Raw genomic sequence first — 62,500 nt, 5'->3', positions numbered from 1 at the left:
CATGTTTAAAAATCATACTAATCACATGTGAGAATGCATACATGCACGCATGCATGCGCGCGCGCGCGCGCGCACACACACACACACACACACACACACACATACAGAGTTGCTGGCAGTTGGTGTCCCATGGGACAGAAGGTGTCAGGAAGTCAGCATCACCCCCTCCCTAACCGACCCCCACGTTTCCATGGAGACTGAATTTGCAGGGCTTTGAGGTGAGGAGGAAAGAGAAAGCCCTGAGTCTGCACGTGAACACACACACAAACACACACACACACATACACACACACAAACTGTATGGAGTCCAACAGACAGACAGCAGGACTGCAGGATCGTGATGAATATACAGTATATGTTGTGTGTTGATGTATGTAGGTGAATGTGGAACTCGCTGGCGTCGTGCCCTCAGGGTGAGGGGGAAGACTGGAGGGATGGACATATATTCCATTGGGTCAGCATTAAACAAGCGCCAACTGGATCTGTGATGTATTCCCACCGGGGTGTTGTGTGGAGTCAGTATGTTTGTGTGTGTAAGTTTGTAGCCTACGTGTGAGCCTTTGTGTGTGTGTGTGTGTGTGTGTGTGTGTGTGTGTGTGTGTGTGTGTGTGTGTATGTGATAACAACAATGTACCGGAGGTATGAAATGTCATTTGTATCGGGCAAGGAAGGAGAAGTAATTTTTGCCAAATGACAGGAATAAAAATAACCTGACGAAGATGACTAGGATAGAATAGATGTGCTGACCTGGCACACACACACACACACACACACACACACACACACACACACACACACTTACACACACTTACACACATTTAGATGATTCTGCAGTTATAATAAATGCCTATTATTTGACATTGGATGCAATGACACCAGCTTGTAAAAGGGGTTTCCATCTTTACTATTGAATCTCTGGATAAAAACAGTATGCTTAGTTACGAGCTTATTTTCATGAATGAAAATAGAATAAACTCTTGCTTACAGAGCAGTGGAGGAATCCCCCAGGGGGTGACAGTTCAAATGCTGTAAATCAGCCAGATTGGAGGGAGTAAAGCAGCTGTTCATGGAGGTTTGCCAATCAGGACCAAGTACAGTTCTGCCGCAATAACTGTTAATCTGAATCTGTCTGTAGAGATGGATGGCTTGTTAAAACAACAGCAGTATTAAACCTTAATGATGGATCAAAACAGTACAGTGCCCCCATTAAATATATGCTTAATCACATGATGCCAATGAAGCAATATAACAGGTCTGCGGTACATATTATATCACTGTTATATCCTGCTAAGTTGTGATGTTGAGTTGTTTATGAGCAGAGGTCTATTACTGTAATTTGGCAACCATGGAAACAGTAGAGTTAGAGAACAACAATATTTTTAAAAGAGAGAGAATGGGAAAAAAATATAGAAAAGAAGTCTTTCACTAGTAAAAATAGTACTCTCTCTCCCTCTGTGTGTGTGTGTGTGTGTGTGTATGTGTGTGTGTGTGTTTATGTGTGTGTGTGTATGTGTGTGTGTGTGTGTGTGTGTGTGTGTGTGTGTGTGTGTGTGTGTGTGTGTGTGTGTTGGAGGGCACATGCTACGATGCACCCACACACCCTGGCGGAAAGTCCACAGCCAATCTGGACCAATTAAGGCAAAGATCTGTGGGTGCCTGAGTGTGTGTGTGTGTGTGTGTGTGTGTGTGTGTGTGTGTGTGTCTTCGAGTGTACATTGCCTCCAGGGTGCCCCCCCAATACTGAGAACACTCAGCTCACACAAGATGGAGAAGAGAAGAGAAAGGAAGGGAAGAGAAGAGAAGAGAAGAGGTTGCCATTTGTTTGCTGACACAGGATGCTGACATGCCAGCACTCTCTGAGAGAGCGAGGCATGGAGAAAGGAAGCGCAGGATCAGATAGGAGGAGGCAAAAATGAACAGATCACGATGACAAAAGGATGTGACTGAAACTGGAGAGGCAGAGGATGGAGAGGAATGTTGGAGGATGGCAGCGGAAGTGGAGGGGAGGGGGGAAGGGATGGGAGATGGGAAAGATGGCACTGTCTGATGCAAGCTGCAGAGCTTCATATGACCTTTATGTAACTCAACTACAGGCACTTCCTCTCTGTCTCAGTCTTTCTCCAGCTCTCGTTCACTTATTGTCTTCAGCACCTCAGTCTCGCGCCTCATTTTCAAGAGGGCAAATAATGGTGTCCAAATTAAAACAGCTCTCCATGGGGGCCACCTTCACTAAGCTTGAGCAGGGGAGATGAGCACACCATTGTACACAGTGGTTGCAATTAAAATTTTCATTTCATCTTCATATTGCCCCTGTGATATTTTAAACTGTGTTAACTAACAGCTGTGACATCTAGAAAACAGTACTGACTGGCAGTGCACAAATTCATTATTTTGAACGATAAGTGTAGCTGAACAGTTGGTCTGAAAACTTAATGGAATAACAAGGATCAAACTGACTGATTTACAATTTTTAAAATAAATAGTCTCATTAACAATAATAATCTTCTCTATTACATGCACTGCTAGTCAACTTATTGTAAATTGCTGAAAGGTGAAAAGAATAGGTAACATAGAAATGGAGAATGTGGGATGTTCTTAAGAATGACCTATGGAGTTGTTAAGCGGGAGATTTACTTTGGATAGTTTCAGAAATAAAAGTCTTCTTCATTTTCTGCACAGACCATGCTGTAGTATAGTTGACTGGAAGCAGAGCACTTTCAGGGCTTTGATGGACATGAAGCCCTCCAGGTGGAATCGTCAGGGGAAAAGATGAGCAACTATATTAGGAAAAAACTGGTTCTTTGATAAAATAAAAAAAATTCAAGGTACAAGCCTGTGTGCATTAAAACGTAAAGATCCTCTCCAGACATGTTTTAAACTATGTAAAAATACTCTACTATGATTACTATTTTGTTAAACATGTTTTTCCCATAAATCAAATACAACAAATCAAAAACTGTGGTTGTAAGCACATCTACATGTACCTCACTAAGAAATCTGGATCAGGCCTTGTGCCTTGCTGCTTGTGCTAGGTTGAAATAGCAGTATCAATATGATTAGTGGAAGAAAACATTGGAGAGACCGTTTGAGCCTCAGTCAGACCAATCAGAATGGTGAGTGTAGTTAATTGGTTGCGCTGTTTGTTAGCTTGTAACTGGCAGTGGCTGACACGCTGTTAGTGGCTGTGCAAATACAAATGCTCACTCTCTGAACTGACAAGGTTTTGATGACCGGTGAAAGATCAGTGCATATCCAGATAGCTAGCGGCGGAAACATCAGAGAGACAGATGTTTGAGCCTCAGTCAGACCCACACTCAGATGAGGAGCCTGTTGTGACCAAAAACGGCAACTAGCAGACTATCAGAACGGTTAGTGTAGTTAGCATCTTCTATTTGTTTATGCTGTTTGTTAGCTTGCAACTGGCAGGGGCCGATACAGTGTGTGTGATTGTGCTAATGCAAACTCTGGATCTGACAAGGTTTCGGGTTTATTTTGTCTGCCCCCCGCCCCCCTCCTGTAACGTAAGACACCCCTGCTGTCTGAATCTGTTTTCATGAGACTGTCATTGGTTCACTGCAGTTCCAAGGTGGAAATACTCAGTAATGGTGTTGGCTGCTTACTTCACTCACGATATGCTTAGTATCATATAAAAACATCATATGGGCATGTTAACAAGGTTAAAAACTTGATTTTCATTGGAGGGCATCTTTCAGGAGAGAAGCCAACTATGTCTCCGATGGATGTTTTGGTGAGAAACATCAAGTCGTTGAACTGAAAATTCTGTAATTAATGGTGAGTGGGAGCTAAAGTTCACCTTTTTTCATCATTTTAAATCTGTTCACTTCCAGAATCTGGTTCAGTATTGCATGAATATAGCAACTATGGTTGGGTGTTTTTCTCCGAGCTGCAGCAACAAAGCATTTTGAAAGTGCTAAAGCTGTGACTGACTTCTTATCCATAGAAACAGCAGCTGAGGCTTATGAGTATCATAGTATTTATAGCATCCAACTGTACCAAACTGACTGAAAAAACATGATTCCTTAGGAACAAAGTTGAAATAATCATAACTGATAGCCATAACTAACTCCTGACAGTACTGCCGAGTACTGAGTACTGCTTTTCCAGGGACTATTTTGTTTCTGTGTGGAGGAACATTGAAGATATCATAACAATAAAAGAAAATTTTAAACTCCTCCCACATCCTAACTCTATTAGAAATGGTCTGAATTACTATCATTAGACATCAGACACACACAGCAGACAACACGCTTAGTATATTTGACTTGTAATTGATAGTAGCACAATATTTTACATGCTGCGCAGACTTAAGTGGTTGCACTTTCCTGTGCACCTGCATTTAATAATGCACAAACTGAGAGCCCTGGGGTGTCGTGTGGTGTAGTGGTCTAAGCAGGCGCCCCATGTGTAGAGGCTACAGCCCTCGCTGCAGTTGGCCCCGGTTCGAGTCCCGCATCGGACGGCCTTTGCTGCATGTCATTCCCCCTCTCTCTGCCTCCCCATTTCCTGTCTCTCTCCACTATCCTGTCCAATAAAGGCCCAAAAAAATATACTTTAAAAAAAAAAAACTGAGAGCCCTGCCAGGATCTGAGAACTCAGAAAATTATGCACGTTCATGTTCAGAGCCTTGTAATAGAAGCTTGAGTCACATATTTTGAAAGCAAATCTGAAATCTACACACCACACAGGCCACATGCTATGACAAAAGAAACAGTGGGTTTTAAATGCAAAGCATCCAACATTTTCTATCAGAATTTTCCAGACAAGAAGTGGAGGATGAGGAAACTGTCCCATTACTTACTGAAAACCTTTTGATATTCATAAACCAAAGTCAAGTATATTTCCTTATTGAAGAATAAAAAATATTCAGTAACATTTTATACTTCATATATGACCAGCACTGACTCCACCACTACTATTAATTGACCAGCACTAACTCCACTATTACTATAAATTGACATTTAATAATGAAATTAAGAAACTCACTTTTTACTGATTAAACATTTCTCTATATGTAAGAGTGAGCATGCTTCCTACTGTTTGTCTGCACGGTTTGTCTTAAAACTTCAGTATTATAAATACAACAGTATTAAAAGGCATTTATTAACTGAAAATAACTCCTATTGAAGAAGTCCTGGCAGATTCAATGTGCTGTATGTTAATGACAAACAGACAGAGCTATCCGTCGATTGCAAGTCAAACAGATTGCTGTCAACTACAGGTGCCTAATTATAGTTATCCAGATCTGGGCCATTTCCAATTGCAGGCGCTGTAGGCCATTTCCAATTAAACAAACAGTCACAATCACTTTTCAGTGCACATGTATTCTTTGTTTATGTACTCTGCTGTTTTGATGTTTACAATGAACACTTTGCTTGAGGTTTAAACCAAGCTGCTAAAATGCAAGGTGTTCAAAAGCAGCTGAAAGGCCTCTGATGTCACTGTCACTGTGAGTCTACGTTTGTGTAGTTTAAGTCTGATTGTATACGTGCACCACAGAGCCAGACTGGGTGAGAATTAGAATTAGCAAATGAAAGGGCTACTGGAGTGTGGAACTGAGGGCAAGAAGAGATGGTGCGGGGCATACGGCGATGGAGAGAGAGAGAGAGAGAGGGAGAGAGAGGAAAGCAGTGTGAATGATTTTCTTCTTGCGCTGGGGCAGGCCACGTCACCACCCCCATTATTCTAATGGGCCACCACAATGCTTACTGACCTTCATCATTGACAGACAGAGCTGGCCGTGGAGTGTGTGTGTGTGTCTGCGCATCAGTTATTCATACAATTACAATATGCGGGAGTAGTCCAGGCTATTAGTGTTTTAATTAGATGTACTACATGGTCTATACACTACAGTCACAAAGCAAATGTTTCCTTGGTACAACTAAAACAATAGAAATACTGCATACTAAGACGTGTGGGTGCACATGCATAAAGACACACACATGCACATATGAGCATACCCTCATGAAACATAATGTTCTCAGGCTACTATGGAGATGTGAAGACTCACTGGACCTCCGAGTTTAATGAACTGATTTAGGTCAATTCAGTGCACACATGCAACTGCTGAAGGACATATACACACATACACTTCCATTTGATATGGTTGATAAACCCCCTTAATAAAACAACATTTTGAGATTCACCCAGCTTTGCTTCATCAAGCCAACAGCAAGAAAGTGAAAGCTAAAATAAAAAAATAAAAAAAGAAGTTTGTGATCCAATATAACATCCGAGCAGCTGCGCTCCCACCTAGAGCAGTCAGAGCAAAGCTGTAAGTACAGTGAGCTAGCTGAGAGATATGAAGCATTATCTGACAGAACGATAGCTAACTAATAGACCTCTCAGCACACACGCTTAAAGCCATCACCACTGATAAGACAGAGCGAGGGAGCGCGGGAGATAGAGAGACAGTGAGACTGAGAAAGAGAAAAAAGAGAAGAGAGTGAGACTTTAAAGAGAGAGAAAAGATCAGTGTGTTGGTAATGTTAATATGAAAATTGGATCCTGAGTGAGTCATCTCAAGCGTATTGTGTAGTGATTTTAAAGGTTCTTGTGCTTTACTGAAAACAAGGAGACACAAAAATTAATTAAACCATATAAAAAAAAGCAGCAGAACAACTTCCCCACAAATCTGTGTGCGTGCGTGCGTGCGTGCGTGCATGTGTGTGTGTGTGTGTGTGTGTGTGTGCGTGTGTGTACACGGTGCACACTCAGTCCGGGTGTCTGCACCAACCCACATGTCTGTGAATGGAGCTGGAAGTAAATGAATAACAGACTGCAGTTGAGAACTGAGGCATGTTGTAGGTGGTGCTGAATAAACGGGTCTTGATTTAATACCAACAAAACACGATCTAAGAGCTTTGTGCACCAAAAATATCTTATTAGTTTCTCCAGTATGTGCTTTATGAACTCATGCTGTTTAAATCAGCCATGAATCAGGTCTATTCAGTAGTGTAAAGTCGGTGTATGCCATCATGTATTTATCAAGGACTGTGCTCAGAACACAGTGTATTTTGGTGTCTGGCCAGCCATGATAGTGCTCAGAGCTGGCTCATTCACATTAGCACATACATCTTTCTCTGTGAGGCACATCCAAGTCTGAGTGTGCTGTACGTGTGTGTGTTTGTGTGTGTGTGTGTGTGTGTGTGTGTGTGTGTGTGTGTGTGTGTTTGTGTGTGTGTATGCACATTTGCACAGGCAGCTGTGCGTGTGTGTGATGTATCAGCCCAATTGGACACTTACAAAGTACCAGGAATTGCTGACTAGGTGTGGGCAATTCATGACTTGAACCACTAGAAATACCAACAGCATCTGTTCACCAGGAGTATCGGGTACTATAGGAGGGAATGATGATATTAACCTTGGTCTTAAGTTTGAAACTCATCAACCCATCTTTTCCATCTGTTACAACAACATTTTCAGAAAGACATGCACTCATCTCTGCATTTAAAGTAAAAGTGATTCAACAGAAGAAGAATGAAAATCAATCCAGTATAAACCACACATGTCGACACTTATTTGGACGTGAAACCGCTTAAGGTTCACGTCCACATAAGTATTTTCACTTCCAAATAAATGGCCCAAATTGTGTTGAAGCTGCACTCCAGAATATGTTTCATATTAACAATGGATGAAATGACAATGTGCAATATGAAAAATGTCACTCACAGTGACAAACCCACAGTTAAATATCATGAGACCTCAGCTCTACAGAGCATTTTAGCAAGTTATCACTGCCGCTGAATGGCTTTTTGCTGGGAGTGTGTGGTGGTGATGGTCACTTTCCAAAACCTTCAGCTGTCATTTACAGTACAAGAGGTTATAATATGCTCTCTGAGCTGGATGCTACAGTGACTCGCTATCAGAAAGTGACTCCCTATTGGTCGGGCCGGGGCTAGCTGGTTAGCATGCAATCTTCAGTAAAAGATAAGAAGTGATAGAAACATAGGCAAAACAAGAGGATTCCTCTTGGTGAGTAAAGGAATGAAGTTTGATGCTGAACTGTCGATGTTTTCTATAGACTGGTAAGGGAACAGCAGTTAGTGCTAATGCTGGCTATGCAATAGCAAAACTCACAAATAGCCCCTTTCACTAGAAAATGGTGAAACTTGGCAAATCCGCTCATGTTGCAATGCAACATACACACAATAATAAAGCTGTGTCAGTCAGTGTCATTGATCTCTGAACATCTCCAACTCAGCTGATGCTAAGTGCTGAATCCTTTTACAACATAAGGAAGTTATGATGAAAAGTAAAAAGACCAGTTTGCACAGAAAAACAGATTTCTTCTCCAATTCCTACTTCAACTTTCCTACTTCACCTTTACTTTTTCCATATATTTGGGTTGTTATTTGTAAATCACTTGAATTGCAAACATTGTTTACAGAGCTACTCCAGAAAAATAGTTTCCATATCACTCACGTTTTTACTGCTTCATCATGTCAGTTCAAAATGTAAGCAAATGAAGAAATCAATGATATGGACATTTTTCTATCTTGGAAAATGTCAATCATTCATTTATAATTCATATCCTGAAACTGATACAACACAAATGATGATTAAACAAAACTGTGATGTCTTCCATAGGCAATACACATAACTTGCACATAGAGAAATGCATGCTTCATGGGAGCCATTAGCTATAACAGCAATATTTGTCCTACCACTGTGTCCCTCTACCAAATCCTGCATTTCAGTTGCATAGCCACGCTCTCTCAGATCTCTGTGCATGTGTGTGGGTGCGCGTGTGGGTGTTATTGACAGACAGCAGCAGGGTGTGTGTGCTATGTTGTGAGACACTGACAAGCTGTATTTCATGGAGCAGATGAAGCATTTTGAAGTTCTTTAAATCCCTTTAAGGGTCCAGCTGGGGACTTAGCTTCTGATGCCGCTGCCTCTGCTGCTGCCGCTTAAGTCTCTTGCTGAGAAAAACTGGGGTCTAGAAGATTTCGCCCCTATTACTGTGTGTATGTGTGTGTGTGTGTGTGTGTGTATGTGTGTGTGTGCTTGGAGAGGGCTTGTATGTATTGTCTTGTCTTGATTTCTCTCCTGTGTCTTTACACATGTGGGTGATTGCCCTCGAAGTTAACTACCATGGTCTCTGAGACCCTGCCACATTTCTTTGAAACACACCCCTTCTGCCTCCCCCATCTCTACACCCCAACCCCAGTGAAGCATTCACACCCCCTTCTGCCCTTCTGCCCATCGATGCCTTATCTTCTATTCTGAGGGAGTTCCAGGAGGGAAAGTGAACTGACAGAGTTCCAATAGTGTAGTTGTTAGACATGGCAGGGCCGCCATGGGCTTAACTGCTGGCTGGAAAACTTCATCTCACTTTCCCCTGCTCCTCCTCCTCCTCTTTCTCATTCTGTCCTTTCCTGCCTCCCTCCTTCATTACTCTCGCCTTCCCCTCTGGTGGTCCTGCAACTCCAATCACTCTGCTCTTATTACCAGGGAGAGGGAACACTCTCTCTTGCTCTCTCTCACACACACACACACACACATATAAATACAAACACACAAACACACACACACACACACACACACACACACACACACACACACACACACACACACACACAGTGACTATATGTTCTCCCCATTACCAGAGCATGTCCCTCACTGCTGGGGACCATCAGGTATGCTTAATTCTGCCTTTTTCCCTGACTTACTCTCTTTTTGTCTCTTCTTGCTGAATATTACTCTATCTTTTATATATATTTATATATATATACTCGGCTTCTCTCTCCCAGGCAGCCAGGGGGACAAATTGGCGCCCGGCTGAGCTAAATGTGCCTGGTGCTGAGAGCCAGATGGTACTGGCAGAGGGATTGAGGGAGCGAAGGATGGGACGCTACTGAGAGATAGAGTGCTGAAGCCGTGGTGTAGCAAAGCAGCGTGGGGGAGCTAGCTTTGCACACTGACAATCTATTAGTGCTCAGGGGCCTGAAAGCTGTGTACAAGCCCTTGCCAGGGGCCAGTTTGACCTGACTACAGCTTTGGGGTGTGCTTGAATCAAGACTGGACAACACACTGATGAAGTACACAGGGAGGGGGGAGTGGTAGTGTGAACTGCTGAGGAAAAAAAGAAAGAGACTGACAGATGATGTAAAGCTGTCAAGATGCAGCAGGAGGGGAAGAGAGGATAAGAAAGAGACGCAAACAGAGAGAGAGGTGTGATGTCAGTCAGCTGCTGGGAGATAGATATGTTGTTAATTAGACTCACCTCTCACTTATTCTGGGGTCATTTGAGTTTGTCTCTTTTTCTCTTGCAAAAATTATAGATCTGATCACGGTCATGGACAGGAACTGTCTAACTGTTCTACCAAAACGAAGGGTTAGGGAAAGTCATGAGATAACAGAATAATTTATTGGAATGACAATCTTATTTTTGTAGTTTATGCCCTAATTTTAATCAGTAATAATACTTTTAAAAGCTAGGTTAATTGCTAAGATCTGGGAGTGCAGCAAAATTGAAAAAAAAGTCTAACAAGGCAAGAAACACGAGCAGTCAGATGATCATACAGATTTTAAAGAAACCTCCATGTCTGAAGGAAAACATTACCCTGTCTACTGTAAACATCCATCTCAACACACACAGTTCTCCTGTCAAATGAGGGATTATTACCAACATGTCAGATGTGCTGGTTTACAGCTTTACCTATTGGTTTAAATAATATGGATAAACTTCCAGCTTCTTTAAATCCTGTCCTGGTTGTTAGACTGATTGTGTTTCTTTCCCCAAATGAGTTCTTTTTAGTAACATCGCCATGGTCAACCACAAGAAATGATGACCAAAGCGGTGAGATAAGACACAATCAGACACATTCAGAGCAAGTCTTAGGCTTAGGAACCACATGGACCATGATGTGTGGAATCCAGGACCTTTGTTACATCTCTCTACCTCTCTCTCTTTGCCCTGGTCATTTCCAATCATGACCAGTCATGAGACTTAAAAAGGAAGATTGGAGATGGTTGGGAATAAGCAAAAGTCTGGTGTAGTGTAGATCAGGGGAGGAACGTGGACGGGACGTCCGTCTCGGCTGAGTCCGTAAGGATGTCGCCCCCTCTTTCTTTCAGTCTCTTACCCTTTCTCCCTTCCTTTTCTCTCTCTTACAGTGTTTCTTGGTGACATTCAGCTGCTCACTTCATGCTCCACTTTCCTCCACATCAACCCAAATTCCAGTATTTGGTGCTTACATAACACATAGCAAAAGATTTAGGCTTCAGTCGCAGACCAATGAGATGTGGTAATTTTCCTACTGCCTTCGCCCACCCTCCTCAATATTCTCCTATCATGGTGCACAAAGCTGCCTCAGCCATCCATGCATAAGCAACACTAGCCGTGGGCATGCTCCCTCACACACATACAGACACACAGACCCAGGACGACATGTAGACAGCGCATGCTGACATTTAAGAAAATGCAGGCAGTGTGTGTGTGTGTGTGTGTGTGTGTTATTATTTGTTTGGAGATGGGTGCATATGTGAGTAAGAGTGTTTGTGCCTTGCTGAATGTGTGTGGGTCATGAACACTGCACTACACACCTTGGAGCTCCTCTTCCATCCTCTGCAGTGTAAGGTATATTAGCTTTGACACTCATTCCCTCTCACACTGTACCTGTAAGCAAAACGCACCTCTAGTACAGTAACTATGATGGCTGAGTACCAAGCCTGCAAGGCTCCCTTCTGTTGGCCTTGGTTCAAGTAGTGTGAAAAACCCTGCCCTCTATTTGCCGGCCCAGCCGTTACCTTGTAATAGGAATGGGGTGTATTACGCCCATATATTTATTCATCGCAATAGTAGGGTTGATTAAGTTCTAGAGTCAGCATCTTTGTCCCTGATCAGGCTGTACATCTTTTTACACTGATATCTTCATAAAGTAAATAAAGTGTATTCTTCAAAGTAGGTAATATTAAAATCAAGTTATGAGTAAGGATGTGTTGCATTTGAAATGTTTTCATTTTCGTATCAATACGATACTTTTAACAAAAGAGTACTTGAACATCAGGCTGAAAGGCAGTGTTTCACTGTCCTGTCCTCTGACCACACCCAGCACCCTGTGGTGTACTCCCACTTGCTCTGTAACGTTGCCTAAACACAAACAGCCGTACAACTTGGACTTTGCTTGAACTTTGCTTGAATAAAATCCTGTCTTAAACACAGTGTAAAATCTGATCAAGAAGAGTATGGATTTGACTGTTTGGTGCAAGCTTTCGTTACAGTACAGACAGGGCTATGGGGTGTGGGTTATGCCCAGCCCCAGGTACTGTATATATCTATAAGTTCTGGAATATGTTTTCAGGGAAGAACTGAACAAGTTACTGATTTTCTGAGTATAATTGACTCTTGTCCACATGGAATAAATATTTTATTTACCATTATAAAATAGTATATTAATACCCAACTTTTTGTTTATTATTGCTTCATCATTATAGATAGGCTACTCATCAACCCCATCTTATTATTATATGGCAGCACAGCACTTCATCTCAATATATCCCATTATTTCTTATCATATGTCATAATTCGACTAAATCTCCATTAAGACCAAATGAATGGATGGATGGATGGAAATAACCAGTGCCTGGCTGTTCCACAGTACACAGGCACAGGGTGCTTGCAGAGCTTTGAACAGTGAGCAATTTGTGTCACCTTCCCTCTCATACTAGACTGTGCTGTGCTGTGGGCTAAGGTCAGCCCTCCCACTGTCTGTTCCTTCAGACAGTAGGAGGAGAGCACAACTGTCTGTGGGAGCAGTTAATGGACTACCGAGTTATTGATAAGTTTGATAAACAGAGGGAGTGTGGGGGAAAGAGAGAGAGCAAGAAAGAGGTAAAATAACAGGAAGGAAACAAACTGTGAAACAAACTAGTGTCACTTCAAGGTTTGTTGAGTGCATACACCAGCCTGGAAACACTGGTACTCGAGACAGAAAGAAGGACAGTCAGAGAGGCTCATACACATGAATACAAAGGCACGTGTTTCTTCACATACAGTGAATGTATATGCATAAGACACGTGTGTGTGCATTTGTGTTCATGTGTCTGTGCAAGGGTAAGCAACAGGAGTCAAAGGTGGTATGTGTGAGGTCAAATAAACAATACAAAATACAGAGAGTTGTGTGTATGTTGGTGTGTATCCGTGGGGACGGAGGGGTTAGAATTTAGAACAAGAGGCAGTTGTTGTTTTTGGAAGGGCAGTGAGGTGTGTGTGTGTGTGTGTGTGTGTGTGTGTGTGTGTGTGTGTGTATTTGTATGCTGGCTAAAATAGCCAGTGTTGCGTCTGACTGGAACAGGTGTCCAAACATCACAACACACACTCGCACACCATCAAACAGACCATGAAGCTCACATCCCACCAGAGAGGCACACACCTCTTTAAAAGACCCCAAAAAAAAAACCCAAAATAAACACAAAGGATTAGAGGCTACTAATGCGGTGTGATCTCAAATTGGAAATTAAATGACAAATATTTGATGCTTTGGCTAGGGCAATGAAATCTGTTGGTGAACTTCTCTGCTTAATATTTAGTGTGGAGTTCCAGCTGGGAGGTGTTAGCCTAGCTTAACAGCTTCACTGGCTCTGTCAAAGGTTCAGCAATATGCCTACTAGCACCTCTAAAACTCTGTAGGCTAATTATTGCATTATATCTTGTTTGTTTATTCTGTACCCTAACAGATATGTCAAACAGATAACTGACAGAGTGCTATCAATCCTGTCTCTTGGCAAGAAAGTGATTATATATATATTTCCCAAAATGTCCAACTATTCCGTTTTGCCGTCGTTTTTAAAACCTGCTTCTATGGAGGTACAATACCATATCACCCCTTTAACAATAGTGCCTTTCCAAGTCCCTGTACAACTCTTAATAATACAATATAGTGCTGATATATAAATATATTCCATAGAAATAGTGATGGCAGAGGAACAGTGAGCTGCTTCATTTTGGACACACGGTGTTCACCCACTCTTTGCTCTCTCTCTCTGCGTTGCACACACATATGCGCAACTGCTTGCTTTACAACACATTCTCTTTGACAGTGTCAGAACAGTTTTTCTCACACAGAGGAGGAACAGGCGTGTGTGTGTGTGCGTGTATATATATATATATATATATACGTGTGAGTACGCGTGTGTAGGTCTCTCTGCGTGCGTTTAAAACCTAATTTGTCTATGGGCAAATCCATCTCTGAGGGCTGTATTAGAGGCATTATGCACCGTAATGGGCTGACATGTTAATCTGAAACTCTATTCTCTGTAGCTAATGAACATATCCATCCTAGTGTGCGCGTGTGTGTCTGTGTGTTTGTGTGTGGTAAAATGGAAACGTTGTCCCATTTTTATGACGCTGCTGAGGCAAACATAAATATGAACACTGATGCCAAGGTGATGGCGGTTTATGTATTTTTAACAATGACGACACTGAAGAGTACTGAAATTTTGAATCGCTGACACAATTTGTTTGTATGTGTGTGTGTGTGTGTGTGTGTGTGTGTGTGTGGGTGTGGTATTGTGTGTGTGTGTGTGTATACATATATGTAGGAAACACAAAGATCTGACAGTTCTAGGTCAGACCAGCCCCATGGAGTCAGGGAACCTACAGAAGACATAACAAAACACAACACACACACAAGCACACACACGTGCGCGCACCTAGTAGGTGAAGATGACAAATGTTTGTTAGGCAAAAGGGAATAGACGAGCGCTTAGATTTTGGCAAAGAAGGCCGCCCTGCTGTGCCAGCACTCATATATCAGTCTACACCTTAGGAGCAGAGAGAACTGAACACACACAGAGAAAAAAACAAAAAAACATCTCACATACAACACACACACACACACACACGGGTGACTGGAGGGCTGCACAGAAGAGGCAGCAAGAGCAAGCAGGGAGTTGTAATATTGTATTGCAGTCGCGGGCATAAACACACCAACTACGATAATGTTGAGTTTAACCGCGACTCAGCCTAATTACCACTGACATGTAGGATAGTGGGGTCAGCAGCATCGCCAACTGCTACAGCATCGCTCTAATATATTCTTCGCACCCAAACTTGTGATATCAGATACAGTATGTTGTTTTTTTCACACTTCCCCCTCATCATTACAATTACATGCACTCTGCAATTTCTAATGATGCATCAGGGCCAGACTATCCTCATCCTTCGGTCAATCCCAGCTGAGATTCCTTCATTTCTCAGGATTGCTTCAGCCACTGTCCATTGCATCATCTCCCTGCTCTGTGGCTGGTGTGGAAATGACCACTGCTGTGTATGTCATGTGTGTGTGCATGAGTGTGTGTAGTAGAGAGAGAGAGAGAGAGAGAGAGCGAGCTAGAGACAGCGTATGCATATGCACGCCAGTCATAATGTCTGCATAATGTCCCTGAGGTCTATGACTGTATAACTAATACTTGTATTATTGCTAGAATAAAACATTACGCTGAACCAAGCAGGATTAGAAAAGAAGCATGACAGCCTCTTCCCACTCTCTCCTCCTGACACACATATAGTCACACTCAAACACACACACACACCGACATGTGTGCATGTGTGGAAGCAAGCAGCCCAGGGCCATGTACACTAGCAAGCGGCCATGTTTCTTTCACAAGAGGCTGCAGTGAGGCTGTCAGCGTCAGCATGGTTCTCTCCCTCACTCTCTCTCTCTCTCTCTCTCTCTCTCTCACACACACACACACACACACACACACACACCGTACTGTGACATCATGCCACACATTTAGACCAGAGGGTCAGAGGGTAACACAGCTTTATGTGCTGAGGCTTCATTGTCGTCATGCTTGGTGACTGTACCAGCCCTTATTCAGCTCTCTCTCTCTCACACACTGGATACAAACGTCAAAGATATCCCACTTTACCATCAGCCTCTGCTTGTCATTCTCTTACATTACTACTGACAAGCAGACCACCACATACAGAGGTGAGGTTGTTTCAATCCAGATAATGATAGGTGGGCCCTGCCCTCCTGTGTAGAGAGCAAAGCTCTCAACATCTGGCCCAGACCTCTACAGTCATAGTCAACACTCATCTAGTGAGTGTAAACCCTCCATCCACCTCCGCACCTTTCAACCTACTACATTACCATTCTACCTACTAGACATTTAGATCCTCCTTTCTGGCATGCTGCCACTTATGAGCTTTTGAAGTAGTATGTGCCTGTATATCCCCATCATCTTCACAGTTATTCTCACGGTGATATCCCAGGACATGCAGGAGAGTTAAAGGGGTTCCCTGGTAGAGGTGTATATAGCTAGGAAACCCAAGCCTACTAAAGAAATACTGCTCTGTCACCCTCTTCGTAAATTCAGGCCTATAGCTCTAGCAGGGTTTGTTGCTCTCTTGAAACTAATTACCTACCAAAATGAAAATTTGTGTCATTTAATTTTCCAGGAACCAGTCAAAGTAGTATCACCATGGCAGGACTAATCTGCTGGTTGGCCCTGAAGTAAAGATTACCGGGCCCCTGTTCAAGCTCCGTGCAAAGTATGCTTTTCTATACTAGAATATCACCTCGTCCCTGATTAATCTAGAAATATGCAACATATTAGCATGCATATATAACAACTCTTATAATTTGATTGGGACACATGGTCCCTTTTGAGACAGGGCCTTAAGATTGCAGGACTTGCACTTTTGTGGTGCATCTTCCCATTAGATTTCCAAACAAATTAACACAAACAAAGTGGCAAACATTAAGTCAGTCTGGAGTTCTGAGGGTCCAGGTGAGTTGCCTGCTCTGCCTGATCCATCCTTGAATTAAACGTTGGCCCGTAAGATGTGTATAAGAGACAGGCGTTGATCTGCCGCTGGAGCACGTCCCTCTCGTGCAGCGCCCCCTGCAGCTTAGTCTGAGACTGTATGAGGGTCTCCTGAGTCTCCCTGAGGGACTCCAGCAGCTTGTCCCTCTCGTCCAGCATGTTGACCATCAGCTGCTCAAAGTTGGCCTCCTGGTCCGAGCCGTTCGGGACGCCGCCGGTGCCTCTCGGAGGACCAGCCGAGTCTCCCTCACTGATGGTCGGCATCACCTCGCACATCATCTTTCCTGCTCTGTGGTCTGGGCAACGCTACAGGACAGTGTCGCTGTCGGGATTAAGAAGGGAAATATGTGTCTTACAAGGCTGATAAACAGACTTACAGTAACTGATAAGGGGGCCTTAAAACGCCCCGTAGCAACGCACAGCCTATGCAATCCTTGATACGCGCCTTATTCCCACTAGGCTACATTAAATTTCCCGTGCATCAGACGTTCAGTCTTAAGCTTTATATCGCCTTACCTAATCAGAGTGATTGAAATGACGCGATGATGATTGACCTTTCATCCATATTAACCGGCTTTTTTTCACCCAGTGAGCTGATCCGCCCTGCCCGGCGCGCCATGCACTCACATGTAGAAATCCCGGCGTGATATGATTGACAGCTCAGAGATAGACGGGTGCGTTTGGAGGGGTGGTGCCCGGTAGAACGACTGAGATCATAGTAGCCTACATTGGCAGGAAAATAGCAAAAAAAAAAAAAAAAAAAAAAAAAAAAAAAAAAAACACAAAAAAATATCCGAGGGGAGACGTTTAATCTGCGTCCTTAGTCCTGGCCACAGCGAGAGCGAGTCTTATCTGCATCCGCCTTCTCCGCTTCCATCTCTCCTCACCGCCACCTAACCGACGCTCACTCCTCCTCCCTCACACACACAGTAGCTCTGTCACACACACACACACACACACACACACACACACACACGGGAATCTGCAGTTGTCACTACCGGGCCACAGCTCTGGAAATAAGGGACCAACTCCCCGCGATCAGCCTATGCGCGTTTTGCACCACATGCATATGCAAATCAGAGGACTGGAATTAGGTGCTCGGTCATTCATGTCATCTATAACAGCCTAATCACAATTCCACACGTGGGCTATATCGTGTTACAACAGCTAGCGCAGAGTTGACCAGTACTTGGTGAAATGTAATTAACTTTTCACATCAGCATCACTAAGCACGTTCACAACCTAACGGCTCCTGAGCCATGATGCGCGTTCTGCTGGCTTCATCTTAACCAAGCCAGAGAGGCAGGTTGTAGAGCAGGTTATGCAGCGCACCCTGCAGGATTGTAATGGACCCTAAAATTATAAATAGGCTATTGGTAATATTTGAAAGGAAAGTCTGGGGCATCTCCTAACACTGAGTTTTAGACGTGCCTCACTCTGAATGACTAACTCTGACTCTTTACGTTTGGTGGTTGTTACTCCACAGCAGCAAGACCCTGATGACATATGATATATCAACCTCACACTGTGCCAGTGCTCAGTATACTTACACCACTATTTTACTGGTGTGGTATGTATGCTTGTATGTATGTATTTTTTGGTGACTTTTTTGTGAGACAGTCTGGGTTTGACCAGTTACTTTAATACATAAATAAAAACTCTCCAAAGCATTAAAATGCCCTTGCTAGACTCAAATAAAGTGCCCTTTTGCCAGATATTTAAGTGTGAGCACTATTGAAAGTTTAAAGAACAAGAGCCTAAAAAAAAATAAAAAATTCACAATGAAATGACTGGATGACAATCTCTGTTCAATGTAAAGAGAAAATGCTTTACAGTATGGGTGACTGAGCTATCATCAGATTTATATACTTAAATTATGTTCTACTGATGAGGTTCTGCGGGGGTTTGGTTGCTGAAAATTTGAATTGAATGTTATTAAGATAAAGGTTGGGAGAATTTGAGTATATGAGAATAGAGCAAATGTATATATGTATATACACATAATCGGTGCACAATTATGAGTGTGAAAGCCGTTATTTAATTAAATTTCACTTCTAAGGTGTGAAGCATGTCTTAGAAGCTTCAAGGAATAAACAGTGATGGCTCTTCGTTGCCACCTAGTGGTTAAAACAGATTCACTGAGGCAGTGCTGCAAACCAACTTCAGTATTTTCAACTCTGACCTCTTCTGGGAATGACCTGTTGTGTATTTAGGTAAAACGCTTCAGTAATTCACCCCCTCACAGTAATCGTTACTATTAGGCCACTGGACCGCTGTTTGGTCTGTATTAGATTTATTCTGAAAAAAAAAGCTTTCTACTCTTTTTTAAAAAATTACAACTCCAGTTATGGCCTTTTTCTTCTGTACCATTTTATTCAGCTACAATGAGTGTTAATGTAAATTAATACAAATGAACATTTATTTGATGGTGAATGGAAAATTCTGTCCATCTGACAAATACTTACGACTGAGGTTACAACATAACCAGATTATTAATTCCGTTTAGTTTTATGGTAATATAAACCGTTTGGATTGCAATTTATCTGACATAATTTCCCCTTTAATTAAAGAAAGGGTTATAGTTGGGATACATAAGGTGTAAGGTGTGGACATAAGATATGAGAATGTTTTCAGGTGTTGAGACCAAATAACACGTGTCTGTCAGCAAGTGAGATTTACTCAGATTTTAATGGCGGAGGTTGGAATAATAACAATGAGAATAGATCTTGTTCTTGTTCTTGTTATTGAACAAAAGATATTGCTGTACAAGGACAGGCAATCTTGTTATGGGGAGAAAACTGAGTGAATTGTTACCTTTAAGGTGAAATCAATATTCTGTGTTACAAGATGGCGATGACTAAAAATTCATAGTGGTCATAAGATATTTGACAACACTGAAGCTCCTGAAGATCCTCTGATGCAAAGGGTTTCATGTGAACTCTGGCCACAATCAAGAAGAACCTGATTTCTCCTGACAATTCCTCTGACACATCTCTAAAGTTGGAGGAAATGAGTCACTGTGCTGATTACTTAGCCTAATTGTCAGGGAGTCATTTTTCATGGCTAGAGGTACAAGCATCACCTGTGTTTTTTTTGTTTTATTTTGTTTTGTTTTTTGTTTTGGTCTTCTTTGAACTGCATCACATTTCTTCAAAAACTAATTTTGCTTTAGGAATTTGCCGTAGGAGACGTGGCATTGTGCCACTGAGTTTTCAAGGTCTTGGCAACAATGTTGTTAACAGCCACTCTGCTGTAGTGGCCTGCAGCACTTTTACAAGATGCTTACATAGGTCACTGCACACAGGACCTTTTTAGCGTTATGATTTTTGGGGCTGATGACATTGTACCTGGTAATGATTTCTGCCAGTATCTTCTCTGACAGATGGTTTGTCTACCTGGCTCAGTGATGTATTGGCAACCTTATGAGTGGCAGAGTGAAAAAAAGATCTGTGCTTTCAGTCACTTTCTGACATGCCTGTTTGAGTGGGGAGTGGATGAGCAGATGAAACAAGTGACACAGAAATCATCTCATGGCACCTCAGTGACGTCAGATGGGCAGCAGATTTTGCAGCAATACCTTGAGAAAATGTTTTCTGACGCCTGATTAATCAACCTCTGTTTGCTGACAACTTATTTACTTCTTTATTGGGCGGCATCATTAAAACCTCTTTATCAGTTAATGTGACAGACATTTAGTGAAAAACAATTCAAATAGAATAAAAGATCATGTTAAAAAAGAGGAGAAATTGATATCTAACTGAAGTTCCTCACTTATAGACAACACCTTTTATGATGCCATATGATGATAAGAGCTGACCTTTTGTCCCCCATCACTCTGCAGCACTTTAACTGAACTCTTTTCTGTCTGTTCTTGCAGACACACAATTTTCTGAAACTTTGGCCATTCAGTCGTAGACAAAGTGAGTAAGGAGTACAAAAAAAAACATATATATGTATAATATAATAATATAAATCTTGCTAATTAAGCAATAATGTCAGCAACATTTAGAACCACCATATAAGTAGCCATTGAGCACCACAGTACTTAAATAACAATATCAAATACATAAAGAGCATTAATATAAAATATTTACAATGAACTGAGAATGGAAATACTTAAGTAGATAAGTAGATCTTGGCCTAAGTGTTTGCAAAGCTTTCTGGAAAATAGCCCGGTTACTGTTCCTACAAGTAGCCAACAAGTAAAACAAATATATACATCAAAGCTCAATTTGTAGATATTTTACCACAAATTTACTTGGCACATAGAAATAATGGGGCTGACTCATTTTTCTACACCTTTAAGTCAAGAAGAATCGTTGCAGTACTCGTACTTACCGGTAGATGGCAGTAAAGCAACAGACGAAAAAAAAGCACCAAACGACAACGATACTCTCGCGTTACTTCCAACATCACGTCATTCCATGATGGCTGAAGATCCTGGCGGAACATTTTTCAATTTCTCTCTCATTTTTCTTTCTTTCTATCTACCTCGGCTTGCCATAGAGACATGGCAGGACTCACAACCCCGTTAAGCGTTTGCAGATCATTGGTGTCAACATGCCCAAGAAAGGGAACCGAAAACGGCTGAAATTTAAGGCTGGGGACGTTTGTTCGGAATCAGGTATATTACGTTTAGAAGCTAGCTCGCCCACTGTTAGCACTCAGCACACGACTAGAACTGATATATTTCACCCGTTATTTTAAAAAGTTCAATATGAGTTTTTTGACTAAAGTGTTATAATACATTACATTAAAAGTGAGGTCTTGCGACGTTCACCTTTAGTGTTTTCTGAAATTGGCAAGAGCCTTACTGTACTGCTTAAGTTGTTTGACAGATGGGTTGTGTGTTTCACTTACTGTAAGTAGTGGTCACAGCAGGCTTTGCTAAAATGTTTTAAAGAAAAATGACATTCAAACAGTATCATAATTAGAAAGTATGATTTTTTTCCCCCTAGTGACCGTTGCTGATTATGCTGATGCCGACCCAGCCGTTGTGAAATCGGGGAGGGTGAAAAAGGCTGTTGCAAATGCAGTTGCAAAAGAAGGTAAACCTATGACAGTGCAGTAGTCTCGTCTAGCCTCGTGATTCACGTGCTTAACTTATCAATATATTTAAATGTGTGCTTTTTCCAGTAAAATTACTCTGTGGGCTGGAAGCATCTCAGGGTGCTGTAGAGGAAGTCCTCTCGTCTGCAGTGAGTGTCCAAACAGACGCTTTGGACAGCAGTGATGACCTGGATCCCGAGGAAGATGGAGAAAATGAAACTAAAGTGGCCCGCAAGAAGAAAAACAAGAGGAGAAAGGGTATTATTTGTAATTTGTTCTTTGGCACATTAATGGACGAATGAGTTGAAAGCACAAGATTCAAGATTTCCTGGTTATTTACTGTGATGTTTGCATGTTGTCTTCACAGAGAGCAGTGAGAGCAGCGATGGAGGGGAGTATCCAGTGGATATTTGGTTAGTGCTCTCCTCCTATATTCGGCCTGAGGACGTTTGCAGATTTGCTTTAATCTGTAGGAATGCCTGGACAGTCACTTGCACCGCAGCTTTCTGGAGCAGGCTCTACAGAAGGTGAGGTGGTTTTATTGATCATTTTCAGAGGTGGCAGTTTTGATGGGATTTCATGGATTGATGTATTCAGTCTAAAGCTAATTTGCTGATTCACTCAAAAGAAAGAAGTTATGAAAGTGCAACTGGGAATAAAACCAGAGCCTCTGTACTATCCATGGCTTCATTTTATTTTTAAACAACGTAAAAACGATACATTTTTCGGGATGGAAAATACCATACATGTAAAGTTGATTATTTATTTTCAAACTGAGGATCTTATCATTCATCTGCAGTGTGTGTGAAAAATGTTTTGAATGTGGTCCAATAAATCAGCAAAGGAATGAAGTAAACTGACATGATTAACATGTTTTCTTTCCCTCTCACCCTCTGTTTTCTCTTTTTTAAAGACACTATAGGATTGATGTTGATCTGCCGTTTCGTCTGCAGCCTGACACTATTCACATGATGCGCTGTCTACGGGCCCGTGTCATTCGCTCCCTTTTCCATTTGTATGAGCCGTTCAGCTTGCGTGTCTCAAAAATCCCTGCCCTGCCAGAATCAACACCCACAACCTTGCTCAACTCTAAGGTAAATGAACCGTGTAAGGACAATTTTAGACTCGATGAATCAAAGCAGCCCTAGAAGAGCCAGAATAAATTGAACTTGTTTCATGATTAAGACCTTTGGTTTATCGTTTGTTTCTACTCTCAACCCACAGCACACAGTTTGAGACATTGAAATTTAAACAGTCAATACATCTCTCATTTCTTAGTTTTGCATTTTTATCATCCTTATAAGAAAGAAATTAGGAACAAACATATCTCTGCATGTTTGTTAAGACAGAAACTGATCTCCCAGGTTTACACTGTAGAAACTGCCCTTTTATATGCTTAATTTTTCCTGCTGCAGTGTTTACTGTTCTGGGTCAAAAGGGTGTCAGGGACTCGACCAGATGCATTGTGGGAGTTCAACTTCAAGTTTATAAAACAGGTAAAGAGTTCCTCAAATCAATTAAATTTCTTTCCCGAATATTAGCTTCATAACACGTTGGTAATAGCCTACTGTGGCTCCTGCTGTCATGATTGTGTTGTGTATATTTCTCTGGTTATCTCCATTGCAGCAGGTACACAGTAAGAATGGTTGTGCCAAGTCCTTGCACTTTCCCAGACAATATGAAGATGTCCACACAAACCCGGACTCTGACTGCTATGTGCTTCAGGTCACTACACTCAACTTCATTTTCACCCCTGTGGTCATGGGCATGACACTGACCCTGGTTAGTACTTCTCAGTTATCTTTTTAAACTATGTACTACTATGTTTATGAGATTGATGTCGACTATTAACTTTTGGAAATAAAATTAAAATATTGAAATACTTTAAGGCAGTTTACTGAGTGAAAGTAACTGTAATACCTAAATTAGAAAAGGCTGAGACACGACAATCACAACTAGTAGGTCATTTTGGTTTTTAATCATATAATCTCCAACTCTACTGACTGTCAGCACACATTATTTAAGTAAAAAGTAAGAGCAGAGGTTGGCCTAAGACCTGGCATTTACATCCATCTTGGATGATCCAATCACAGCTCAAAGCACAGGTATGAACGCACCCAAGATGCACTGAGGATGCATTTGCGATCCGATCAGTCAGACCACCTCATCCCATAAACTGTTAAAGAAGTCTAGTTTGGGTGATTCCTAGGGAGCAGGGAGTTGTTTTTATATGAGCTACATTTTCAAATAGTTTGTAGGTTTTCATCACAGCCCCATAAAAGCAAAACATCTCCACCTACTGGCAGTAAGTTTGTTAAAGATATGCTAACTAATGCGTATTTATTATGTTTGCCAATAGACACCTTTAGTTAATGTTGTCTTCTCTGCTTGATCACAGACAACGAAACAATGAACTCCTCCTAATCCACACTGGTCTGTCTCTGTCTGTCTCGTAGTTCACAATCAACGTCAGCACAGACATGCGCCACCACCGCGTTCGTCTGGTGTTCCAGGACGCGCCGCTCCGGCGGGGGAAGAAGAGGGGGGATCAGGGCGGGACCCAGGTGGTGTTAGATCCAGTACACAGTGTGAGGCTCATGGACTGGTGGCATCCACAATACCCCTATGTACCCTCTACATAGGAGTCCTGCCCTCTTGGTTCCTGCTGCAGCAGACTCTCATTCCAAGAACCCTGCTGTTAATTCCATCCCTCTCACCAAACAGAAAAATGATCTTGATGGTGTTATTTGGTTCTTCCTACATTGGCATCGGACATAAATTGTTTACTGCAGAATCATACAATATGAGCATTATTCCTCAGCAGAATGTGCTTGTTATCTGTTTATACAAATCTGCTGATGTCTAAATAGTTACAGTAGCAGTCCCTCTTCTCTTTCAACACTCCTCAGTGCTACCAGTTCCTGAGTCTTTCTGAAAACAATGAGGTGTAGGGCTGGGTAACATGGAAAAGTAATAAATGTCATGATAACCAAGATCATCATCTAAAATCAGTGCTTGTTTTGATGTGATAATATATTAAAAACCACAACAGATTGTCTAGGAAATCAATGAGATCCTTCAGATCGTTCTGGGAAAAATCGAATTTAAGATTGTTAAAATTGCACAGAAGTGTTTCACAGTATAGAAAATACTGGGACATGATTACAGCTATGGTTTGATATCTATATTACCCGGCCCTAAACACATGGCAGAGAGTAATGTGTATTTGTCTCTACTGGTTGCATAAAAGATTTTAAAAAATCCATCATTCATCAACACATACAACATAGTTGCATGTTGGACCTACGTGTGTGACACATTTTGTAGAAGAGAACTCAAGGATCAACAGGGTGGAACATTTTCACTGCCCTCTCAGTCTCTTTTATGTTCACTTGAAAGTTGTAAAATATCTTGATTTTTGCATTGATTTGACTTTTGTCAATGTTGCACCAACATAGTTGTATTACTCGTTTTTTAAAACCATATTTTTTTCTGGATGTATTTAATTCATGGCAGCCTCACTTAGTATTATGTGAATATTAATGACACTGCTCTACAATGAAGGGGCCAAAGAGATGATTTACTTCAGACGTCACCCACTCATCTGCTGATTTGGGCAGTGTTTCTTTTCTTTTAAGTGTTTCATGGCTAAAAACATCTTGATTATCTCCTTGCTGATTATGTGAGCCATGCCCCCTACTGCCATCTCTGGAATCTCAGTCTCAAATTTGAATGACTCTAAGAGTTTAAAGTGGTCTGTCTTGTGCGTATTGAATGTGAGTAGGATCATACCAGTCACATACTTGATTGAGTGCTATGTAGGGAAAGAGCGCTATCACTTACATTGTTTTATTGACCAGTTAAAATCATTTCACTTGGATTGATTTGCACATACAGAGATATATATTGTGAAGGGAAAAAAAACATTAGATTAGCCCTTTGCAATTTACACTTGTAGAAGTAAAACGATAGCTGATGGCAGGACCCCATAGCATAAGACATTTGGATGTTTTGGTTAGCCACAGTTGATTGTTTTAGTGGGTGGTCTAGTTTTATCAGATGAGTTTCCTCGTATAGACAAACTTACTGCACTGAAATTAAAACTCAAACTGCCCATGATAAATGCCTCCAGTCTTCTCTAATAAAATGTTGATTTACAAAATATTAGTTTTTTCCTTTTCACTCGTGGTCACACTGGGTACTACCCCTGCTGAACTCCTTAGTCATCCATACTCCACATATTAGTCACCAACAGTCACAGGATAATGCAAGGGTATCCATCACACCTCTTTGTATGTATGAATGCTTGTCATGCTGTTTGTGTACTTGTACAATTTCACATGCTATATACTTTTCTGACAAGTGAAATAAGAAAATGTCACATTGAGAACTGGACCATCAACATACTGAAATACAGACAGCAGTCATGTCAGTAGAAGTAGCACTATAAAACATAAAAATCAATCAGCATGTGGAGCCTATGATTAAATTTAAGACTGTCCATAAATCGCAGACCATGGCCTCAGAAATACAAGATCACTGGGTCATGATGTAAATTGCAGAATAGCTCATGCATCCTAACACTGAAACCTAAATGGGACTAAACTAAATCGGACATAAATATGTAAACTTGAGGCCACAATATAGAAATAGACTGAAAGCAGCGTTTCAATTGCAGACAGGAAAAAAATAATAGAAATAAAGTTCTCTCCGTTCAGTCGAGTTCATCCTGGAAGGACCTCTTAAAACTCCCGTTGCTGTCAACATGCGTCACGTCATCCCCTCAAAATATCACCGAGAGGATATGAGAAAACTACATTTCCCACAAACCCATTTGCGCTTTGCCATTGGCGGTGGCACAGGTGACCACAGACGCTTCGAGTTGTGACAACATCTCGTCGGACGAAACGAAAACAAATTAGCCTCCGAGGCTCCAGCGGTTGCACACGCTGCAGCAGTCTGTGGAAATACAGAGAAACTTAAAACTCCAAAGTTTTTTTCCCTTTAACACGACTTTTTTTTTTTCCTCTGGTAGTGACTGAGAGGGTCGGTATTATCAAAGCATGAAAAGAGAAGTGGACACGCACTTTTCTTGAACCTGACTCTTTACTTCGTACTGTCTGACCTTCAGAGCGGGTAAGTGATATTTCACCACCGCCACTGAAATTTAGCCTCTGCTGAAACGCCAACACCTCTGGAAACCCAGCGAGTATGAATTTTAACTGCGTTTTCTCTCTTGACATTCAAAGTTTTGTGATTTATTGAGCTTAAATGAATTGTAGCCAAGTTATTATTTGTCCTTAGGAAATTGAAGGCTGCCCTAACCCATACTTTTCACTTAAATGTTGTTAAATCATTTCAGAATAGTTAAATAAATATTTAAGCCGGTCTGCCAGACGAGACCTGTAGCTGTGCTAGCTTACAGCCATCTTTCATCCTTAAACTTTACATTCATGCTGCAAGCATCACGAATCACAGTGCCAAATTGAGAACCATTTCTTGTTTTTTTTTTTTTTTTTGTCTCTAGCTGGTGATAACGTCATTATGAATCTGGATAGAAAAACTTTACTGGACTTGGGTAGTAGCGCATACAGGTCATAAAGATCAAAGTAGACATTCAGTACATTTTCATATGCATTACGTTCAGATGCCATTTTCAGATATTTCTAAGTAAATGGATCTTACAGAAAATTATAATAATTCTAAAATAGAATAACATAATAATATAAAATAAAATAGCTCTGAAATTCAGCTGCTTTCCTTTTTGACAGGGACAGGGTTACTACATTAGGACCCACTGAGACCATAATGCACCACTTTCCCCCCTTTACCGTCATCTGCCAGTCTCTGCTAAGAGCTGCCCTTCTTGCCATATATACACAGTAGCCAGGCTGGTATCAGTGACAACACCTCAGCCCCAGCGGTATGGTGCTATGTATAAGCTGTGACTGTAAACTGTACAGATGGCAACACTCTGCTGCTTATTCAAGTGCTTTCCTTGAAGGTCCTGCATGGTGCCAACACAAAAATAATGAAGGCACCACCACTGACCATTTATTTCCCCTTTATTTACATACCGTGTGTTTATTATTAGTGAGCCTGCATCTTTGCTATCCAGTGATGCAGTGTCATTATAATGACAATAATGACATATGCCTTATAGCTGGGATTAAGTTGTAATTTTAGAAGGAACCACGTGTTTTACTGTAGACTATACTCAAACTATTGGACTTTATAAAAGAAGTGCCATACCAAGTTATTTATCTTGACCAGTATATTTGAAGATTTACAGTTTTATAAGTGTTGCTGATGATGGTGACAGCAGTAACCATCAAAACAGGACTTTGTGGATTGAACAGGTTGCGTTGGCTGCTCTAGTAACGGACAAACTTCATTCCTTCAACAACTAGTCTATTCGTAGGCCTGTAGGCTGAGCTACATGTCTCCTTAGAGTATGTGTACCACCTTACATCACACCAACAAACTGTTTGACATCAGACCTTGTTGCTTGACTCCTGACCTCTCTGCCGGGTCTCTGTGATCAACCATACCCTTCTCCAGAGAAAATAATAAGGTTCAAAGGTCAGAGCAGACCGGTTTCAGTAGGTCTGATAGCTTGTGACTGAGGAGTGCATCTTTTTTTCCAAGGTTCTGCTTACATTCATGATGTGTCTACTTTCATTCTTAGTGTGTTTCTAAGAAAATTCCCCTCTGATATTAACATTAGCACTAATCCAGTTGTGACCATTTTGTGTTATAAAACACTATGGTCACAGCTCATGAAATGAGTTACCAAAAATAGAAAGTCAAGACCTCAGCTATTCTAATAAACTAAGTCTATGATGATTTATGTCATAGATCATGGGAGGTGGGTTTTAGGGAACTGCAGCTACAGGAAACCAAAAGCCAGCCAGAGCAATGATAAAACAATCGGCAATAATGAACCATTTGAATGACTGTGGGTAGAAATATTTTTGTAGAAATATGTTTCATATGCATGTTGTGTACAAGTACTGTGTGTTAGGGTGCATTAGTAATTTATGAGTGCATCCCTTAACATATGTACACACACACACACACACACACACACACACACACACACACACACTCAGTGAATGTATTTAGAACATGCTACAAGCTATTTTTGAGTTTTTTTCCACATATTGTTGCAGAATTGTAACCTGATGGTTACACCTGAATTATCATTCTCCTCTAAAGACACAAAACCTCTCTTCCTTTGTCTCTGTATGGTTTGCCATCTCCCTAATTTCAGTGAATCTATGAATGTAAATGTTTCTGGTGTATAACCACATCAGAAAGATAGATATTCTGGTTATCAGCATTGGCATACAAGGTTTAGCTGTATCTGTCACACTAATGCAGCACTACGACATGCAAATAAACTAATTTAATAAACCAAATTATTGTATCGCAATTTTATCACGTGCCTATAATTTTCCTAATAATGCCTCTGAACTACAATCCTGTCAAAGTGGTCATAGAAAATCACTGTCGATATATGTGCTATCTGGTACATTACACAGTGTCAAAGTAATATTTACTGATGAGACTAAATTTCTAAAAATAACCAGCTGTGGAAGTGTAGTTGTTTTGGCCTATACCTGCACTGCACTCACTTCCTCTCTCATTGCCAGAACATGTGTGTGTACAATGCTGAAGCACAGTTGAGAATGGGACAGATGCACATGGAGGAGTCAGTGGGGTTACAGAGTGCACACAGTATGAAAGGTCAGGGGTCAGTAAACACACTGAGCTATGAGGTCACTGTCAGCAAGGTCAGAGGTCAGTTGAGAGCAGCATTTACGCCTGACAGAGTGATTGCTCTCTCTCTCTCTGTCCAATAGCACAGCTGCAACCTGCTCAGATGGCCAACAAAGGAAAACAGAGTCGAGTTTCAAGTACTAAAACCTCACAGGAAAGGTGACCACTTTGACTAACTGTTCTAATTAAGATCCTAATTATCAAACTACTGGCTGCATTGGAGCATCTCTCGTCCCTGGCTTGTGTTTACACGTGTATATTGTAAGTGTGTTTGAATGTGTGACACGCACAAGCTGATCACCTTGTCACAAACGGCCACAAATTAGCACAAGCAGTGCATCCTGTGAGCTGCGTATATGGAAAAGTGTCATGTGGGTTATATTTTCAGCCTCATTGGACTCATGTCTGCTTGTAAGTGTTGACCATAGGGTTAATTTTCTTCAGGTAAACAGAAGCAGCCGTACGGAGGGACACACACACACACACACACACTAATACACAGGCACACTGGCAAAGGCTCAATGGATGTACTCTCCTGTGAAAGAGTGTGTAAACACAGCTTCATCCGTTTGCCATATGGACAGATCTCCCATGACCTGGATAGTTGTCTTGCCATTTCGTGACTAGACTAGTAAAATGTGTATGAGGAACTGTCTGTGTGGTTTACTGGGTTTCCCTTAAAAAAGACAAACAAAGAACCAAACCACAATATAAGTTTGTTATTTGGACTTTTTCTAGAAATTCACAGGAATGACAGCTTGGCATGTGCTATGTGACAACATGACCCATGATCTATCAGAGGTGAGTGTGGGTGGGACGTTTCAGGGCATGTGCTGAATGTGTGACTCCACTTCCTCATCTTATCTCCATTCCACTGTTTCATATCCTCTTTTGACTGACAGACAGTAGTGAAGGTCTAACGCAGTCTCTCTTTTCTCTGTAAGAATGGTGTCTCAGCTGCATCTGTGAAACACACACTGCAGCTGCCCTGTTGTGTATGTTTGGACAATTTGCTTGTTAGTATGAACTGCAGGGGCCATCTCTAGTTTGTGGTTGTAGCTGTCTGCAACTTCAGCTCTCTCAGAGATCCACCAATGAGTTATCCTTTTATCTCCTTCTATAGATGTTGATCAGTCATCTATGCTATGCTTTTTAGAAATAATATGACACCACCTTAAATGTTATGACTGACAATAACGCTACAGCACAAAACAGTATACTCTTATGGGTCACATATGATTTTCATTTCAATCTGGTTTCAAGGCTTAATCAAGAAAAACTGAGCACATATGAGGATGTTGAAATGCCCACTGATGACTCATGACATGACTGTGCCACACTTATTCATTCTGGAGCTCACGTTTGCATGGTCTTCAGCATACTGGCTGGTAGTTTTCACCTTTTATCATGTCAATCTTTTCAGTTAAGAGAGACAATTTTTGTATCAGTTAGTAGCTCCACTTGGCTTTCAGTTTGGAATCAAATACAAGAACTTACTGTTTGATTATCAGATTATGATAGCCTTGTCTCTTGATATGTCTCTGATGTCTTAGATCACTTAAGTTTTCTCTATAATGCCTGATATATCATATGACCTCAAGTTGCTGTCTATTGGTTTGCTGAAGATAAATGAGGGTCACACACATAGACTGTGGAACAACCTTCCCTTTTTACCATCAAGTCTGGCCTCTGAACCCATTTCTGTCTTTCTTTTCCAAACTAATGTGTATAAATTTGAAAATGTTTTTGTGGTTTGTACCAAGCCACCTTTTTGCATCTCAGAAAACTTCATTTTAAAACATCTTTTTCAGGTTCAAGTCTGGACTGGTGGAAATTGACCTCTCTGAAAACATTTTGATTTTCACCTTGTCAGCCTTTAACACGGTCAAAGTGCAAAGATTTTTAGTATTTTTATCAATCCAACTTTCTTTTTGTTCGCGTTTTTGTATTATACTGCACAGGTGTTTCTGTTATAAGATGACTGAACTAGTCAAAACCACACTGTATTTCAGAGTCTCACTGGAGCAGCAGCTAAGAAGCATTTATGACCCTCAGTCAAAGATATTTTTTGGCAGTTGACAAAAACCTGTTTGCCACCTGCCATTAAATTATAAAGAGGAATGTAACCTTTTGCACTTTGAAAATCAGCATCAACGTGCTGCTGTTACAAATACTTTTTATATTAAGTGACATGACTACTTTGGCTACTTACTCAGATTAATAGTTGCTAAGATATGAAAGTATTAATTTCATCAGTGATGAAGATCATTATATCAGCAGTGAAATCGTCTTAGTGAGATTATCTTTTTAAAGCTTTGTGATAGCTGAAGAAGTGAATGGATGCTCCTTCAGTGGATAGCAGCCGTCTTCTCTCTTTAAACAGTTTTTAAAAGAGCTCTCATCTGTTCGGATTAGTAACGTGGAAAACCTATGCAATTTTAGCAGTAGCACTGTACACAGCTCAAGTTTATGTACATCTTTAACAGATAATTTCTTCCTCTTCTTTGTTACCGTTAGTCTTGGTCCATGGCAGAATCATTTGTAGTAGAAATTCAGTGATACACTGTATAAGGTTGTGTGTGTGCGTCTGTTTATAGAGACACAGCATTCCTTTGTCTGCACTGTTTAATCAAAAGCTCCCTATATTTGGTCAGAGAATCAAATAAAAAGGAAATGGGTGCTGACCCTCCCACCAAACACACACACATACACACATACATACAGACAGGAAGTTCTTTTTTAAGCTTATCTAATTGATTATCACGCTCTTGACCCCTCCTTGAACTATCCCCATGTTTTCCATTGTTCCTGTTCTCTCTTTCTTACTTCATCTGCGCTCTCTCGTTCTTTATTTTCCTCTCAAAAGTCTGAAGAGGTCAAAGGCAGCCACACTCCACACACACTACATTCTTAATGGTAATTAGTTTTCAACTTGTCCACACATTGAGGATGAAGGTTGGAGAAAGAGAGTGAGAGAAAGAGGGGTAATGAGAATGAGAGCGAGTTGAAAGTTTTGTAAAGGATCCGGTTTTGGTGTGTGACGGCTGCAGTGAAATCAATTTTGTGTGTGTGTGTGCATACATGTGTGTCTTATCGCCCGACTCATCTCCCAAATACCTTCCATTCCATCTCCCCGTACATGGTGACTCTCAACCATGTAAAAAGAAATGCTGTGCGACTGGTTCGTTGATTACTCACTCACTCTCTCTCTCTCTCTCTCTCTCTCTCTGTCTCTCTCTCTCTCACTCTCTCTCTCTCTGTCTCTCTTTCTCTCTCTGTCTTTCTCTCTCTATCTCTCTCTATCACACACAAGCACACTTGGAGATCCCCGCTTTTGTTTACTCAGTAGTATTAATAACAGTTAATTTTCTTCAAATAGAAAAAGGGTGATGGTGGTTTGTTCATTGTGATTGGGACTTACAGCCATAGCAGCCTATGTACTACATGTAGATCCTAGTGTATTTTTCTGTTTGTAAATCATCTACATTTAATCGTGCAAAGTTACATCAGGTCATATGATGTAATACTTATACAATAAGGAAGTTTTTTTTTTCATGCGCATAAGTAATATTTTAGAGTCTTAGAGAAGTGGATGTTGAAAACGGCAAGACAAAGGATTGTTTAAACTTACAAAACTTTATTTGAAAAGATACCAAAGTTATCAAATATAGAAGGTTAAAGTAGAGGATAGATAATGTGTGTAAAATTATGTGCATTATGTTTATATTTCCATTTGACATGAACTGGCATCTTTTGCTCAATTATCCCATTCACTGTCAGCGGCATTATATAGCTTTGTATATTATACTGTATCTCACACAAACAAAATATGAGAAAAACAAAACATTTCATGTGCAAATCCATGGTTAAATGGTTAAATAGCAAACGTATCGTTTGCAACCCTAACAATAACTTGTCTGGTGTAGTGACAGCACTGTTTGTCCTACTTAACAGAGAGATAGCCTAAGGTTAACATAGCTGGGTCAGACATCATTCACATATCAACACAGTCGTTTGACACTTTCTATAGAGCTACAATGATGGTCTATTTATGTAATATTTGTTTGCAGCCCTCTCGCAACCATGGTGACGGATGGAGTAAATGATGGGAAACTTGCCCACTGGACAAGTAGAAAGGGTCTTGGGTGGTGTGTGTGTGTGCGTACGTGCGTGCGTGCGTGCGTGCGTGCGTGCGTGCGTGTTTGCTTGCCTGTGTGTGCGTGCATGTGTGTGTGCGTGCATGTGTGTGTGTGTGCATGTGAGTGTTTTGGTCCAGCCTCCCCCATAGGCCATTGTCAAAAGAGTACAAGACTGTCTTGGTCAATGATTTGCCCTCCTACACATACGCCTCATGATTGGCCAGACTTGACAGGAACACAGCTTTCCTAGCCAATAAGCTGAGGGCCTGGAAGGGTCCTGCCCCTGGACCAAAATAACCCAGTAAATAAACTGCGGGCACTATGAGAACTGGAGCGGGCCCTCTGGTGAATGCTTTGTCTACAAACAAGGGATGCTTGTCAGTTGGGTACTGCTGAACCATGCTAGCTTGTGTTATCCTCTGTAGTGATAGGCACAACTAGCTGAGTGGCACCTTGATACCAATGTTTGTTTTTCTGCATTCGCAGATATAGGATGGAGGGGCATTTAGGAGAACACGGATGGAGGGGTATCTATTGTTTTATCATAGGGATGGAAGAATGAGGCCTGAGACAAAGTTTTATTAACATGACAATACTCCACTTCCCAGTACCCAGTATCAATCGAACACGCTGCTGCACATAATGGAAATTCTGCATGTTTGCTGTGTACATATTGTTATTTGTGACAACCCGAGGCAGATGCAGATTGATTAGCTGATTGATTTTAAAGCTGGTCACTCTATATCCTAGTTCAATGAGTTGAGCTTACAGTGAAATCTAACAAGGCGGGATTGTGTCAGTGATAGGTACAGTTTTTTGGCCCAGAAACAGTATAAGCCAGAGTCCTGCCACCTCATAGGTATGACAGACAAAACATAAACATCACTGATTGCTTACTTTAAAAAGTTTTATCCTCTAAAAAATGTATCATATTAACCCAAGAAAACAAACATCCTTATTTTGGACCCGTCCATGTCTGAAGTGAAAGCATTTTTCTATTATACATGATTTCTCCACTAGGAGGCTCCTTTTAAAGGTCCTGTCGGTCTGTAGTCCTCATCATACCTCCTGTTGTTTCTGTAGTTGGTTGTCTGTCTGTTGTTGGAGAGATGTGCTCTGTGTTATGTATTTTTGTGTCTGTTTGAGACACTAATACATCATAATAACTAATACATATTACATACATACATACAACATTAGTGCACAAGCATGGAGGAGAGGAGAGGGAGGATTCATAATGTGACTACTGTCTCTTGTACACAAATCTTATAGCACTTTTTTTCAGAGGAAGTTTTATTTTAATCTGAACTCACCGGCCTGTCACAGGGCTTGTGCAGAACAGCCAGTCACTGGGAAGTAAACGGCTCCCCTTCAGTTGAAGAGTATGGAACTGACAGCTCAGGATTTTCATCAGTGAGCGTTAAAAGTATATATAATGCAACCAGATGGAACGAAAACCCTTGGATAACCTGCATACAGGTGTGAGCATTCATGTGTGGTTACAGCCCTGGATTCACAACATTTCACTGAATGATGTGCTGACAGCAATATAACGCTATTCTATATTGTTTTAATAGTAAAAGTTACAAAACTGTTTGTGTTTTCTCACTCTGTGCTGTAACATCTCAATTGTTTTAAAATAATCTATTTTTTAATTGGAAGACTTGTTTTCGGCGTCAGTTATTAGATATCTGCTATGATTCAGCACTCTGTAGCTGGTTCACCTAGATATTTTTTAAATTGCATCTTTTTTTTGTAGAATTCCTACACCCTTTAACTCATCTCATAACAATGCAGTTACTGGGACTTTCAGTAAATGATAAGAAAACTATTTTATTATTGTGGGATGTGCCTTTTCATTATGATGAGGCATAATGAGTGTGTGACAACTAACAAAACAAAACTAACTTACAAATAAAAAAGAAAAAAATGAATGGACACAGATGATCTATGACAATGAATATGGTGAATATTTCTGTCCTCAGGACTGCGCTTACAGGCTTGTTAAGTTTTATCCATATAAGCACTCAGATTTGTGTGTGCATTGGCAGTGAGGGTGTCAGGATGATAGTCTGTGGGACTGTAATTAAAGAAGTAAATATGCTGATTCACTGCCCTGACCGACAAAATAAGGAATTGCCTCCAGGGTTTGTGTGTGTTAATGCAAGTACATTTGTTGGTGGTACTGTATGCAAATGCTGTGCACTGCTTTAAGGAAGGAGGCTGGACTGAAGGAGGAGTTCACCATTATAGGGAAAGATAGAGGGAGAAGAGTTTACTGGACACAGGGCTCTCCTTGTTGTTGCCCCAGACCACGGCATTCAGGCTAATTTAAGGGAAGAGGAGGAGGAGGAGGAGGAGGAGGAGGAGGAGGAGGAATAGGAAGCTGAGCTGGTAGTTTGAGCGAGGCAGGAAGGTGGTGACTAATAGTCAATGTCACTCAGCTTACTGTAAATCAGCTGGTGGAGGGAGGAGTAGCAGCACAACCAGTGAACCGGTATATGTATGCAGTAGCTGCTCCGTCTCTATCAGAGAGAGTGTGCATTAACACGTGGAGGAGCAGATATCTCTTGGATACACTATGTTGTCTTTGGGATAGTTGGAGAGTTGCTGGTAAGAAAAAGTTCATACATACTGTCCTTTATGCATCAGTATCAGTGTCTCTCACTGTCTGGCTTGGACACTTGTCAGTCTGAGCTTCATTCATGCTGATTTGCTGTTGAACCACAGATCAAACTTTAAAATGTCTGATTGTATTTTGTGTGAAGTGTTTTTAGTGTCATGCAGTAAATAGATGCAGTTGCGGCAGAACAAGCATGGGTTAAATTGCTGTCAACAGTAAAGTGATTTATACGTATTTTTACAGTTTGACCTTTCAAATATAGAAATTGGATCTAGAGTCGTTACTGCACTGTTTAGCAATGCATGATTGGTTATGTGCAGCTAAGTGGCGGCACAGAGATGGTACTGATTGTGTGGCAGTCTGGTGGGGAGACAATGAAAGTTGCTACATGAATTACAACAGTTTGTTTGTATGCCAAATGGAACCAAAATAGTAAACTGTGGTCAGAGTGTGGAGAGATCTCTTGAGTTCGGACGCCTGCTGTGCCACACATGCACCATCACATGTTGACTAGACACGTATCTCAAGATCTGATCATGAATATCTCTATGCGCATGTGTTTGTGTCGATACATGTTCTGTGTATGACTTGTGTGTGTACTATATGGTCTTGTATATGTCTAACCAGATTGGTTAGACTGGGATTAGCATTTGCTTTATTTTTTTGTTTTTCTTCAAGCATTTTTCAAGCATTGTTCAATGTTAAATGGCTGTCAATATCAAAACAAGTGAATATTTACGCCTAAAGGCCGCCTCAGTCCTGGAGGCTGTGGTATGACAAACAGCCTTTGTTCTTTCCCTGGGTTGCCTGCAGAGGAAGTTGCTTCACCCTTGACAAAACTAGGAGTTGTGAAAACTGATAGAAGGGAAGGGGAAGTGATGCATTGTGGTAGTTATTGATGATGTGGGTCTATTGTCTTTCCTCTATCTCAGTGTGTTTACTGTGATTAGCTATGGCTTAAAGTGTGTTTGTGCTGATAACCTGTTGTTGTCCTTTCCTCAGTGCAGTAGTTTTACATCACAATCTTCTCTATGATCTGTGAAGCTGTGACCTGAGGAAAGCAAGGCTGAGTGCACGACTCACTCTGAACAAGGGTCCCTCTTGGACAGCTATAAATAGACTGTGTGTAGAAGGTGACAGGCATTGTGATTCATGCATAGTGTTGATGAGTTGCAGTGATTCATTCAGATGACCTTCACAAAGTTGGTTACTGAGCAGAAATGCTCAATGATAGAAATTTATGTCAAAGGATTCCTAGAGACATTATGAAGTCTCTAATGTAACAACACTGACTGTTTGTTGTCATGCATCCAACCTTTGACCTCAACCATGATAAAAATGTGTAACAAAAGGAAGAGGATGCAGCGTTTTGAATATTCTACTTGTGCACAACTCAGTCTTTGTGTTCCAGAAACCCTTTTGGAGATCACACTTGAACTTCTACTCATTTGAAAAACAGAGCTGTTAAAACAACTAAAACAAGATCTGAGATTGCCAAAACCCCTGACAGCAAACTTGTCACCATATTATAAGAAAAAGCCGCATCAATTTACTGTATGAGAACACAGAGCGAAAGAATCAAATGAGAGGTGCCTCATACGATTGAATGACAGAGATGAACCGTGAAGCAGTGGAGAATATCCTCTCTCAGTGCATCTAACCATGGTCTGTTGCTTCCCTTACTTCCGCCGTGGAAATTCTTCTGTTTTATAAGTTCTTCAGTGCGTGTTGCACACCTGCTGCTTCCCCCTGTTGAACAGTCCACTGCTCCTCCGATGCTTTTCCACAGCTACCACAGCAATATATTTTATGTTGCAGCTGTTCATTCCATCTGTCAGTTTTTGCAGTTTTACATTTTGTAACCATCTTTTTGTCTTTGTTTCTTTCTTTGTTTTTGTCTGTCTGTGTTTGTTGTTTTCCTTTTGTCTTTGAACCTTCATCGCATTTCTTCATCCCACTCTGCTACATGACCTGCCCATGCAGATTGCCATCCACTTTCTCCAGCCTCCGGACATGTAGTCAGCAGCGTAAGCAGAGCGTATTCCTCTTTGTGAACTCTTTTCCTCTAAAACAGGTAATTGTACATGTGTCGATATGGCTGTCTGTATGCATTTATGTGTTTTTGTGTATATGCTGCTGGTGAAATCCACCCATTCAGTGATTGTGGAACTACTTTGCATTAACACAGTAGGCAATCCTGACTTACATAGAGTTTGGAAGATTATTTGTAGGTCCTTAAAGTGACCTCATCCACTCTGGTGTGCATACACACCCCCCGTCTCCTGTAACTAAATCCATAGTATCTGTTGTAATAAGTACAGATGTGAGGTGGTAACAGAAAAGCTTTTATATCTAAAGCAGCAATCGACTCAACAGGATACCAGTCCTGAGCGTTTGAACATGATCTGACTATCTGTTCGTCTGCCAGTCTGTCTGTCTGCATGTCCATGCAGAAGAGTTCGGCGTGTTCTGTCACTAAGGGATACAGCTGTTTGTGAGTGTGTGAGACCAAAGAGGAAGGGCTAAGGACCCCATACTTGCCATGCCAGCCCTGACACATAATCCTACCAACCTTACCCGTTGAGTGTATGTGCTGGCTGTGGTTTAGGAATATTGATACTGTAGGTCTGTATACATGTTCTGAAAGAGTCTACTCTAAAGCCAACAGACGCTGTAGAGCAGTAATACACATGCAAACTTACCCTTTATGTGCATGGCCCCTTCTCACCCCCACCTGCCCACAAACATGCACACACAAACACACACAAACACACACATACACGCACACACACACACACACACACACACACACACACACACACACACACACACACATACACATATGCATATAAACAAAAAAAAAAAACACACCATTGCTCAGGGGAACAGGGTGTTCCTGAAAAGGAGAACAGAGAGCAGGGGGGGGTTATTTTAGTCATTAGAGCAGGCAGACAGATAGCTTAATGCGGAAAGGGTGTGTGTTTGTGCAACTGCGCATGTTTCTGTGAACTGATGGAAAGGCTGGTGAAGTGCACAGTGCAGTGTCACATTTGGAGACTTTTTCATATACACAGGGTGTTGAACGAGATATTTAATAGTTTGAAACTTTTACCAAGAATGACTTACACCTGCATCTCCTGCTCTGCTTCTAATGTTTTTGTGTAACAGGTTAAACTCACTTTGTGTTGTCCTCAGGCATTTGCATGACCTTGAGGGATTTCTCTCTACCCTTACTCTTTACAAAACCGCCTTGATCTTGATACAGGAATAAAAAAATCTTTTTGATTTTGCATTTGCCCCATAGCCTGTTGAAACTATGGCTGGAAATTGTCTTTGAATTTTATTATGCAGCTGTGCGTATGAATGCACACATGCATTTTTGTTAGAGGCCTCATGTGTCTCTGCGTGTATGTGCACACATTTAACTGTTGGCTGCCAAAAAGGCCTCCCTTGGCATTGCAGAGTCACTTCTAAAAATACATACCCTACAAATTAACACCATGTCCCTGAGCACAGGTGCCATGGCCCCACACTGCCCCCAAGTGTGTATGTACTTGTGTGTGTGTTCATGTGTACTGATGTGTATGTGCCACACTTTGCACATGTATGTATAGGAAGGAACTAAAGCTGTCATCACATTGTGCACAGCATGTTTAATGTATTTTACAGTACACTTTGCACACCCCTGTGTACTGTATGCATATTGCTGGCACGTATGATTGTGACTAATCTGTGGCAGAATCCAGAGTTGCCCTCTGACCCAGGCTTCCTCCGCTCTGCATCCTCCCACTGACTGTCAGTGTTTGAAGTGAAGGAGCTGTGACATCACAGCATTGGACACACAATGGTTCGCTGTGTGCTGCTACTGCGTCACAGATGCCTGCTTACCCCAGTGGATGCAAGGCAATGGGAAGGCCCGTGTGGGAGATCATGCTGCCTGGTAGCAGTGTGTCACCATATGATATCAGGAAGTGATATCTTGTCAGTCTGTGTGCATTTGTTATAGCACATATTATGTATCATGGCTTAGTCACACCTAGAGGCTATATGATACATACACACATACGTAGTGTTATGTAAACATTGCAGTCACCACATGTAGAGTCATGAGCAGTTTCCTTTTGCAGAGTTTGGGGCTTTAAAAAAGCATTAGAAATAGAAATTGGGCAACAAATTGCATGCAGTCTTTATTTGCATACATTAAACCTCTTTATCACTTTTTGAGTACCCAAAAATAGAAAGTAATCTGCCAAATTGGTCAAAATTGAGTCTCTCATAGTTTTGGAAGGATTTTAAAGATTATTTGCATACATTTTTACCCTTAACTGATGAATTTGGAATGTCTTTACCCATACATACCCATAAGTTGGAGAAGTGTTGAAGTCAGTTGTTCAGGATAGTTAAATTAGCACTTTATGCCTTTGGGTTTAACATGTAAAGCTAAAGGAATTGCTTGGACCTGTGCCGTGGAACTTGATGTGGTTGGCTATACTCTATTTGGTGGAAGTCAAGTCAATGTTATTTTCATTTATATAGCCAAAATATATTGCCTCAAAGGACTTTACAATCTGTACAGCATGCAGGTCTATCCTTAGACTCTCAAAGCATAGCGCACACGTCCTTCTCTGGCCGGCATTCCTACCTTGCCGATTGACTTTGCAGATGTAATCACCCCATTTGTCAGACTCTATAAATACACTGCGCAGCATTCCACCACTGTGTGTGTATGTGTGCCCACACTTGTTTGTTTGTCTGTGTAAGTGTTAAGCACCTTGAAAGACACCGTTACTACTGCTACTACAGGAGGAGACATCCAAAGCTTCAGATGTTAGCAGCTGCTGTAGAAGTGGTTCCATCAGCATCAGTAGTTATGAGTGTTAGGAGAGCATGGAGTTGAGAGTATATTTTGTTTGCGGTTCGAGGATGCTAGTGTGCAGTCAGCCTTTCCTTGAGTCCAAGTTCTGGTACATGTTTGTGTTGGAATGTGTGTGTGTTTCAATGTGTATCTCTGCATGGGTGTGTGTTTTTCATGTGGGCCATCCAATGGGCACAAAGCGGGCAGTGTGTGCCCCCTCGGGTGCTGAAATGTACACTTCGGACAACAGGCGGCTTCAGTCCTTCTCAATAGGAGCTGCCCTTCTTATTGTACCTCACACACAATGAGCTTTTCTCTCTGTCTCTGTCTTTCTCTCTGTGTCTTTCTCTCTTTATGACCATATACAGACAGTGTTTCTGATGAGAGACTGGAGGAATCTGATTCTGACTGATGTGTCTGTCACTGCTTCTCTGTGTCTCATCTCACCACAAATCACAATCAGCAGAGACATTAGAATAGAGTGGAAACATGGCCCACAGTAGGTTAGGAGCCCAATCTCACCTTTTTGTAAGTCCAGACGAGTTTAGTCATGCAGGGAATAAACACAAGTCATTGCAGAAGGGGAACTATCACACACTCAGCGGGAGTCCCCACTGAGCATTTGCATGCATGTTTGTGACTGCTTTTACGTGAGAGAAGAGAGAGGATGAGATGTTGTGTAGGGGTTAAGGGGTTTTTCTCCACGGTCTTTTTGCTCACAAGATCACCCAAGAACAACAAGACCACATGACCTCTCCATCATCCACGAAGGCTTCCTCAATTTGCCACTTTATAGAGGAACAGAACTGGGGACAAGAGATTAATACTGCTTACATCATTCACCCCGGTGCCTGATTTTGACCAAGAGAGTAGATGGATGATGCCAGAGTGACATAGAGTATGTTCAAATGTTAGACTGGAGATGCTGCTGTTGCTGTACTTGTTTACACAATAGCGCCCTGGGTCAGTCATATTAAGTAGAACTAAATTTCATCCTGTATATCTGGTACTGTAACTTATGGATGGCCTCTTCATATTAAAAAAGATCATGACAAGGTTCAGGCACCTATAGCTGTAGGATTTGTTACTGTTTTAGTTTAGTAAAGCAGAGGTGGATTTAAAAGGACCATTCAAATATGAAAACAGATTCATGTGATGTGAATCTAATTTCTGGAATAGATCTTAAATCAACCTAATTTTTTACATGACTGCATAACACAGACACAAACAATTGATAAATAACTAGAGAGACATAATGACTTTTGTTTACTTTTTATGTTAACAGGTATCATCTGATATTACTTAATAACATGTTAGCATTAAAAAAAAAAAGTGTATTTTATTCAGGCAAAGTTCTTGGTGTGTAAAGACAGTATTGAACACATACATGTCAGAGGTTTGGCTCATTTTGATGTGTCACAACATTTTTATGAGCTACTAATAATTAGACAAGCCATATCGTCTGTTTTTAAAAAAATATATGTTTATGTACAAGGCAGACATCACGATTACACTGCACATCCTTTAAACAGCCTGATCTATTTTAGACACAGTTATTTGTAGCCTCGTGCAGACAGAAAGACACTGTGGCAGCGAATGCTCTAAGGCATACACACTTGGTAAATAGAATAAGCAGTCCGACAGTCTGTCTTTGAGCGGCTTGTAGAAAGTTGACGTGGTGCCTTTGATTCAGTAGCAGCTCTGAGTGCATGTGAGTGGAAAACAGGTGGCGAATCCAGCTTGCCCAGTGGTGCATCAAGATAGGTGTTTCAGGCATACCTGTAAGTGGAGTGGCACCAGAGTTGACAGGTGGGAACTGTTAGCCTAGCTCCAGCAAACTTCAAACAACTCCAAAGCTTTTTGATTTTGATTTTATACAGAATCTTGTGTATCTGAAAGGCATAAAAAGAAGACAAGTTATTGTGGTTTTAGGCACCGGTTCTCAACAGTGGATTTACTTCTTGACCAACAGCAGCTGGGGGCAGCGACTGCTATAACCATTAACATATTCATTCAGGTATTTGTTTGTTCTTGATTCTCAGGGAATAGAAAGTTGAGCTATTAATAAGCTGGTGTATGTTTCTTGAAATCACTTGGTTGGAGACCCTGCAATAGTTACTGTATTTAATGTGGGTTTCAGATCTTTTGATCAAACTTGTCATTATTATCTGACCATTGAATGAGTGGAGATATTGTCTAAAATACCTGTGGTGTCTTTTCATGATTATTATCTTGAATCGGGGGAAAGGGATGCCCAGACTACCATGAATTCCACTGTTAAACTAACACAAAGACGATACATAAGACAAACTGAACGTAAATGTCACCCAACCACAAAGACCCAGCTTAGTAAACATGTAAAAAAGAAGTGTATCACAACATTGCATACTTCCTCTTCCCCTCTCACATCTCTCTCCTTATCACTAATGCATCCATTAGCAACTAAAGACTGAACCAGGCATTTGTATGAAGAGGTAGAAGTGTTTACACTGCATCCACTCTTGATATGTACTCTGCGTGTCTAGGAATTACTGCAGATCTGTGATGGAGAAGATAACTTTTTGCAGCAATGGGATCAAACTTTATCTTTCTTTATCTTTCTGCTTTCAACTTTTTTTATCCCCTTCGTTTTCTTCTTCCTCTTGCCTAACTCACTTTTCCCCCACCCTTTTCTTTTCCTCCACAGCTTCCTCTACCTCTCGGGCTGGACTGCGGTGCACTGACGTCGGCTCGCCCTCCCCTGCCCCCTCGCCCCCCAGCAATGGCCTCACGCATCGGGCTGCGGATGCAGGTACAACACAACTACCCTTCACCGTCCTACATACAGTACATGCAAGCCTTTTATTAGCTATTGACATCACAGTCTGTTTGTAGTGTAGGTGAGGAAGATATTCTGCTCAGTACATGTCAGTGTGTCATTTATTTGAAGGGTGTCTACATGCAGAAACAGTTTTTTTTTTCACTGATAAATTTGGCCATGCTGTTTGACCCTTGCATATTTTGATATATGCACTGTACAGACTTTTCTTATAAATTGATTTTATATATGTATGTGAGTCACCAGTTGTTATTTGCTGTGACACTGCCGGCCCTTCATGTCCACTCTTAAAAAAGCAGTGGGACAGAGAAAAGCCAAAAGCCCAATCACCCTCACAGTCAGTTTATAAGTCAGAATTCTTTAATGAGCATTGATGATTTAATAATAATCCTTTGTGTGTGTGTCTCCAGCTGATGCGAGACCAGCTGCAGCAAGAGGAGCAGCGTGAGCGGCAGCAGCAGCAACAGAATGCAGTCCTGCAGCCTTACATGCAGCATCGCATGGCCGGGCCACCTACACCCACTCCGGCCATTAGCACCCCGCAGCATTATCAAAGCATGCAGGTCCCTGTGGAGGTTCTTAAGGTCAGTAGGGATACAGCAGATGCTTTTTATTACTGATTATCTCTTTATTTTTGTTCTCAACTGATTTCTTATATGACCAATTGCTCAGCTGGCCAAAGAAATTTTGGAAAAAATGCCCATCACAATTCCCCAGAGCCAGGGTGATGTCTTTAGTTGTTTTTGTTTGTCAATAAGTCAAAAATAATGAATTCACAGTGATATGAAAACGGAGAAAAGGAGCAAATGCTTAGTTTTAACCAGCAAATGTTTGTCATTTTTGTTTGTCAAAATGATGGTACAATTGTTTTTTTCCTGTTCATATACTGATCACTTAATTATGTTGTATATAAACATATGTATATGCCTATTATATTAATGTGTGAATGTACTGATTTTGCAATGCATGACCGATACATAATCTGTTGAGAGGGCAGTATTTTGTCAGGAAAAGAACAAAAACTTGAACAACTGGGGATTTGTGGTTTGATCCGTTATCCACTGAACACAGAATCTTTCTAGATACTCTAATTTTTTAGACTTGGATTGGACCACCATGCAGTCTGTGGGAATAAAATAATGAGTGTAATAGGGAAATCTTTGTGACTCACTTCAGGTCAAAATTCAACCCCGCTAAACAGATTTGAGCGAGGGGATTGATGGAAGAAAGAAAGATGTTGGTTAAAGGGGTGGGGGGTTCAAAAGGGGCTGCTGCACTTATGTTAATCCACTCACATGTTGCTGAGAAGGAGACAGGATAGGAGGGGAGCAGCAGAGACCTCACTGGACGTCACAGCCTCTCACACAGCAGCACTGCCACACATGAAAAAATCAGGGGACGAATTTGAAAAAGGCAAAGAGAGAAAAATGCAGTGGAGCAGCAAGCAGGTAGGGAGACAGAAGAGGGAGGAGGAGCGGTAGATAAGAGAGGTTTGACATGTTTTGTGATAGGACAGACAGGAGTGATGTATATAGTCTGAGTCAGACAGGGACAGATAAAGCTGAAGTGACATTTTACCCGATTCCAAAGATGCCTGTGCATGTCCTTATCTTTTATGGTGTATTTTTGTGTGTGTGTATATGGGTTTGTGCAATACACCATTATGTGCTTGTGTGTGTTGCTTTATGGTATTTGAGACCATCAATCTACAGTTTGTATGCACTGATAACTCTGTGGGGCAACTTGATGTATTGACAGTTTACTCTGTGTGCATGCATGTGTGTGTGGGTGTTTGTGTGGAATCTCATTGTTTAGACTTGTCAGTGTCTTTCCCTTTCATGGCATAGATAAGATGAGCTGTCTGTCCATCAGGCCCATCGAGGCTGTCATACTTCCTGCGCTGTGTTTCCCAAGACTTCATCTGTGCTGACAGAGCTGGGCCAGATGGGTCAAATACTTATGACTGGATACTTGTCCCTTTCCCTTATGAGACCCAGTCTACTGACAACCAATCGTGTATTTATCCAAAGTGTCAACATTTGCACTTAAATAAAGAGATATGCATATACACAGTAGACAGAAAAAGTAGGAATATGAAGTTATTGCAAAGTTTCTGCTTCAGATATAATCTGGCTGGGGGTTTGGAGGGCAGAGGAGTCGAATCTTTTCTCTGTAGTAATGTGGAGCAGTCGTGCTCTCTACTGAGCTTTACTCTTTGATGTGAAGGAATGAGGCCGGCCCACTGCTCTTTGTAGCCACACCAGAGGAATTATTGTGGCTTTACCCCTGTAGGCACTACCACTCACTTAATGCTTCCGTGCCCCAGTCTCATCACTGGGTTAAGGGACAGGGATAAACGAGTGTGTACATCTGAATACTCAATGTGTTTCTATGTCTTTAAATGACAGTGAGCAAATAGCTTGTAAAGCACACTAAATGTGTGTATAATTTAAAATATAATTCTGATGATAGCCCTGTGGGTATTGATGAGCAGGTACCATTATTTGTTTTGTTTTTTTTCCACTTGGGACTTGAGTTGTGCCAGAGAGAAAAACATGCTGAAATCTTTGGGTGGATTTTCTAAAAGTAATGTTTGCAAAACATTGATTTCAAGCATAAAATGATGCGATTGATGGCCTTCATATAAATGCTAGTGCTACTATAACCTGATTTACATAAGCAGCCTTAGCTATAAGAATAAGAATACCTAGATTAGATGTTTTTCAAAAACATAATGAATGTTTTTTACACACTGTATTGTCGATGTTTTTTATTATTAAATCCTTTATTTAAACTGATAGTCATTGAGATCGAGATCTCTTTTCAAAAGAGACCTGTGCACAAAAATAGATATATACAATTTATACATTTGCAGAGACACACATGATATGATGATAGTCTGACCTACAGATGAATTGGTTTATTGTCGTCTGTGACAGGTTTTTTAGGTTTTTACATCTCCCAGCTTAAGTTTTTTTTCATACTTCATACGTCATATTAAAACCCCTGTAATATTTGTGAGTATATAACTTATAGGCTGACAGTCCCTGTATTAAAAGAACTGTCTATAACCTGTATGTTCAACCTCCACCAAACCAGTCTTCAAAAATAAATCATTAACAGAATCAACAATGAATTGGATCAGTTGGATTGGATGTGCAAAGTCAATAATGGAATAAGAATTGATCAGGTATTTTTCCTGTCCATCATTCATACAGGTACAGACCCACCTGGAGAATCCTACAGACTACCACATCCGTCAGTCTCGGAGGCAACAGGTGAAAGAATACCTGTCTACCACCTTTGCCACCAAACAGGTACCTGTCTGGATGCCGTTACCCAGTAATGTCCTGTATATATCGGTTAATGCTTGTCTGTCTCATTAGATCAGTTCTGTGTATAAATGGTCTGTCCCGTTTTTGTCTGGTTTGTCAACAAAGCACATGCAGTATTCAGTACTACTATGTCCGCACTCAGTCAGTCATTAACACCATCATCACCCCTCTTTGTCTCCCTCTCTCTGTCATTAGACGGTCCAAGCAGTAGCAGGGCTGATTCCACCCTCTCCTCCCACAAACATGGGACCCACAGGGGGTTCAGCGTCTGCGCCCCCACCCCTCCAGTCCCCACACATGCGCACCGAGCAGCTCATGTCTGGCAACAGTGCACCCAACAGCCCCATGGCCATGCTCAACATCGGATCCAGCCATGAGAATGAGGTAGACGCCTGCAAGTCTGGGTGGACAGTGGCATAAACGTTTATTCCTGCTCATGTTATAAAGTACACTTTACAAGAACCAGATTGAGCAAATATCCCTAAAATATGACTTAATTATACTCTATATAAAATTATGAGGATTGAATATTACCCCCAAAGAGACATTATCGCTACATTTTATGAAAGCATCACAATGATTTAATTGGTCTTTGGTAGGCTGGAGAAGCGTTTGTAAATGCACTGGTGTTAATCTGTTGTGCGTACAGTAGGCGTGTGGATGAATGTGTTGACTAACTTGCAATATATGACTCTGGCTATCATTGGAATTTAAACGCTCCATTATGGCCTTGCAGCAGTAATTACAGCTTAACAAGTGACAGAGAAACTGCAGAGTGTAAGGCCCTTTGAACCTGACAGACTTTGACCAACTCTCCGACGACGACGCTCGACCTCACTTCTTTCTCTGCCTCAAAGAAAATTGTTTTACCAGTTAGCCTCCATGACATAGAAGTCATCTTTTCTCTTGAGCGCCTGCACCTGCAGGCAAGTCCCTGTGGAGGCCTGCATGCCATCAGATTTCAGATGCTTTAATACACGTATGAGCAGCGAAAGTGTTTTCCATGTGGTGTCTTCCTAACATTCAGATTGGAAAGTAGGTGCCGTCCCTGCTTTAAAATGAGACATTGTGGTTCATGAAGCTTTTCAAAACCACATAGGTAACACTGCCCTGCTTTTTTTCAGATGGATGAGGTCATTGATGACATCATCAGCATGCAATCCAATTATGATGATATCCAGGCATACATTGACCCTGTCCAGATGCCCAACACAGTAAGTAGTGCCAAAACAGAAGATCCGAACACACCTTGAGGTGCACTTTTAGGAATACTTCAGATTTATTGTCTTTTATATGACAAATGTACTTTGTATCCAGCTGGCTCCTATTTCTGTCATATGGTTTAGTTTGATTATCACCATTGATTTTACGCATAGGCAGCAGCTTATATGTCTTAGGAAATCTAAGTCTAAATCGAAAATGATCTTTTCCTTTGAAGAATACTGTAAAAATACGTATTTTAAGATAAATTTAAAATAAGTATTCAGGTAAATTATTGATGGAAGATTATTCTGATGGTAGTGTCCAATACAGTTCAATATTGGAGATAAATATTGATTTATATTGTTATTCACCTTATCAAAAACATTTTCAATATAAAATATATAAAATATACTGATTGATAATGACTTACTTGCAGATATTTTAACTTGTTTTAAGGAAAGTAATATTTTTAAGACTTAGTAATAGGCAAATTACATAATTAAAGAAACATTTTATGCTTTGTACTGTTTGGTTGATAGTATAAATTATTAGGAATACATAACAAATCTTAATGTAATATATCATATGCATGCATGTTTTATATAGGTTTGCAAGGGTGTACACCATTAATGCATCAACCTTAAAATTCAACACTAGAATTCCCAAATGTTGTATTGTCTGAATATATAGTTCTCTGAAACCCTAATCGGCTTCAGTGCTTATTATGGATATGCCGAGTCATCAGTGCTCAGACTTTGGCTTTTCAGCAGTTCCTATAACCACTGCTGCATCTATATAGTCTCTCCCTCTCCCTGTCTGTCTCCCTCCTCATTTAATGTCAGTGTTCCTACTTTGTGTTGCTGTTACTAGGGACGTTGGTGGTGTTCGTACAGTTGTTAGTCTTGTTAAACCACTGTTTTCAGCTGTTGCTCTAAACTTGCTCTCTTGGTTGTCAGTCTCTAGTAGCATGTCCCCATTGGAAGAAACAGGTTAAGTCTTTATGCACTCATATACACAAACACATACACACATGCAAAAGTATATAATTAACTTAGACCCTAAACATTCCATCCCTAAACCATGTTGGACACAGTTAGAAACTGTAGGGAAGGCATGTTAGATGAGGACTGTACAGCGCTTTGTGTTTGAGGGAACAAACTCAGAAAATTAACAATTAAACTGCCAGCAGTTAGAGATCAACTTGTTTACAAGACATTCGGAGAGAGAGGGAGGTGGAGAAGGAGAGAGGGGAGGAAAAGAAGGGAGGAGGGAAAGGGGGATGAGGGCAATTTGTGCAAAGGGAAAACAGGCTGAAAGTCCAGTTAGGGGAAAGTTCATTCTTGTTTGGTGGGGAACAGAGGTAGAAGAAAGACGGCATCGGTGCTGCTGAGGTCATTCTCCGGGGACTGGGGCGACAGTGCCAGAGAGAGAGCTGCGTGTGCTGCTTGTGCCTGCAAGTGAAGAAGAAAGAGCACCGACCAGGCAAGGGAAGGAGTAGAGGATGAAGGAGATGAGTAAGACGTATGCCATTGTGGAAGTTATTGAAGGAGAACAGATTCAGCTGGTAAGACAATGAAATGCTGTTGTTTGTAAAACTGCTAAATGTGAGCTTTGGTTGGTGTTGTAGGAGTTGGCTTCCATTCACAATTTGGACTGATGCAGTGGCAGCTCTAACTCCCAGCCTCGGGTCTCTGATTATAAGATGAGCCATGGCAGGGGCAGTGGGGTGGAGGTTCCGTTTTTTCATGTTTGTGTGTGGATGGATGTTACTGCACTGGAATCAGGATTTTGTCCCGGGTTTGAGTTGATGTTGACGATCATGTTGGAGTCTACCCTGCTGCAACCACTTTGTGTGGTCTGGCACACTGCTTCACAGCTCTCTCTCTCTCTCTCTCTATATATATATATATATATATATATATATATATGTGTGTGTGTGTGTGTGTGTGTCTGTGTGTGTGTGTGTGTGTGTGTGTGTGTGTGTGTGTGTTTGAGAGAGAGAGAGCTTTATCTGATAATATGCCCTCTATGGTTGATTGGGTTAATCAGAGTGAGTGTGTCTACATGCATGTGTTTGTGTGTGTGCATGTAAAACATCAGACTGATTAGATTAGGAGATTGATCAACCCTGAGGATGATCAGTGTGTGGAGCTAGCACAATGGATTTAACTGAGACAGAAACTCAAACCACAGCTCAAATATTAATAGGGCTGCATTAACAGGACATATTACTGATGCTTTGTACAGTTTGATATGTAGAAGTGTTCTGTGTTCAACCACACTGGAAACAATACTCAGAGCCTGACTCCCAACTGACAGAGCAGTGAGTAAAACTCACCTGCTAATCCTGATGCGGATTAAAGCAGCAAACTCCAAGGAATTCTTGGAATCTCAAAGTTTAGTAAAAGCCGGGAACACCACTGAATACCAGGCACAAGTGAGCAGCTCCACCCTTAAAGGTGTGTGTGTGTGTGTGTGTGTGTGTGTGTGTGTGTGTGTGTGTGTGTGTGTGTGTGTGTGTGTGTATTGATGGTTACACTGAGCCATACTGAGTCCCAGTCATGCTTGCTTGTTCAATTGAGTTTTGATGGTTTGGTGAGAGGCAGGACATGGAGGAGGCTGGGAAATAGAGTTTTGCTGATAGAGTGTGTTTTTGAGTTTTATATTGTCATCAGAAAACATGAAACAAGCATAACGGGGTGAAGCATTGTATTGTTTTTATATGGGATTCTGTCACTTATCTTGATGCACATAATTTCTACAACAGTTGCTAAGTCAAATTTTTCTACAAATGATGTTTGAAGTATTCAAGAATGTCGTTTGAAAACCACAGTTCCTGTTCCTATGCAGTCCAATGTTATTAAGATCAATTGGATTGTTTAAGATGTTATTTTTCACACTTAAACGGTGTAACATGCAACGTAGTGTATCAATATTGGAAGATCTGGTTACTGCGAAATCACACAATATAATTTCTCTGACAGCATATAATTTACAAACAGAAGTCAACCTGCAGATGTCTGTGTGTGTACTTATGTGTGTGAGTGTGTTTGATCTCAAAACTCACACAGTAGCCAGCAGATAAGGTATCTTTTCCTTTGAGTTCTTTATCTTGCAGGCCTCATTAGCAGCGTCACATTTGCCCTCGCTTCAGGGAGTACGACACGGTTGGCAACAAGGCATAAAAAGTCTATCGCACTCATTAAACCATACAATTAAAAAGAAATCATGTCTTTTTAGGAGTCTATACAAAACTAAATCACAGCCGTTACACAACGTCTAAAGTGCAAGAGTTAGGAGACCTCTCCAGAAGTTCAGAGGCAGGAGAAGGCACAGGAGAGAATCAAGCCATAAAGAGAGATAAGACGGAGTAGTCAGTCATTGCTGCATGTTTGGCAGGCCACTCTCAGGTGTGATATTATTGCATTATCTCCTGCTATCTGCTCTTTACAGCACACTAAACATGAACACTGACTTTATAAAGGTGCTCACCAGGGTATGTGGAGCTGTAAATGGGTCGTCTACAAAACGGAGAGAAACGATTTGGATTTAACACCAGTTTGACCCAAGTTTAACTCATGTCAGATTTTATATTTTTATTACTTTTTTAATTTGATGAAGTTCATCATTCAGTCTTCTCATATCATGGTTAAATCAGAAGTAAAGTCACTGCATAGAGGCAGATCAATGCTTTTCCACTTTCCTTGCCACTTTTCCTGTTGATGAGCTGCAGTTGTGTAGAATTTTTTTAATTGATCAAAGTAAATGTCGTGTAGATTTTTTTCTAAATGTGTGTATTTGTTGTGTACATGTGTGTCTGTTTGCATGTGTCCCCAGCTCCCTCTGTCCAGCAGTCACCTGGATGTGTATACAGGTCCTGGGATGAAGGGGCCAGCCATTGGTATGACCAGTAACTCCTGTCCTGCCAACCTGACCATCAAACGAGAACTGTCAGGTGCGGAAGTCGAAGTTTTAACATTAAAGTAACAACTATTAAGATGTTATACAAGTTATACAGAAGTTTGTCACTGAGTGGATCTAAAACTTTTGCTTCTACCTTGTCCCGTATATTAATGTTGTGGTGCAAACTATTGAAAAACTGCTTCTGTTGAGCACAGTTTCAGCCATTAGTTAATCACTTTTTGTTATTGCAAAGACACAGAAGCCCGTGCACTGGCCAAGGAGAGACAGAAAAAAGACAACCACAATCTGAGTAAGTCTTTCCCTCTGCATGCTCTTTGCTCAAGTTCTCTACCTCCTTTTGTGTTTCACACCCCAACATTATACGTGGACTTAGAAATGTACGAACAGACAGACACACGCACACACACACACGCACACACACGCACAATAATCTGTAATCTGTCACTTGCAAAAACAGTTTTATACATCCCTGCACTGATTTAGCTGACATAGTGCAACCAGTGGGTGGATGGTTAACCTGATCGTTTCTGCTGTTCTGGCACTTAAGTGTAATTGCCTGTGACACTGTGTGTGTGTGTGTGTGTGTGTGTGTGTGTGTGTGTGTGTGTGTGTGTGTGTGTGTGTGTGTGTGTGTTCGTTTGTGCCTGAACATTTGTCCCTTATTGCCCTTTACTGTATATTTCCAATATACACTGATCTGTACTTTTATTATATGCACTACATTGCCAGCTGCCCGTCACTGTCACTGTTTGTCGATGCTGTACATACTTGAAAATTAGATTCCAAAGGCCACAGCCTGGCTTGCACAAATTATCTTTCATGCATTTGATTCCTCTGTTCCTCTATACTATTGTCTTCATAATGTATTTTCCTTTATCTCTTCCCATTTTATCTCCCCCTCGTGTCTTCTTTCCTCTTTAATAGTTGAAAGGAGGAGGAGATTCAACATCAATGATCGTATCAAAGAGCTGGGCACCATGATCCCTAAAACCAATGACCTGTGAGTTGCTTTGCAGTGCTCTGTTTTCAGCATAGATGAAACTGTTGAATGAAATCAGTTACCGTCAGTTATTCACATGTGGAAATTGCATGTGTGTACTTTACTGTGTGCATAGGGATGTGCGCTGGAACAAAGGCACTATATTGCGAGCATCTGTTGAGTACATCAAACGCATGCAGAAAGATGTGCAGAGGACCAGAGAGGTGGAAAACAACTTCAAAAGGATGGAGATGGCCAACAAGCAGCTGATGCTACGCATCCAGGTAACACACCCACATACACACCCACAGAAACACACAAACACAGCAAATACACTTATAGTGATGATGCTGCCCTCTGCCCACTGTGTATAGGAGTTGGAAATGCAGGCTCATATGCATGGTCTGCCCAGCAACTCTCCCTCTGGCCTGAACCCGACTGACCTGATGGCTCCTTATATAAAACAAGAGACTAGCCCAGAGGAGAAGCTTTCTCACCCCCAGATACAAGCCCACCACCAGCCCCAGCACCTACCCCAGAACCAGGCTCAGCCCCACCAGCACCACTTCCTCCCGCAAAACCACCTCCAACCTCAGGGCCAGGCTCAGCCTCAGCCCAGGCAGCTGCCACCGCTCCCCCAACACCTCCAGCCTCAGCCACCCATTCAGTTCCCAGCTGTAGGCAGCTCCCAGCCCTTTGACTATGCCCAGTCGCTGGACTTGTGCGATGGGATTCCCGGCTTTTCAGACAGCATGTCGGGCCTGGCTGACCTGGGTGGACTGGACGTCCATGGGAGGAGAGGCGAGCTGGGCTTCCTGATGATGGACGAGCCCTTGTCCCCAATGGGCGGAGACCCGCTGCTCTCTGCAATGTCCCCTGAAGCCTCGGTCGACTCGAGCCGCAGATCCAGCTTCAGCATAGAGGATGGAGACATACTGTAGACACATGCATACACACATGCATTCATACAAGCACACGCGTGCACATGCAGAGGTTTCACAGAAGGTGCAGTAAACATGCAAACAGCTTGAAAAGTGACAGTTCATCAACGCAAACTCTTGACACATGTACAGCACATACAACAGAAAGAAATCAGCCACAAAGACATCACATCAGCACAAACCCACAACATGCTGCACATACTATACACATCACGCAATTTGAACACACACCAACGACACTCATTTGTGGTACAACTATCTGTTAATGGTACAAGCAACAGAAGGTGTTCAGTTCTCACACAGCTGAAAACATTGCGTATAGTGCAGCCATCTGCGCGCACACACACACAAGTGTGTGTTAGATAACCTGAGCAGCTTGAAACTTTGCCCAACAGACTGAGCGTTTACAAGGGGTGAACCAACACTGCCAGGTCAGGAGTTATATAGCGCACTTGGCCTTGTTTCCATAAAGGTGGCTCTGAATGATAATTGAACAAGGGACAAAAACCAGCAGTTAATTAGATTGAAGTTATCAGATACAAGGACAACCGAGCGCATTGTCTCACTCGATAGAGGACAAGTTATTTTCCCCTTAACATCAGCCTCTTTTAGTAACCATAAATGATTGAATGAACGATAGTGCATAAAATGAAAGTAGCTTTATGGTCCTGCATGCATAATTTATCTTAAGGGGGATGCCGTCCGTTCACATTGTTCATTTCCTCAATCTGTTATTCCACAGTTTTCTTTCGCCATAAGCGCTAGCTGTTTGGTGTCTGACAAAGATCTGTTTTCATTTATTGTATCTATCCCACTTATAGATAGAACTGGTGTCTCCTCACGAACACGTACACATGCACACGTACACACACACACACACACACTGCTGTCCCTCAGTTTCTCCACCTTTAACATTTTACACTCGTGACATTTATCCACAAGCTCTGTAAAGTGTGTGTTGACTTTGGAAAGAGAGTAAAGAAAGAAAACCGTTTAATGGTCTTCAAAAAACAGTGTCATCCAACTCTATGAGGTGTCAAAATACTCAGGTACTGTAACAGAATACACAAGGAGGATCGTTTTTAAGTAGAAGCAGATGATAGCCTGAACTGTGTCACGGCCGTAACCCCTATCAATGTGCCTTTTGATTATTGCAGCTGCTGCTCCTCAAAGGTATATTTTCATAGGTTAGAGGTCATGACCAGGGTTTAGACTTAATATCAAGTTCAGTTATGCCTGTAAATGCTTTAGAGTTTGCTTCTGTACCAGCTACACCCTTATTAATGGCAGAGATAAACAGTAAATGTTTCTCTCACTCAGTGACTTTGAAGGGCTTCTACCAGAGGCCCAGATGAATGAAAGATTGAGTGACAGGGTTTGTTACTGCAGAGAGAGCAAGAGAGAGCGAGAGAGAGCAAGAGAGAGCGAGAGAGAGCGAGAGAGAGCAAGAGAGAGAGAGAGATAGTCAGTCCGACCTGACAGCAGCAGCAGTAGTTGTAGTAGTTGTCTTCACACAGTTGCATGCATTCACACTCACATTCGGTTCACAAACAGGCAAGCTAGATGCCCGCCCAGTACACACACATGCATTATAGTGCTCACACACATACATACACATACATACAGTGCGGTGTGCCTTGAGGCTGTTTTCAAATCAGCACATTAACAAGTCTCCTGTGCTTCAGTCTCTCCCCTGATGAGTCGGGTGAAGCTGCCAGCTGCAGAGGTAAATCACAGGCCTGCTGTTCAAGCTGCCATGGAAAGGGAACCTGTTCTCCCACTGGCTACTGATGTTAATGCAGTGGCTAGGGCAGGTTGAGTTGTACCTGAGTTGTATCTCTGCTGTGGTGAACCTGGGGCTTGGCTTTGATTTGATATAGCTTATGATCAGTACTGATAAAGGTAGAAAAAAAACTTTGATGGTGATTTTTTTGATTAAAAGAAGTGTTTGTTTTCTTTATTATAGTTTGTTGTTTATTTTATCTCCCAAAGCACTGGAAACTATATTATTGTTTTGACTTTGTACATTGAAGAATTATGAAATAAGATTTATTTCAGATATTTTATGCCACTAAGCCACTTAAATGTATTTTATTTGTATTTGTTGTTTTAGTTTTATTTCAGTTTTATTCCGAACCTACCCTTTCTTTTCAAAGCCATTTTCAAGTACACTGTAAAGACATTTATGCCACTAATGTTTCATTGGGGAAGGAGTGGGCAGCCATTTATAAACTTCCAGATTTCAAGTGACTTTGGAGAGATGAAGAGATTATGTACATTTATGATGCCATTTTTATATGATTGGGATTTTATTTTTCTCTCTGTTTTAACATTGAAATTTGGAGCCAGACATAGATGAAAGGTGATTTTTTTTTTTTTTTGATTTGATTAAGTTCAAATTACTCATTTTATGAATGTAAGGTTTACCAGTGGTTCTGGTCAGATTGAAGCAGGCTGGCATTTTCGCCATACCTCCTTCCTCCCTGACTTTGGTTTCCTTGGAGACCGTAAAACGACTGACTTCACTTAAACTCTGAGCCGAGGAGTTGTGGTTGCCATGGTGTTGTATCACTGACTCTACGTTAGCTTCTGTCTGTCTGCCAGAGTTGTGCCTTTTCCCGATCAGCCACAGTTTGACTATTGTACTGTCACCCAACCAACACTCCAAAGAGCTGCTCAGGCCTCCTCTACTCTTCCACTAGAGGGCGCTCTGCGGAGCAAACTACACAGGGAAAAGTGGTTCAAATTTTACTGAGAATATAAAATGTTTTACCAGAAAACATTCGCTGGCTTTTTGTGTTTTCTTTTTTCCTTTATTGATATGACTTTGTGTGTGTGTGTGTGTGTGTGTGTGTGTGTGTGTGTGTGTGTGTGTGTGTGTGTGTGTGTGTGTGAGAGACTGTATGTTGCGGTAAAAATTGACTTTTTTGTCCATTTGGGGACAAAACCTGGTCCCCACAAGGTCCCCTGAAGTCTGATACTGAAAAGATGTTTTCACATCTGTCTGCTGAAGAGGGAACATTTCTCTGTGCTCACTTTAAACTTCAGATTGACAATTACCCATAAAGAGCATTTAATGACATCACAACTGGTATGGAAGCCAGTCGATGTCCAATATGCAACTTAAGCAAGTGTGATGTTGAAACTATAAACCGCAAGTGCACTTGCACTGATTAAAAGACCTCTTGTGTCTATATGTTAAACTTTTGAAATGAACAATATTACAACAATACATATCCATAGATAGTGAATTTTTCAATGCAGGAGAAGGGGTTGATATAGTTTTACAATTGAGACACAAATTTATTCCAGTAATATTGTTTATGTCTTAAAACATCTTTAGCTCTCATCTTTAGATCTTTAGCTGTTCAGTTTTTAGATTTTAAAAGTTAGATTTGCTGGAAAGAATGCAACAATGCAACGCCCTCCTGAATGAAAAAAAAAAAAATTGTAGCAGATTAGATAAACCCACTAAATTTTATTATATTATATGTCCACCAGGGGGCACCAGTGATCTATATTGCAGGAGATGATCCTAGCGTCTCCTTTTAACTCGCTTCTGTGATTTTACTGTCACAGCAGTCACAGAGGTACAGCTGACCTCTTAAATGATAAAGGACCTAATCTCACTTTTTCTTTTTCACAAATGGTTGAGTGATGCACGGCACATCTTTTTGTACAGAAAAACGGCAACAACTGCTGGCCACATTGCTCTTTTTGTTTTGCCCTGGTGAATTAAACCTTTTTAGAAGATCCCAGCATAGCAGGGCAGCATTCCCAGTTCACACCCTCAATGAGAAAATATAAAGGTCTTGACAACTGAAGTTTATTGATGCCAGTTTAATCACCATATTTTATCAGAGGTAGAGGCCTTCACATTTTACCTGCCTGCTTCTTTTGTCGGCCTCTTTTCTCCTCTTTTGCAGGTCGTTCCATCATCTCCTGATGTATTAGTCCACGGCTGCTTCAGGATGATCCATAAACCGTTTAACAGCCTTTCTTAAGTTAAATCGGGGTAATCTTATTCCTCATCCACACACATCCACACACACACACACACACACACACACACACACACACACACACACACACACACACACACACTCACTCTGACTGATGCCGCAGAGCATGTTAAAGTGTAGTGGTGGTGTCTGCAGCCCATCCACAGGCCCATTCTCCTGGGTCTTTATGATGCTAATGTACTCCCCAGTCTAATAAATCCCTGTAGAGCTGCAAAGAGTAGATCTTATGGCTCACTCCGATCACCACCTTTTCGCCCATCTCCCCCCCAACACACATTACTGCAGCAGAAGTGCCTGCCTTGCACTTCCACAGATACTTAGGTGGCTGTTTAGTAAGAAGGGGAGAGGGGAAGGGTTGAGACAAATCAAACATGAAGGTGCAATTTAAGAGATGCTGGCACACGAACGCAGAGTCTGGCCCTGGCATAGTGTGCGCCGGGGGGTGGAGTGCATGGAGACACACTGAGAAACTCTCATCACCTCTTTTTCTGATGGTTGGGCCCTCTTGAAGTGGGTTTGGCACGGCACCTTGAGAACCACCGCGCCTTGCAGAGAGGTGAAGAAGGGGGAAAAGTAAAATAATCACACAGGGGTTCCTCTTAGTGTTCAACAAGCAGCGAACAAGGAGCTCCATTCAGAGCCGCGGATGGATTCTCTATCGGGAGCGGGAAGAAATGACGCCTCATTCTCTACTCCAACCAGTCCCGCTTTTCATCCTTCCTCCTTCTCACCCCATCTTCTCCCTTTACCTGTTCCCCTCCTCCCCCTCCTCTATAGTCTTCTTCTGGCTGCTGGGCTTAGTTTGTGTGTGTGTGTGTGTGTGTGTGTGTGTGTGTATAAGTCCTCCCTCCCTCCTTCCCAGGGGAGCCATGTGTCACTCAGCTTGAAGCCCACGGAAGTAAGGTGAAAGGGGGCTGATTGAGCTAATTTAGCCCCTGGATGTGAGAGCAGGAAAGGCCTCACCCTCTGCTAATAGACAGACATCAAAATGGAGATGAGGGGAGGGAGGTGGGGTGAAAGGAGAGGAGGGAGGGAGGACTATAAAACCGAGACGACTTTTTGATGGATTTATCTCTTTTTGTTCGAGGGGATGTTGAGAAAACTTTTATGAACACTGTGTGACATTGTGAAGTTGGTAAAGGTTTATGCGTGTTGCCTTGAATTAAAGCCTGCTGATATTACTTATTGATCCGTCCTCCTCCATTAAGATACCGTCAATCTCAGCCTGCTTTATGATCTCCCCAGCCCTGGCCACTCGCCGTACATCCTCCCTGACAGGCAGACTGGAACTCACACCACAAATACTGGCTTTTACCACATGAATGGAAATTTGGACACTTTTTTATAGCTTCTGCAGGCATACATACTCCTGTAGGACCCGATGGCCCGCTATCAAAAAGCCTCTAATGAAGATGGCACGATGACACAACATTGATTTTAGATCCATAAATCATCAACACTGCAGATTAAAGTTAGTCCTAAAGTTTTTGGTCCACCTCTGACACACGGATGTCTTCTTGTCTACTTTGGATGTCTCCAAAGTTTTTTTAGTTTTTTTTTTTTTTTTTACAAGATTTTGGCAGTGCACAACTTGTTTCTTTACATACATGTGTTTCCAGTCAGAACCCTGCCCAGTTAATCTATATTGGAGCTCAGTTCAGTGTTAAAAAGGTTTGAATAAAGGCTGTCACACAGGGTAAAAGTGGCATCCCTCTGAAAGGTCGAAACTGAGTGCTCACAAACACCCATCACACAGGCAAGGCCACCACTCCTTCCTCTCTCTTTTCCTCACAGTCTCTCACTAACTAACTTGGTCACACCACCATACCTCCTGTCCTTCTTCATTTCCACCTCTGCTGCCCCTCTTTATTCTGCCGCTCCTTTGTCCATCTTCCTCTACATATTTAATACTCTTCGCTGACTCCTCTCAACCCCTTGTGCCTCTATTCCTGAAAGAAAAGAAGCTCAAATTGGCTGGAGAGATGAATAATGTCCCCGCCATTAACAGTGGCATGGCCGGATCAGTCTTTTCATGTGTGTGGAGGTGGAGAGATGAGCTGCAGGAGCGGTAAGGACTGGGTGACGGCGGTGGCGGGGGGCGGTGGGGTCTTTATCGTTCTCTCTAACTTTGCTCAGGCTGCAGCAGAGGAAGAACCAGAAGTGAGAGGATGAGTGACTTGTATGGAGATTTATTTTATATACTATAACCTGCAGAGAGTCTAGTCTAGATAGTGGTTGAGAAAAGCATGGTAGTTTTGGTTTGTGTGTGTACATGCATATAAGCTGAAAGTCACAAATACGCATGCAGGTGTACAGCAGCAAGTTGAGTTTTAAAAATCAAAAAAACAACTGAGGCTTTGACTTTTTCGTTCTTTTGAAACAGGCATAAAAAGCACACTTTGTGAAAGCTATGGTTAAGGTTTTCCCTCCAACATCATGAAAAATAAATTAGAAATCAGTTCAGCATGGCTTCTTTATGGATGAAATTCAATTTTACACCAAAATGAAGTCCATGTATCCTTGGTTCTTACAGTAATTTCTCCCCAGATGCTATTAAGGAGTGTTTTTCCTCCTAAATGGCCAGTAGGGGGAGTTAGTGGTCCACAAGACAGTCTGGCACAGCCACAACAGAAGACAAACAAGGCCTGACTGACATTTCCTAGCGCTCAAAATGAATATGTTGTTTGGAATTGCAGTGAATGTCAACCACTGACAGAAAGAGCATCTGGTGCAACCTCTGGAAAATTAAGACACAGTGTCGTCTCTAAATTCCACCGGCAGGCTGCCCGGAAGGAGGCAAACTGTTGTTTGGTTGTTTGAATGATCAAAGATGGATTACAAATTCTGTAACATCTTTTAGTATTGTGGGTTGGTCGGAGAGGTGTTAAATTAAGCTTATCATTAATAAGAGAAATAATGCTCCTGACATACAGTTTGTCACATTTTGAAGGTTATCCACTCCATCGTTTTCCTCGGCAGTTGATGGAGTGACTGTGAGAGTGATGAGTTCTGTACCATATCCTCAGTGAAGCTTTTTTTTTCAGACTTTATCTTGAGTGGGACCTCAAATGATGGACAACATTATCGTCCTTGACCACCAAAAAAGCCATGAAGATTACTGACTAACTAATGGTCTTGCGCACAGGATTCATCCGAGCCTAAGCTCCTGAGATCTATTTGTTCTTTTGCTGTGTTTGTTTCTGTATCTGCCAATCCATCCATCCATCCATCCATCCATCCATCCACTCATCCATTCATCCATCTATCTTGCAAATCCTCTTCTCTTTCATTTGGTGTTGTTGTGAGTGAGAGGCTGCTTCAATGAACTTACAATCTGAAGGTCGCCAAGATCTGACTTTTATTTTTTCCATACCTCCCTGAAAAGCAGCATAGATTATAGCCTACAGCTGTTATCACATTTATGCCCTTCTTCAAGCTTCTTTTTATTCTCATCCTCTCGTCTCGCGCCTTTCAGAGACCTGAAGATAACGGCACACAACATGACGCCATTGTCCTCCCTCTCTCGCTCGTAGGTGGAGATTTAAAGTTCTGTTTTAAAACTGCCACTGTTCCAATCCTACTTAACCCCCCCCCTCCTCCTCCCCTTGTCTCCCTCCTTCCTCCTGAGTATACTACCTAACCCTTCTGAACTTCAGTCAGAGTTACTGAAGACCCGGAGTACACTAGGGAGTCAGCAACACTGCTGAGAGAGAGACAGAGATAGACAGAGACTTAGCTGCCTGCTATTCTACCACTCTCTCCGGTAATAAGAAAAGTTTCTGTTCTTTTCTGTGTTACAGCAGAGAGATAAAACTAGGGATCACTCACTCTCACAAGCACTTTTGTGCACACTCACACTTCCACACACACACACACACACACACACACACACTCACTCACTCTAAGTCTGAACCCTCAAACAGCTATTTAAACATGTGGGGTCCAGCTTTTTGGTCCCTGCAAAGATGTCAGAACTATTGTTGGCTCCCCATTTTTGTCCTCCATGAATATAATAAAACAGCCCCCCCCC

General features: G+C 41.6%; 2 protein-coding genes across 10 annotated transcripts; both read left to right on the top strand.

The window, feature by feature from the left end:
• The first annotated feature begins 21,232 nt into the window (after nucleotides 1–21,232).
• tmem183a (transmembrane protein 183A) lies at nucleotides 21,233–26,011 on the top strand. Of its 2 annotated transcripts, none has more exons than XM_087178612.1 (8): nucleotides 21,233–21,424; nucleotides 21,759–21,848; nucleotides 21,937–22,107; nucleotides 22,217–22,376; nucleotides 22,763–22,943; nucleotides 23,265–23,345; nucleotides 23,479–23,631; nucleotides 24,306–26,011. In XM_087178612.1, the coding sequence occupies exons 1-8, from the start codon at nucleotides 21,361–21,363 to the stop codon at nucleotides 24,489–24,491; spliced, it is 1,086 nt and encodes a 361-aa protein (XP_087034738.1). In that variant the 5' UTR covers nucleotides 21,233–21,360; the 3' UTR covers nucleotides 24,492–26,011. The 2 variants fall into 2 exon arrangements, with proteins under 2 accessions (XP_087034738.1, XP_023279516.1); XM_023423748.2 differs by having other exon boundaries at nucleotides 23,476–23,631.
• Nucleotides 26,012–26,765: 754 nt separating this feature from the next.
• Nucleotides 26,766–57,230, top strand: tfeb (transcription factor EB). Of its 8 annotated transcripts, none has more exons than XM_087178558.1 (12): nucleotides 26,766–26,985; nucleotides 38,377–38,420; nucleotides 43,935–44,039; nucleotides 44,477–44,650; nucleotides 47,285–47,383; nucleotides 47,597–47,785; nucleotides 48,526–48,615; nucleotides 52,442–52,559; nucleotides 52,761–52,817; nucleotides 53,453–53,528; nucleotides 53,644–53,791; nucleotides 53,882–57,230. In XM_087178558.1, exons 3-12 carry the CDS (start codon nucleotides 44,010–44,012, stop codon nucleotides 54,446–54,448), a joined length of 1,548 nt encoding a protein of 515 aa, XP_087034684.1. In that variant the 5' UTR covers nucleotides 26,766–26,985; nucleotides 38,377–38,420; nucleotides 43,935–44,009; the 3' UTR covers nucleotides 54,449–57,230. The 8 variants fall into 8 exon arrangements, with proteins under 8 accessions (XP_087034684.1, XP_087034681.1, XP_023279308.1 ...); XM_087178555.1 differs by having other exon boundaries at nucleotides 38,377–38,467; XM_087178552.1 differs by lacking the exon at nucleotides 26,766–26,985 and adding an exon at nucleotides 36,168–36,383.
• The last annotated feature ends 5,270 nt before the right edge of the window (nucleotides 57,231–62,500 follow it).

This window comes from Seriola lalandi, unplaced genomic scaffold (genome assembly GCF_002814215.2).
Source record: "Seriola lalandi dorsalis isolate HSWRI2012SDOR001 ecotype SW California unplaced genomic scaffold, Sedor1 jcf7180002054692, whole genome shotgun sequence".
In the NCBI taxonomy this organism is placed as follows: Eukaryota; Metazoa; Chordata; class Actinopteri; order Carangiformes; family Carangidae; genus Seriola; species Seriola lalandi.
This window is presented reverse-complemented; position numbering and strand designations above follow the sequence as displayed.

Excerpts from the sequence above, each read along its gene's own strand:
- tmem183a (XM_023423748.2), top strand. The coding sequence starts at position 21,361 with ATGCCCAAGAAAGGGAACCGAAAACGGCTGAAATTTAAGGCTGGGGAC. Across the intron at positions 21,425-21,758 it reads GGACGTTTGTTCGGAATCAG|TGACCGTTGCTGATTATGCT; the intron begins GTATATTACGTT and ends TTTTCCCCCTAG. Across the intron at positions 22,944-23,264 it reads CAACCTTGCTCAACTCTAAG|TGTTTACTGTTCTGGGTCAA; the intron begins GTAAATGAACCG and ends TTCCTGCTGCAG.
- tfeb (XM_087178552.1), top strand. The coding sequence starts at position 36,272 with ATGTATGCAGTAGCTGCTCCGTCTCTATCAGAGAGAGTGTGCATTAAC. Across the intron at positions 47,786-48,525 it reads GATCCAGCCATGAGAATGAG|ATGGATGAGGTCATTGATGA; the intron begins GTAGACGCCTGC and ends GCTTTTTTTCAG. Across the intron at positions 53,529-53,643 it reads ATCCCTAAAACCAATGACCT|GGATGTGCGCTGGAACAAAG; the intron begins GTGAGTTGCTTT and ends CTGTGTGCATAG.